We start from the raw sequence: 72,089 nt of genomic DNA, 5'->3' as shown, positions 1-72,089 counted from the left end.
CATGCAGACTGAACGCAAGTGTCTCGGGGTCGAGGAACTATAAATGCGCTCCTTGTGTGACAGGAGATGGGGCAAAGTCTGTGTGGAAAGTGGCATGGAGAGGGAGCGAGAGATGACTCAAGTAGAGTAAACTATACAAATGGACGTTACACATGGCGTATCGCATTTAACAAGCCAAACATTCAAATACCGTTATAGAAGGTCAAATAAAAACCCAAACCAGTCTGTGCGTCAATACCGGTATATATGGTATACCACCCAGCCCTGGCTCCAGGGCACATCAACAGATTTTTCATCTGGTCAGCTAGGGGATTCAAACCAGCAACCTTTCTGTTTACAAAAACCCTCAGATAAAAACCCACCTTATGGGACAGCGGGGACTGTGAAAAGGCATACACATGCTAACACACGCACTATACACACACATACACATGGATTGTATATATGTGGTAGTAGAGTAGTGGCCTGAGGCCACATAATTAATGTGCTGTGAAAAGTGTTATGTCATATTTTTTTATTGTATATGACTTCCTTAATGTTGCTGGACCCCAGGAAGAGCAGCTAATGGGGATCCTTAATAAATAAAAATAGTGCCCCCCCCCACTCTTAACCAGTAGGCTTTCTGCCCTATCTGTACCACAACACTAAATTCTAAAACGGGCTATTTTTGTGTCCTCTCGTCTTTCCTTATATCGGCTGATAGATGTGAACCATGTTTACTTTTATTTTACTATATTTAGGTCAAGTTTGTCCACTTCAAAATGAAGTTGATAAAAAAATATGTTTTTATTTTTATGAAAACGCTTATGATAGTTATTTTATTTCCATGACGGCCTTCGTCCGTAATAGTCGGTTACACCATTGTACAATTTCTGTGCCAATTACTGTGCCAGCCCTAGGAAAATGTGAGATTTACATTAGTGCAACCTCATCCTACTTATTAAACATTGAACTCAACAATCACACATACACACACCTGCTGCCATTTTTGATCAATTCTCATTTGATTGACAGCTGGTTCTGGAGTTGTGTCGCTGTGATGATGAGCTGTGTCGCCCTGATACTGTCCAGCCACACCTGAACAGGATAAGGAGCTGTGTCTCCAATCAGAAGGGAGAGGTGAGGACTGCTCGGAGAAGGAACCTTGATTCTAATAGCTCTGTTGGTAGTAGTGTGGTCCTTGAAACATGGTACTTGTAATGTGGGTTTTATTCCCACATTTGCCTCAAAAGACTATGTATGTAAGCCTGTAAGTATATTTGCTAAATGTCTATAGCATTGAGCATAGGAGTCTTGTTAGCCTATGGTTAGTTTTACTTACCCAGTGTGCATTATTGCTGCAGGTTTCAGATCCAAAGGTGGAAGCATCAGAGGCCAGCTTCATGAAGCTGATTGAAACCCTACTGGAGCAGCCAGAGGAGAGGGAACTCTTTTTTCAGGTCAGTGTCATAACATGCTGGGGAAAAGGGACATGATTGCATTTCACTGCTTCCGTGTCCAACCTGGTGGGAGAATCATAGTGAGTGAGCTGTTCATTTCAACGGAACCCATTTTTTAGCCATAGATTGCAAACCAACAACTGTATTTCCAGGCTTATCTTATTCACTATTTCTGTATGTATGTACAGTGCCTTCGGAAAGTATTCATACCCCTTGACCTATTCCACATTTTTTTATAGCCTGAATTCAAAATGTATTAAATAGTTGTTTTTTCCTCACCCATCTACACACAATGCCCCATAATGACAAAGTGAAAACATGTTTTTAGAAATGTTTGTTCATTTATTGAAAATGTATTGAAAATTAAATTACATACATATCTCATTTACATAAGTATTCATAACCCCTGACTCAATACTTTGTAGAAGCACCTTTGGCATTGATTATAGCTGTGAGTGTTTCTGGATAAATCTCTACCCAGTGGGCATAAAATGTAATAAAGACATCTTTTACTGGTTGAAATCTGGTCTGGACTTCATAACCAGATCACAACCAGATTAAGACGTCTTCTACATTATGTCTTTTTGACGTCATGAAAAATATTTATGACAGTCTCTATGGTCCTATAGCTATCAGAGATTTTACCTACTTCAGAGAATATCCGATACTATAAATGCTTTTGCTTTTACTAAAGGCTATGTTTTTCGTAGTTGCAGTCCACCCAATTGAAAAGTGCACATTAACTTCCTTAACATGTGTTCTAGGCAACCAGCATGTAAGACAATACACAATATGACAGGATACCCTTAAAAAATGGCACTGCTGTTAAAATGCAGTAAAACTGCGGAACAATGAAATAATGGTTGTTTAATTAATGATATCTGGTAGCTTGCTGTGTGTGTTGGCTTTCTAATGGTCATCTTTTGTCTGTGTTAACTAATTGTACTGTTTATTGTGCTGCACATTTTCTTCTGTTCCACTGAATGCTGTTTTGATGTTCTATTATGACTAACAAATAACATGTAGGCCTAGTCTTTTATTTCAGTATCCTGCTACAATCCACTAGGATTTACAAAACCCTATTTTTATCACCTTTTTTTTCAATCAATAATTTGTACAAAATGATTGCAACTGAATTTGACCCAGATAATATGACTATTATATTTTTCCTTAAAGCTTTTAAACAATTAACATAATGTGTGCTGTAATTGCATTTTAATTTCAGTAGCTAAATTAGGAGGAAGGCATATCAGTTCCAGCTAAAACTTGGATTGGAATCTGTGCTTCATGCACAGCAAAAGATCTCATCACAGCCTACTCGAGCAAATAGGTCAACATTCCATGTTATTTGGGACAGCTCGCCCAATAGGCTACACAACAACACAGTTGGAAAACGACAACAGTTTCTTGAAATTTAAACAAGACAACTAAAAGATTTGCCTGCTGTGGTAGTCCCTGTTTTCCTGCAATCTTGTTTTACTTTTGTAATTGAAGCAGTGGTTTGTTGGGGAGAAGAACGTCAAGGAAAGATTTGCTAGCTAGCTATATCGGCTGGCTAACGTTAGCTCTCTGGCTAATCTCCAAGGACATGGTAAGTTTTAATTTTACCTTTTGTAGGCGTTGGATCTAGCTAGCTAACATTTTGATATATGTTTAGTTAATGAAAGTAAATGTGTGCGTTCTCTGCGTGTGTGCGTGAGAGATGATGATCATGTCAACATTGTCATGCTAGCTATGAGTGTGTGTTCTGGGAGAGAGAGGGGGAAGAGATGATGATTATGACCACAATACCTTAAAGAAAAGATTGTTGACATTGTGAGAGAGAGATGGTACATGAATACACATATAGTAAACATTTATTGTGTGTGAGACGGATGTGGATGTTTAGACTTTCTTGATTCATCAGAGATATTTTTGTGTATATTTAATTTGACAATATGATACATTTTGCCTGTTTCCTCCTCAACACTCATTCTAAGATTACACCTCTAAACTAAAGGATACCCTTAAAATAAAGGTAAAATAAAGGTAAAATTAAAACTGCCTTTTTCAAGTATTGGTTCTCTTTTTTTTGCAGGAAACTCTAGCTTGGATGGAAGGTTGGAGGAGGGAAAAAAGGGAATGAGTATAGAAGTTATCCAGTCTGCAGACTAAGAAATGCAAATAGACAGCAAAACATAGATGGAGAGAGTGTGCCTGTCTGCCGGAAGGCTGAGGTGCAACATAGTCAATGCACTTGCTAGGCTATGTCTAACTTCGTGAAGACCTTGGGTAATGGCTAATCATGATTTGTCTTTACAGTTCCTGAAACATGTCAATGACCTGATGCATGGCCTCTACAGCAGTTCCTGGCCACCCACTCAATTACCAGTGACCTACCTATTCTGCCACATCCCAGGTAAAGGAGAGAGCAGAACCACTCCTCCTTAAATCAATAGTAATTGACAGTAAGTTGTTTGCAAAATGTTTGTTTCTTCGGTTTGATACTCTGATCTTCAGTGTATATTGATTCCTACCAACCAACTTTGTAAAGGTTAGGTTTGTACTAGCAATGCTGATGATCATTAACTTTTTTCATTGCATCAGGTGTCACTGAGACTGGATTTCCCAAGAGACATGCTATTCAGCTGCCTATTCAGCTGCCGGATCTTACACTCTTAGAAAAAAGGGTGCTATCTAGAACCTTAAAGGCTTCAATCGGCTGTCCCCATATGAGAACCCTTTGAAGAACCCTTTTTTGGTTCCAAGTAAACCCCTTTGGTTCCAGGTAGATGTATTTTGGGTTTAATGTAGAACCCTTTCCATAGAGTGTTATACATGGAACCCAAAGGGGTTCTACATGGAACCAAAAAGGGTTATCCTATGGGGACAGCCGAAGAACCCTTTTGGAACCCGTTTTTTCCTCAGTGTTGTGTAAGTAGATACAATTGAAGTAGCAATAATATATATTTGTAAAGCAAATCGAATCCTATTTTAACTCACCTTTTTTTCAGGTGCACAACCCATGAGTCCTGATTCAACACAAACTCACACGTGTGCAGTTGCAGAGAAGAGGAAGAGATTTGGAATTACACCCATTTCTAACAATATTTGTTGTACGAATGATATAACACACACAACTTATTGGTTTCTATTGCCTCCTACACATACTTACATTGTTGTATTTAGCTTTCTTTGTTTAAGACTAGTAAGCTGTCCTCAATGGGGGGAACCTCTGTCCGGAACCTCTGTCCGGAACAATGTCCACAGGATTTTGGAGCGGTGTGTTATATAAGAAGTTGTTTGAATATTACAAAATTAATTCAGATTAAGCAAAACTTTACAATTTAGAGATTAGTTAAAAATGGTAATTATCCAACTACTAATTTTGATATCCTCTTTCTTAAAAATGTGTCAGATTGTTGACCAATGAATTAATGTCTCACTTCAATATGGGACAGAAGAGCAAACTTGCCTTACTTATAGTATATTCTGACTGTTAAAGATACTTTACTGTGCATTGCTGTTCTGTCGTGTCCTGCATGCCCACATTATGCCAATCATTCATTTATTTTCTTCTCTTTCTATGCATACAGTAAGTGTCCAAAAACTCAAGAGATTATTGTGTTGCAGGCCCTCTGGAAAGTCTTAAAATATGCCCGTGACCACCCTGGTGGAGGAGGAGGCAAAGTATGTACAATACCAGTCAAAAGTTTGGACACACCTACTCATTCAACGGTTTTTATTTATTTGTACTATTGTCTACATTGTAGAATAGTAGTGAAGACATCAAAACTATGAAATAACACATATGGAATCATATAGTAACCAAAAAAGTGTTAAGCAAATCAAAGTATATTTCATATTTTAGATTCTTCAAAGTAGCCATCCTTTGCCTTGATGACAGCTTTACATGCACTTGGCATTCTCTCAACTAGCTTCATCTGGAATGCTTTTCCAACAGTTTGTCTACATTGTAGAATAGTAGTGAAGACATAAAAACTATGAAATATTCTGAGCAGTTGTTGGCTGCTTTTTCTTCATTCTGCGGTCCAACTCATCCCAAATGGTCTCAATTGGGTTGAGATTGGATGATTTGTGGAGACCAGGTCATCTGATGCAGATCTCCTTTCACTTTCCTTCTTGGTCAAATCGCCCTTAGACAGCCTGGAGGTGTGTTGAGTCATTGTCCTGTTGAAAAACAAATGATTCTTCCACTAAGCGCAAACCAGATGGAATGGTGTATTGCTGCAGAATGCTGTGGTAGCCATTCTGGTTAAGTGTGCCTTGAATTCTAAATAAATCACTGACAGTGTCACCAGCAAAGCACCCCCACACCATCGCACTTCCTCCGTGCTTCACAGTGGGAACCACACATGCAGAGATCATCCGTTCACCTACTCTGTGTATCACAAAGACAGGTTGGAACCAAAAATCTCACATTTGGACTCATCAGACCAAAGGACAGATTTCACCTGTCTAATGTCCTTTGCTCATGTTTCCTGGCCCAAGCAAGTATCTTCTTATTATTGGTGTCCTTTAGTAGTGGTTTCTTTGCAGAAATTTGACAATGAAGGCCTGATTCATGTCTTCTCTGAACAGTTAATGTTGAGATGTGTCTGTTACTTGAACTCTGAAGCATTTATTTGGGCTGCAATTCCTGAGGCTGGTAACTCTAATGAACTTATCCTCTGCAGCAGAGGTAACTCTGGGTCTTCCTTTCTTGTGGCGGTCCTCATGAGAGCCAGTGTTTATCATAGAGCTTGATGGTTTTTGCGACTGCGCTTGAAGAAACTTTCAAAGTTCTTGACATTTTCCAATTTAAATGACCTTCATGTCTTAAAGTAATGATGGACTGTCATTTCTCTTTGCTTATTTGAGCTGTTCTTGCCATAATATGGACTTGGTATTTTACCATGTCACAACACAACTGATTGGCTCAAACACGTTAAGAATGAAAGAAATTCAACAAATTAACTTTTAACAAGACACACCTGTTATTTGAAATGCATTCCGGTGACTACCTCATGAACCTGGTTGAGAGAATGCCAAGAGTGTGCAAAGCTGTCAAGGCAAAGGGTTGCTACTTTGAAGAATCTCAAATATATATTTTGATTTGTTTTAACACTTTTTTGTTTACTACATGATTCCATATGTTTTATTTTGTAGTTTTGATGTCTTTACTATTATTCTACAACGTGGAAAATAGTACAAATAGGGAAAAAGCCTGGAATGAGTGTGTCCCAAAATGACAGGTACTTGTATATGAGCAAGTTGCTATTTGTTGAAGACATCTCTAAGCGATAACTGTCACAACATTTTTCAACTAGTACCAAGGAAATACTTTTAGCCAGCTGAGTCCACAAAGTTTCTTCAGTGATATCCTTTTCTAGTTTGCTTTTAAAATCTCATTATTGATTAATATGTAATGTGCTGATTGTCTTTACTGCAGATCTGACCCATCACATGACTCTTCAAGAGGGCCACTAGGCTCCAGATCTCCTTCTGTGTTCAGAGCTCCTTGATGAGGATCTACCCCATCACACCGCTCTGATTAATCATTAATCAAATAAAACAATGGGCCTTTATATACTCTGTCCCAGTCTTTCTATGCATCTAATGTCTGAGTGAATTATGAAACAATTACTGTAAATTGTGATGTAGATTTGTTTTTGCCATTGCTTGATCTATTTTAAATGTAAGAATATGTTGCAGATTAAATGTAATTGGTGACTATGGAACAAATATAAATGTAATCAGCAATGTTTTCAATATCAAACTTTATCCTCTGCAATACTTTTTACAGTACACTCTTAGCACCTTTTTTTCTATCTAGAACCTAAAAAGGTTATTCAGCAGTTCCCATAGGAGAATCATTTGAAGAACCCTTTTTGGTTTCAGGTGAACCCTTTTTGGTTCTATGTAGGACCCTTCCCACAGGGGGTTCTACATGAAAACAAAAAGGGTTATATGTGGAACCAAAAGGGCTTCTCCCTAGAACCAAGAAGGGTTCTCCTATGGGGACAGCTGAAGAACTCTTTTTTTTTTCTAAGAGTGTATGTAATAAACTGTAATCATAACCTGGTAATGACCACCTGACGAGGTCTTAACTATGACTGCACCAGTAGGCTACATCATATAGTAGCACATAATAGTGGTCAGAATTATGACCAACTGGTCGTATGGTGGTCAGAAAAATACATATTTTGGTCAGTAAAAAGACATAAAACAAAACGTCCTATTTCAACCGTTTTGCGACCAGAATAATACGTCATAAGACATCTTTTCAACCAGGTTTTGCCCACTGGTTAAGAGCTTTCCACACCTGGATTGTGCAACATTTTTTCATTAAAAAAAAACATTCTTCAAGCTCTGTCAAATTGGTCGTTGATCATTGCTTGACAACCATTTTCAGGTCTTGCCATAGATTTTCAAGTAGATTTAAGTCAAAATTGTAAATCGGCCACTCACTCAACATTCACTGTATTCTTGTTAAGCAACTCCAGTGTAGATTTGTGTTTTAGGTTATTATCCTGCTGAAAGATGAATTCATCTCTTAGTGTCTGGTGGAAAGCAGACTGAACCAGGTTTTCCTCTAGGATTTTGCATGTGCTTATCTCCATTCCGTTTCTTTTTTATTCTGAAAAACTCCATAGTCCTTAATGTTTACAAGCATACCCATAACACCACCTATGCTTGAAAATACAGAGAGTGGTACTCGGTAATGTGTTGTATTGGATTTGCCCCAAACGTAACACTTTGTTTTCAGGACCAAAAGTGAGTTACTTAGCCATTTTTTTACAGTATTACAGTGGTATTACATTCCTTTAAAAGTTGCAGCGTGCTGTGGCGCAGCTTGCATGTTGCCACAGAATTCTATGCCACTTTATTTAAGTGTGAACCACTGGTACCATTAATGCTAGGTTAGTGCTAGTTTGACTACCATCTTTGAGAAGCATTTGATAGCCTTCAATAATGGCTGTAATAAAGAATGCGAGCACACGGAGACCGGGATTCAATTCCCCGATGAAGAGGAAGGAGTAGGCTGTCCTTGTAAATAAGAATTTGTTCTTAACTGATTCAATATTTACTATTTCGTAGTTGTGATGTCTTCACTATTATTCTATGATGTAGAAAATAGTAAAAATAAAGAAAAACCCTGGAATGAGTAGGTGTGTCCAAACTTTTGACTGGTACTTGCTTAATTAATTTGCTCTATATTATGGTGTTTCTATTCCAAGAAAAATGAAAACCCTCTGGGTTTCCGTTATGGCGCGGTACAACGTGACGGTCGGGAGTACAGTACTGGGCCATTTAGCTAAAGAATCTCTGTGTCGTGGGCAGGGCACACGGGAGACTGGGGTTCAATTCCCCGACGTGGAGGAAGGAGTAGGCTGTCCTTGTAAAGAAGAATTTGTTCTTAACTGATTTGCCTAGTTAAATAAGGGTTACACTAAGAGCATAACATTTCCACACCCTAATTTTCTAATTCTAGTCTAACCAATACCCAAACTGAGATTAAGTGAAAATAAAAATCTAATTTTATTTATCAAGACCATGCTTGTCTCAGAGTAGTGTGAAACGGTGCTAAATCATATTGCTTCTAACTTCAACATGCTCTTTAAATAAATAAGACCTACACCACTTTTAACAGCACATTACTCAACACTAGTGAGACTCATGTCGCCTATGGTAGGCCAACAGTATGTCTAAAAACGTGACGTGACTCTCCGCCAATAATTACATATAGAGGATTAAAACAAAAGCTTGTGCTACATATATGGCTACTCAGTGGATATTCTGAAAGTAGTTTGAGGGTCGTAGGTCATAAGACTAAGGAGCTGTTGAAATTTGATGAGATGCAAATGGACAAACAAAAAACGTCCAATGTGTAGGCCCACTGAGTGTACATTGTACCTTGTTTGAGGTGTGTGGGTCACATGACCAAGACACTATTGAATTTCACAAATTAAAATAAATAATTTAAAATCAAATCAAATTTTATTTGTCACATACACATGGTTAGCAGATGTTAATGCGAGTGTAGCGAAATGCTTGTGCTTCTAGTTCCGACAATGCAGTAATAACCAACAAGTAATCTAACTAACAATTCCAAAACTACTGTCTTATACACAAGTGTAAGGGGATAAAGAATATGTACATAAAGATATATGAATGAGTGATGGTACAGAGCAGCATAGACAAGATACAGTAGATGGTATCGAGTACAGTATATACATATGAGATGAGTATGTAAACAAAGTGGTATAGTTAAAGTGGCTAGTGATACATGTATTACATAAAGATGCAGTAGATGATATAGAGTACAGTATATACGTATACATATGAGATGAATAATGTAGGGTATGTAAACATTAAATTAGGTAGCATTGTTTAAAGTGGCTAGTGATATATTTTACATCATTTCCCATCAATTCCCATTATTAAAGTGGCTGGAGTTGAGTCAGTGTGTTGGCAGCAGCCACTCAATGTTAGTGGTTGCTGTTTAACAGTCTGATGGCCTTGAGATAGAAGCTGTTTTTCAGTCTCTCGGTCCCAGCTTTGATGCACCTGTACTGACCTCGCCTTCTGGATGATAGCGGGGTGAACAGGCAGTGGCTCGGGTGGTTGTTGTCCTTGATGATCTTTATGGCCTTCCTGCAACATCGGGTGGTGTAGGTGTCCTGGAGGGCAGGTAGTTTGCCCCCAGTGATGCGTTGTGCAGACCTCACTACCCTCTGGAGAGCCTTACGGTTGTGGGCGGAGCAGTTGCCGTACCAGGCAGTGATACAGCCCGCCAGGATGCTCTCGATTGTGCATCTGTAGAAGTTTGTGAGTGCTTTTGGTGACAAGCCGAATTTCTTCAGCCTCCTGAGGTTGAAGAGGCGCTGCTGTGCCTTCTTCACGATGCTGTCTGTGTGGGTGGACCAATTCAGTTTGTCTGTGATGTGTATGCCGAGGAACTTAAAACTTACTACCCTCTCCACTACTGTTCCGTCGATGTGGATAGGGGGGTGTTCCCTCTGCTGTTTCCTGAAGTCCACAATCATCTCCTTAGTTTTGTTGACGTTGAGTGTGAGGTTATTTTCCTGACACCACACTCCGAGTGCCCTCACCTCCTCCCTGTAGGCCGCCTCGTCGTTGTTGGAAATCAAGCCTACCACTGTTGTGTCGTCCGCAAACTTGATGATTGAGTTGGAGGCGTGGGTGGCCACGCAGTCGTGGGTGAACAGGGAGTACAGGAGAGGGCTCGTGTGAGATGTATACCAACAAAAAGCTAGAACCAGTTTTGATCGTTTTAGGAGTAATGGTTAAAGAGCTATTGAAATTTGAAAAATGTGATGTGTCACTATGTTGAAGGATTCTAAATTAAAACCAAAAGCCACCTCATGGGTCTCCCAGTGGCGGCCGGCACAGGTATTGAACCTACATCTGTAGCAACGCATTTTGCACTGCAAGAGCCACCATCCAAAAAGTATCAAATTACAGAAAGTTGTTGGTAAAGATATATTGTCCTGCTAATAGCCCGTAATGGACTATTATAATACTGTACATGGTGTCCAGGTCAGGATAACCAAAACATTTCTTTATTAAAGACTATCAGAAAGAATATTGGTACTTATTTATTTTGATCCAAAACCATGAATGAGTGAGTCACTCAGCTTTATGTAGGTGCCGGCTATATGACTTGATAATATATAACGATATTTTGGACGTTATTCTGGTTTTTTTTTTAAACAAAAAAACAGAGCAATTGTAATCTGAATAAATCCCAAAATAATATTTGTAAAGGCCAAAACATTTATTTTTGTTTTTAGAGGGAGAGAAACACTGGGCCAATTGTGCGCGCCCATAAAGGCCAAAATATATTCCTGCGAATAGCCATTATTGCGCTATACAGCGTGGCTGTGTGTTTGAAAGAGTATTTTCCAGTAAGCAACAATTTGTTTACCTTCAATAGACAGCTTTGTTCCAGTATTTCTGTAATTTACTGATATTTATTCCCATAGTAATTCATTATGGATCCAAAGCTAAATAAACATCAGCATTTTGAAAGAGTATTTTTATAATTATTTTATTAACGAAAGCATAAAGATGCCGATGAAGAAATACAGTACTGCTGTTTTGAGTTAGAAACGTAACACTTCAGAGTACTTAAGCATCAAATACATTGCAGGTAGGGGGATGTTCACACCCACAGTAGCCGGGCTATAAAGAGTCTATTATCCTGATAATCGGACTACAAGTGTATGAAAACCTGTTTTCAAAATGCCACAAGCTCTTCATCACTACTGTAAATAAAAACAGCATCTTGTTTACATCTTGTTTACATTCTTTATTGAAACCGCAATGTCACAAATAATTTGTATCTACCTTTCCAATTACTTTTAGAGTTTGGGATTATTTTGATTAATATTATGGTGTTTCTATTCCAAGAAAAATTAAAAACCCTCTGGGTTTCCGTAAGGATGGACTGGAAAAAATGGAGCTGTACAACGTGACGGTCGGGAGTACAGTACTGGGCTATTTAGCTAAAGAATCCAGTGTCCTGCGGAGACCAGCGTTCAATTCCCCGACAGGGAGGAAGGAGTAGGCTCTCATTTGTAATTAAGAATTTGTTCTTAACTGACTTGCCCAGTAAAATAAAGGTTACACTAAGAGCATAACATTTCTACACCCTAATTTTCTAATTCTTATCTAACCAATACCGAAACGGAGATTCAGTGAAAATAAAAATCCCATTGATTTATCAAGACCAGTCCCCGTGCTTGTCTCAGAGCCGCATGAAACTGCTAAAATAGTTGTAGGCTATTGCTTTTAACTTCATATGCTCTTTAAATCAATAAGACCTACACCACTTTTAACAGCACATTACTCAACACCAGTCAGACTCATGTCGGCTACTGTAGGCCTACAGTATATCGAAAAACATAACATGACTCTCCGCCAATAAGTACATATGGAGGATATTTCTGTAATTCAGTGATATTTATTCCCATAGTAATTCATTATGGATCCGTAACTAAATAAACATCGGCATTTTGAAAAGGTATTTTTATACTCATTTTTTTAAATGAAAGCATAAAGATGCCATTGTTAGTTACATTGTTTTAGTTTGAACGTGCAGAGTGGCAATAAAAACAGAACAGCGGGAATGTTTCCCTAGTCAGCACTATTAGTGCAATGCCCCTTAAATATTTTGGAGATGATTTTGTTTTCAAATAATGTAAAAGAGCGAGAAAAAGGCCATTTTTGAACATGGGATGAGACATTGTTACTCATTTACATTCTTTATTGTCACCATTAAGCCAGTTTGTTATTAAGGGTGATTTATTTATGTTTGTAGAGGGTGAAAAAACAAAAATGTACAGTCATCTCATGGGTCTCCCAGTCGAGGCCAGCATAGGTATTGAACCAGCATCTGTAGCAACACGGCTTGCACTTCTATGCAGTGTCTTAGACCGTTGCGCCACTCAGGCGCTGTACAACATGACTGACTCGGGAGTGGCATACAGTACTGCAGTAAGAGCAAAATAATCCTAACAAAATAAAATATTAAAAACCTTAGTGCAACAACAGTTTTAATAAGTAATACTGAAGTCATGCACAATTATCAGTTTCTATTTAGGTTCATGTCAGAGACACAGTAGGACCCAAAAGCATAATCAGTGCTCTAACTCCCCCTTGCGCTGGTCTGGAGCAATGAAGTGGTGGCGCAGGGTACTAAACCACAAATTACCTCTAAATCCCACGGCATAAGCTCACAACTTTTAAAGGTGGAACCACTGTACTTTAGTGCCTTGTTACAACAGGATGCATGTTTTTAATATTTTTTATTCTATACAGGCTTCCTTCTTTTCACTTTGTCAATTAGGTTAGTATTGTGGAGTAACTGCAATGTTGTTGATCCATCCTCAGTTATCTCTTATCACAGCCATTAAAGTCTGTAACTGTTTTAACATCACTATTGGCCTCATGGTGAAATCCCTGGGTGTTTCCTTCCTCTCCAGCAACTTAGTTAGGAAGGACGCCTGTATCTTTGTAGTGACTGGTTGTATTGATACACCACCCAAAGTGTAATTAATAACTTCACCATTCTCAAAGGGATATTCAATGTCTGCTTTTTATTTTTACCCATCTACCAATAGGTGCCATCTTTGTGAGGCATTGGAAAACCTCCCTTGTCTTTGAATCTATATTTGAAATTCACTGGTCGACTGAGGGGCCTTACAGATAATTGTATGTGTGGGGTACAGAGATGAGGTAGTCATAATAAAATCATGTTAAACACTATTACTGCACACAAAGTGAGTCCAGGCAACTTATTATGTGACTTGTTAAGCACATTTTTACTCATTTAGGCTTGCCCTAACAATGGGGTTGACTGCTTATTGATGCAAGACATTTAAGCTTTTAATTTTTAAGTCGTATCTACAAATAAATAAAAAGTTCCAGTTTGGCATTATGAGGTATTATTATGTGTAGGCCAGTGACAATTTTTTCTCTCCATTTAATCCATTTAAAATTCATCCTGTAACACAACATAATGTGGGAAAAGTAATGGGGTGTGAGTACTTTCTGAAGGCACTGTATTTACTTTGTACTGTCATCTGCTTGTCCTGTCTATCAGAATGTTTTTCCAGAGGAGTATGGCCCCAAGTATGACTCAACACTGCAGATTCTTGTGTGGGAGTTCCTGTCCAGGCTGGAGAAACTGATTCCTACTCCAAACCTTAAGCAGGTATTATTGTACTGTACATCATCTGAGGTATGAATTAGGGATGGCCATTTGAAAGAATGTCCATGTTCGAGTACTCTCATATTATAATTATTTTAGTTCTCTAGTACTCTCATGTCAATGTGAAACGGGGCTGAATGCAAAATAAAGTTTACGTTATGCTGTCGGTTGCTGTAATTTCTGCTTGTTCTGATAAGGAAATGTAACACATTTTCACTGCACTTGACACACTCCACAAACAATTGAAACTTCTTAGAGTTTGTAATTTTGTCCGTGCTTATACATTTAACCTGTTTAATAGTATAATTTGTAAATGTTTTGTATTTGTATTTTATTATTAGCAATCAAATACACTCCCTGGATTAGTACTAGTGCCCATCCCTAGTATGAATTCGCCTCTCAAGTAAGAATGTGTCCCAAAGTGCCTTTCATTCCAAACAAAACCTTGAAACACCATGTTGGTATGGAATAGGTTAGGTCTTAGATGCATGATTAGACACTACCGCTTCAGCAATATTAGCAGGCTAGTTAATTGGTTTTGTAACAATTGTTAATTTCTCCATCTCTTAGACTGCATCTTGGCTCAGCCTTGCCCCTGCTCTCTTAGAGGAGTGTGTGCAGTCTGTGGCTCACCCTGAGCCATTACAGGCACTCCTCCATCACCATAAAAATGGACATCACTTAGACACCAATGGTAGGTGGGGTGCAGGATTTGGAAATCATTTACTTGCCTGTTTGCCTGAATTTATTTTCTTTGTTAAAAAAAAACACTTCTGTCCAAATATTTCAATATTTTCCAGTAGAACTTAGGAAATGCTGGAAATGTAGTTAAGATATTCCTGATGTTAACCTGTGACGGTCTCTCCTTTTCTAGCTCTAAGGTCCACTGGTGGTGACTACATCCTCTCTTCACTGTCTTTCCCTTCCTCTGTGAAGGAAGAAATTGCCTCTTGCCAAGCAGGCCCAGAGAGACAGTCCTATCCCACCATAAATGGATATCAAACCCCTTTCCCATCTGATGAACCAGAGATGAGCTGGGACTGCAGAATGGCAGATCGTAAAGTCTGGACTGTGAAGCCACCAGCCCGTTCTGCTTCTGTGGAGGTTGAGGTCAAGACTATAGAGGACGCCACTGAGATAACCGTTAAACGCAGGACAATCAACAAAGAGTTGATAAAAGAAACCAGGAGAGATAAAGCTGTTCTCTGCCCTCAGACTCGCAGTGGGCTGAAAACCAGCCGCTTGACTGCTTCCTGTCTGCGCCGTCATCCCGTACTGCGGTTGAACAGGCTTGACATTCGCAATATGCCGTTACCCAAGTCCTTGCTAACACTGATTCTAAGGAGAGGGAGACTGCAGGCTGAGACAAGACGCCCAGGACCGAAAGGAATTGACAGAAAAAAGAAACGGAGAAGAGGTCGTGGTATTACAAATGAGAAGATTAAATCACACACACTTGATATAAGCGATATGCCGCTACCCAAGTCCCCGCTAACACTGACCCTAAAGAGAGGGGTACTGCTGGATGATCCGACGAGTTCCCAAGTACAGAAAAAAAGAGGTAGAAAAAAAGGAGAGAAAATAGGACGTGGTATCACAAGATTAAAGATTGAGAAGATTGGAGCACACACGCTTGACATAAGCGATGTGCCATTACCCAAGCCCTCTCTAAAACTGGTTATAAGGAGAGGGAAACTGCAGGCTGAAGCAACAGGTTCTCAAGGGAAAAAAAAAAGGGGCAGAAAGAAAAAATGGAGAAGACGATGTGGTGTCAAAAATGAGGGTGTGAAAAGAGAGCGGTCACCTGAAACTGAGTGAGTGTCCACGGTGGAACAGAGGTATTCAAATCCAGGCCTCAAGGTCTGCAGTGCTGCTGGTTTTCTTTTCTCCCAGGTTGTACATTTATTTATTAATATCATTGATTGTTCAGAGAATACACTCACCTAGTGTACAGAGGACTGAATCAGTCCCTGATTCGAGGGTTATTGGGGAAAAGTTTATAACCATCAGTGGTGCAGACCTCAGTCCAGATTTGAAGTAGTAGCGGTTACTAGTAGTGGCTAAGACCTTGGCAGTGAACTTACCCATTTGAAAACTAACTTTCATTTTGGTCTCTTCTCAGGGAAGAAGCTGAACCATCAGATTATGACCTTTGGACCAGCGTTAATAAAGGGGTCACGCTCAATGAAAGGGCCCCTGTCGATGAATCTGGTAAGAAAAGTTCCTTAGTGAGTGTAGAGCAGTGAACATCAAGCTCCTTAGATATGCAAAACTCCTGAATAAAGAATAAGAAACTAGAAATGACAGCCTTAAAGATGCAGAAGAACGTGGTTACTAGAACAAAATGGTCCAGATATTCTGCAGTAAACACTTTCCCTGCATCTATTAGGCTGCAGTACCTCGTTCTTTATTTGAAGTTCAATATCTCTTCACTGCACTGTATTGAGATTTGTTCAAATGTGGTCTAGTCTGTTTTTATCAAGCGCCGGATCTGTCTTACTTGTTCTCTTTGACTTCGAGTTAATGTCGATGTGGATGTTTTGCTCACTTCTCTCTTTTCAACACTAGGTGGAGTCCATGCTTCTCATTTCCCATCATCTCATAAGAGGGAGGAGGAACAGCCCATACAGACCTTTCACACAGAGGAGCACAGTGGTCATATGGCCGAAGGGCAGAACAGAGTAGAAGTCTCAGCGATTGTACCTCAGGACTCACTAACTCCTGAGCCATCCAACACCGCTCACAGAATTAATTCAGAGGAGCACAGTGGTCAGATGGCCGAAGGGCAGAACAAAGTAGAAGTCTCAGAGATTGTACCTCAGGACTCACTAACTCCTGAGCCATCCAACACCTCTCACAAAATTCATTCAGAGGAGCACAGTGGTCAGATGGCCGAAGGGCAGAACAGGGAAGAAACAGGACTCACTAACTCCTGAGCCATTCAACACCTCTCACAAAATTAATTCAGAGGAGCACAGTGGTCAGATGGCCAAAGGGCAGAACAGAGAAGAACTTTCAGAGATGGTATCTCAGGATTTTCTAACTCCTGAGCCATCCAACACCTCTCACAAAATTCATTCAGAGGAGCATAGTGGTCAGATGGCCAAAGGGCAGAACAGGGAAGAACCCTCTGAGATTGTACCTCAGGACTCACCAAGTCCTGAGCCATCCAACACCTCTCACAAAATTCATTCAGAGGAGCACAGTGGTCAGATGGCTAAAGGGCAGAACAGGGAAGAACCCTCTGAGATTGTATCTCAGGACTCACCAAGTCCTGAGCCATTCAACACCTCTCACAAAATTCATTCAGAGGAGCACAGTGGTCAGATGGCCAAAGGGCAGAACAGGGAAGAACCCTCTGAGATTGTACCTCAGGACTCACCAGGTCCTGAGCCATTCAACACCTCTCACAAAGTTCACTCCGAGGAGCACAGTGGTCGTATGTTCGAAGAGCAGAACAGAGACGAACTTCCAGAGATGGTTCCTCAGGACTTACTAACTCCTGAGCCAACCAACACCGCTCACACAATTCATTCTGAGGAGCACAGTGGTCAGATGGCTGAAGGGCAGAAGAGAGAACTCCCAGAGGTGGTACCTCAGGACTCACAAACTACTGAGCCATCCAACACCTCTCACAAAATTCATTCCGATGAGCACAGTGGTCAGCTGGCCGAAGGGCAGAAGAGAGAAGAAGTCTCTGAGATTGTACCTCAGGACTCATTAAGTCCAGAACCATTCAACACCTCTCACAAAAGCTTTCACTTACAGGAGCATAGTGGTCATATGACCGAAGGGCAGAACATAGAAAAACCTTTAGAGAGTGTACCTAAGGACTTACTAACTGAGATTGTACTTCAGCACTCGTTAACTCCTGAGCCATCCAACAGCTCGCACAAAAGAAGCCAGCGCGTCAAGGCATGCTCTTTCTGTGGCAAGACTTTCACTGACACACTGGGCTTGACAAGACACATGCGATCTCACATTGAGCAGAGGTCACACCAATGCACCCAATGTGGGCAAGACTATGATTCCAGTGAGGACTTAGAGGAACACCAGAAGAGAAGCTGTGAGGAGAAGATAAAAAAAGACATTGGTGTGGACAATGGTGGGGAAACTGTCCAGCAAAAAACGCATCTGAAAAGAGACAAAAAACCTGATCTGAAAGCAGACAAAAAACCTGATCTGAAAGGACACACAAAAGAGGGCTCCATAATGTGCCATGTGTGCGGGAAAGTAACTACTCGTATGTTGGGTTTGCGAAGACACCTTCTACTTCACTTCAACAATGGCGCATACAAATGCCCTGTATGTCCAACAACTTTTATAACAAATGCTGATTTGAGATCGCACCTGAGATTGAAAAGATCTTGTAGGGAAAAATGTTCTGATGAAGTAATTAATACCAAGGTCCATCTCCAATCCAACCCTGGTGAGTATAAGTGTCCTTACTGTGGGGACACTTTCCAGCTACCACATGATCTGAGAGCACACACCAAAGACTGTTCCAGAAAGTGCCATGTGTGTGGGAAAACAACTTTGAAGCCATGCGGCATGCGAAGGCACATGTTAAAGCACAACAACAATGGCCCCTACAAGTGCCCGGTGTGTCCAAAGACGTTTATATCCCATACTGATTTGAAGATGCACCTGAAAAAAAATAAGCAATGTAGGGAGAAATGTTCTGATGTCATGGTGAAGGAATTACTGTCTTCAGTAGATGGTAGATGTAGGAAAAATGAAACAGGAGTCATGACAAGCTGCCAACAGCCAAGCTCCAGCAACACAGGTGGGCCTTCGAAGAATATTGAACAGTTCTTTGAACAGTTCTCTTATGACTTTCAGGAATCCAATAACAGCGCGAGTAGTGATGTGAAGATGAATAGCCTCAATGAAAACTACAGTAAATACCAACCCATGAAGGATGTTGACTTGAATAGCCTCCATGAAGCCTCCATAGTGACCACTGAAGACTACAGTGATGAGATCAGTCAATACCAACCCATGAAGGATGTTGACTTGAATAGCCTCCATGAAGCCTCCATGGTGACCACTGAAGACTACAGTGATGAGATCAGTCGATACCAACCCATGAAGGACAAAAGGTCTGTGGATGATTCATTGGAAAATGAGATGCCCAATGACAAAGAACCAAACTCAACCATTGGCTTAACAGGGAAGCAGGTGTCCCAGACTGACCCAAAGTCTTTCCAGGATTCTCAACCAGAGATAAGCGGAGAAGTGAAGAGCGAGATACAGGTGATACCGGTTTTGACAATAGATATGACAATACTAAAGGCCCTGCAATTTGAGGTTTTAAGGAAATACAGGGCTCTAGAATCATTTTCCCCTGATGGCACTGGTGCCACTAACTTCTTCAGTTGGTGGCACCGGCTGTTATTTGGTGGCACCCCCAAAAAGGGGCATCACATAGACCTGGGCGATAGGAACACAAATCCATAATGCGGTAAATTGCCTGAATTGGTGCGATAACAATAAATAGAACGATACGTTTAAAACCATTTATTTTTTCTTTAAAACTACTTCTACTACTAGTTTGATGGTTTTAGCATAAATTATTCCATATTAGCAAACTTATTTGAATAATAAATAAATGTCATTTATGAAGTCAGTCATTCATAATGCTTTATCAAGAAGTGTAATAGACTACTGAGATGATATTCAGTAATTAAGTTGTTACATCTAACATGTCCAAGCAGGAATGCATGATTCAAAATATTTTGATATCCAATCTAATCCAATGATTGTCATGAATTTTGGGTAGACAATTAGGCTATTTGTGTTATATTTTACTGTCATAATAAGGGCTTTAGGCACTGCAGAGCTTGAGGCGTCACTATAGATATGGGTTCAATCCCGGGCAGTGTTGCAGCCGTCCGGAACCGGGAGACCCATGAGGCGATTCACAATTGGCCCAAAGTCATCCAGGTTAGGGGAGGGTCTGGCCGGCCCTGGATGTCCTCGTCCTCATCTCACTCCAGCGCAGCGTTACTCCTGTGACGGGCCGTGCTCATGCACACTGACACGGTTGCCAGTTGTACGGTGTTTCCTCTGACACATTGGTACGGCTGGCTTCCGGGTTAAGCGAGCAGTGTGTCAGGAAGCAGTGTGACTTGGCAGGGTCGTGTTTCAGAGGACGCACGGCTCTCAACATTCTCCGAGTCCGTACGGGAGTTGCGGCGATGGGACAAGAGTGTAACTTCCAATTGGATATCACGAAATTGGGGAGGAAAAGGGGCTTTAGAATTTTCATATTTTTTTGTTCAGATAGAGATGAATTTGCATTCCTCATCTTCATGCACACTAATATTATATATAGCTTAGGCCTAATTCAATTGGTACTAATTGTTGGTAGTAATTCACCACCTGAAGAAGTGAAAACCCAAAATGCATTAGATAGATAGATCACATTAGCTAGAACTCTAAATATAACACCTACTGCACCTATTGCATTTTGAAGTGGTATACAATCACGAGGGGCGATAGAGAGTGTGGGAAGCCATCTCGTTACATCCGGCCCCAGTGAAACAGGCAGGGCAGACACTTTTATTACAGGAATCATGAGGATAATGGACTTTACTATTTAACAAATTCACGGTTTTATCCAGCAAACAAAATAGGACGTTTTGATTGAGTTGACTGGGTAGAATGTTCAGCTTGCACCAGTAAGACCAATTATTTGTATTTACTTGCACAGCCAAGTCAGAGGGACTAAATGGTCACAGTCTGGAGCCCTGAAATGAAGGACAACAATGGCGTTCAACCCCTTTCTCCATATTGCATTAGTTTTTGCAGATGTGTAGAAGCTCGAAAATGTAAGGAATATGGCGGTAGCTCTCCTAAACTGGGCCCCTATTCACAAATTGTCTCAGAATAGGAGTGCTGCTCTCAGATCAGATCATGATAAATAAGCACTTGTTCTTTGAGAAGCTTTTGTATCTAGGGCCCTGATTGGAAGGCAAATTGAGCACCAACATGTTGCTGTAACGGAGTGCGTTTCATCCCACCAACATGTACACAATACTTGGCACTGAACTCATCCACTACACTCACCCCCTAGTAGTCTGCTACAGTAGTCTGTGATCCGGGTTACAGCACCATTGTAACAGAGTGAGTTCTGTCCCCACCTGGGACACAAACTCTGGGGGTTGCCTCTGGACTGGGCTAAGAGACATTCCTTTTATTTATTTATTTATATAGGTCAAAATTGAACTACTATATAATTTATCCCCATTTTCTTCCTATATATCATAAATTATCCACTTTTATGACACTTCAATATCATTTTGTCACTGGATAAAACCATCTGGTGTTGTCTACATGTTGATCCACCTTGATTTCAAGTTTGCTTAAGTGTGATACATTTAAGTTAATTCAAGAAAATAAATGAAAAGGCAAGGCTTTAAGTCAGAGTGTGCATTTTTATGACCATAATCTATATTTTATACAGAGAGGGAAACTGCAGGCTGAGGCCACGGGTTCCCACGGACAGAAAAGAAGAGGCAGAAAGAGAAAACAGAAAAGAGGACGCGGTGTCAAAAATGAGAAGAGCGAAGCAAAGGGTGTGAAAAGAGAGCGGTCACCTGAAACTGAGTGAGTGTCAGAGGTGGAACAGAGGAATTCAAATCCAGGTAGAAAATTAATTGACCAAGGAATACACTCACCTAGTGTACAGAGGATTGGATCTGTCCCTGATTTGAGAGGGTATTGGGGGAAGGGTGAAAACAGCAGTGGTGCAGACCTCGAGGCCCAGATTTGAATGCCCCTATTGTAGTGTCTAGGACCTTGGAAGTGAACTTACCCATTGAAAATCATAACTGACTTTATATTTGTCTGTCCTCAGGGAAGATGCCGAACCATCAGATAATAAACTTTGGACCACTGTCATTAAAAGGACCACTGTCTGTGATTCTGGTAAGGAGTGTTCCTTAGTGTGTAGAACAGTGAACATGAGCTCTTTATTCAAAACTACTGAATAAGCAAACTACAAATGACAGCCTTAAAGATGCAGAGAAATTGGTTACTATTGTTATGTTCTAATTTTCAGAGTAAATAACTCATGGACACTAGAGAAGCTTAACCAAGTTTAATTCTTCCCAAAGGGTCGCTACAGCTGTAATTCAGACACAAACATGGCTTCCCGCGTGGTAGTATTCATACTTCACTTTGGGTGGAGTCTCCTTATTGCTAAACAGTGCATCATTATTGCTGAGCAGGGAGCTGAGATAGATGAGCCTTCAACGGTTTCTCCCATTATTAGTACTGCCACATGCGATCGTGTTCCCTGCACTCAGCCCTTCCCAAGCTTCATTATGGCACCCCTCATGTCTCTTTAGTACCTAATGTTCCTATACTTCTGAGTATAACAATGTTCAAAGTTTCACCCAGAATCCAACACTAGACCTAAGCGTCCATGCTATTCTGCTGTCAGAATAACCAAGTGCTTATGTGTATCATTCTTTGAGTTCAGTGAACACTTTCACTGTATCTTTTAGGCTGCAGTACCTTGACTTTGTCAATAATATGTGGATGTCTTGCTCACTTTTCTCTTTTCAACACTAGGTGGTGTCTCAGAGAGTGTACCTCAGGACTCACTAACTCCTGAGCCATCCAACACCTCTCACAAAAGAAGTCAACGAGTCAAAGCATGCTCTTTCTGTCGCAAGACTTTCACTGAAACACTGGGCTTGACAAGACACATGCGATCTCACATTGAACAGAAGTCACACAAATGCACCCTGTGTGGGCAAGACTTTGAATTCAGTGAGGACTTAGAGGAACACCAGAAGAGTAGCTGTGAGAAGAAGAAGAGTGGTGATGACTACTGTGGGGGAACTGTCCAGAAAAAAAAATATCTGAAAAAAAACCCTGATCTGAAAAGAGACAAAAAGCCTGATCTGAAAGGAGACAAGAAAACTCATCTGAATAGAGCCAAAAAAAAATATCAGAAAAGAGACAAAAAATCTGATCTGAAAGGACACACAAAAGAGGGCTCCATAATGTGCCATGTGTGCGGGAAAGTAACTACTCGTATTGTAAGTTTGCAAAGGCACCTTCTACTTCACTTCAACAATGGCGCATACAAGTGCCCTGTGTGTCCAAAGACTTTTATATTAAATTGTGATTTGAGATCACACCTGAGATTGAAAAGATGTTCTGATAAAGTAATTACAACCAGGCTCCACCTCAAATCCAACCCTGGGGATTACAAGTGTCCTTACTGTGGGGACACTTTCCAGCTATCACGTGATCTGAAAGGACACACAAAAGACTGTTCCAGAAAGTGCCATGTGTGTGGGAAAATAAGTTCTGGAAAACTGGAAATGCGAAGGCACATGTTAAAACACGACAACAATGGCCCCATCAAGTGCCCGGTGTGTCCAATGACTTTTGTATACCATACTGATTTGAAGAAGCACCTGAAAACAAAAAAACTATGTAGGGAGAAATGTTCTGATGTCAAGGTGAAGAACAATGCTGATTTGAAATTGCCCCGAAGATTGAAAAGGTCTTATAGGAAGACATTTTCTGATGATGTAATTACAACCAAGATCCACTTCAAATCCAACTCTGGCGATTACAAGTGTCCCTACTGTGGGGACACTTTCCAGCTACCACGTGATCTGAAAGGACACACAAAAGACTGTTCCAAAAAGTGCAATGTGTGTGGGAAAACAACTTCAACGGCACGCGGCATGCGAAGGCACATGTTAAGACACAACAACAATGGCCCTTACAAGTGCCCGGTGTGTCCAATTACTTTTATATACCATCCTGATTTGAAGAAGCACCTTAAACTGAAAAAACATTGTAGAGCGAAATGTTCTGATGTGATGATGAAAGAAATACTGTCTTCGGGAGGCGGTAGATGTTGGAAAATGTTCAATGAAACAGCAGTCATGACAAACAGCCAACAACCAAGCTCCAGCAACACAGGTGGGCCTTCGAAGAGAATTGAAGAGCTCGCTCATGACTCGCAGCAATCCGATAACAGCATGAGTAGTGATATGAACCTTAATAGCCTTGAAGAAGACCACAGTGACAAGATCAGTCAATATCAACCCATTAAAGATGTTGACCTGAATAGCCTCTATGAAGACTACAGTCAGGAGATCAGTCAATACCAACCCATTAAGGACCCTGATGAGTACAATTGTCCTTACTGTTGGGACACTTTCCAGCTCCCAGATGATCTGAAAAGCCACACAAAAGACTGTTCCAGAAAGTGCCATGTGTGTGGGAAAATATCCTCAAAGGCATGTGACATGCGAAGGCACATGTTAAAACATGACAACAATGGCCCCATCAAGTGCCCGGTGTGTCCAAAGACGTTTATATTCCATACCGATTTGAAAACACACCTGAAAACAAAAAAACTTTGTAGGGAGAAATGTTCTGATGTGATGGCAAAGGAATTACTGTCTTCAGTAGATGGTAGATGTAGGAAAAATGTTAATGAAACAGGAGTATTGACAAGTTGCAATCAACCAAGCTCCAGCAACACAGGTGGGCCTTCGAAGGGCGGGCCTGTGTTGGGTTTGAAGAGCTTTGAAGAGTTCTTTGAAGAGCTCTCTAATGACTCCGATATCAGTATGAATAGTGACATGAACCTGAATAGCCTCGATGAAGACTACAGTCAAGAGTTCAGTCAATACCAACCCATTAAGGACGTTGACCTGAATAGCCTCGATGAAGACTACAGTCAAGAGTTCAGTCAATACCAACCCATTAAGGACGTTGACCTGAATAGCCTCGATGAAGACTACAGTCAAGAGATCAGTCAATACCAACCCATTAAGGATGTTGACCTGAATAGCCTCTATGAAGACTACAGTCAGGAGATCAGTCAATACCAACCCATTAAGGACGTTGACCAATCCAACCCTGGTGAGAACAATTGTCCTTACTGTAGGAAGACTTTCCAGCTCCGACATGATCTGAAAGAACACAAAAAAGACTGTTCCAAGAAGTGCCATGTGTGTGGGAAATCAACTTCGACGCCATGCGGCATGCGAAGGCACATGTTAAAACACTACAATGGCCACATCAACTGCCCGGTGTGTCCAGCGACTTTTGTATACCATACTGATTTGAAGAAGCACCTGAAAACAAAAAAACTATGTAGGGAGAAATGTTCTGGGGTGATGGCGAAGGAATTACTGTCTTCAGTAGATGATAGATGTAAGAAAAATGTTAATGAAACAGAAGTCATGGTAATTTGCGAACAACCAAGCTCCAGCGACACAGGCGGGCCTTCAAATAGCATTGAACAGTTTTCACATGATTTGGAGCAATCCAATAACAGCATGAGTAGTGATGTGAACCTGAATAGCCTCCATGAAGACAACAGTCAGGAGATCAGTCAATGCCAAGCCATTAAGGACATTGACCTATCCAACCCTGGTGAGTACAAGTGTCTTTACTGTGGGGACATTTTCCAGCTCCCAGATGATCTGAAAGGACACACAAAATACTGTTCCAAAAAGTGCCATGTGTGTGGGAAAATATTCTCAAAGGCATGCGACATGCGAAGACACATGTTAAAACATGACAACAATGGCCCCATCAAGTGCCTGGTGTGTCCAAAGACATTTATATTTCACACTGATTTGAAAACACACCTGAAAACGAAAAAACTTTGTAGGGAAAATTGTTCTGATGTGATGGCGGAGGAATTACTGTCTTCAGTAGATGGTAGATGTAGGAAAAATGTGAATGAAACAGGAATCATGACAAGGCTCCAAGAACCAAGCTCCAGCAACATAGGTGGGCCTTCGAAGAGCGGGCCTGTGTTGGGTTTGAAGAGCTTTGAAGAGTTCTTTGAAGAGCTCTCTAATGACTCTGATATCAGCATGAGTAGTGATGTGAATCTGAATAGCCTCCATGAAAACTACAGTCAGGAGATCAGTCAATACCAACCCATGAAGGATGTTGACTTGAGTATCCTCCATGAAGACTACAGTCAGGAGATCAGTCAATACCACCCTATGAAGGATACTGACCCGAATAGCCTACATGAAGACTTCAGTCAGGAGATCAGTCACTACCAACCCATGAAGGATGTTGACCTGAATAGCCTCCATGAAGTCTATAGTGATGATATCAGTCAATACCAACCTGTTAAGGACATTGACCCACAGGGGGACAGAAGGTCTGTAAATGATTCAGGGGTAAATGAGATGCCCAATGACAAAGAACCAAACTCAACCAACGGCCCAGGGCCTCTCCAGGACTCAATCTGAGCCAAACAGAGAAGCTAAGAACGAGATACAGGTGATACCGGTGTCAACAACACATACAACAAAACTAAAAGCCCTGCAATTTAAGGTTATAAGAAAATGATGAACAGCAACAACTTCCTTATATGTATTTGTTTTTTTTGTAGCTATTGTTATGGATTAGGTTAGGTCTTTAGAGATGATAGAGAGATTCCCACTAGTAATTACCAGTTGGAGGGCATTCAAGTGGATCTTTCCCAGTTGTATGCAGGGATTTGCGAATTTGCGAGATGTTTGAACGCAGCATAACCCGAGTGAAAAGTCAGTTGTCTCTTAGGTGGCGGAGTCTCTCGATAGTTTTGAGGTATCCCCGGTTTGTGAAGATACTCATGTTCATAAGAGTGCTGATGGCAAACCAGATGGGGAGAAGGATGATTTATGTGGGGACATAGAGGAAACATTCTTTGCCAGACTAGACGGTGGTTTCCAGGTAATGGTTCATCATAGTGAGAAAGTTTATTCTTGTGTGTATCTCGGTTAGAACTTCTGGGCAGAGATGTACAGTGCCGTGAAAAGTATTTGTCCCCTTTCTAATTTTCTCTGCTTTTGCATTATTGTTATACAGGGTAGCCTAGTGGTTAGAGCGTTGGACTAGTAACCGAAAGGTTGCAAGTTCAAACCCCCGAGCTGACAAGGTACAAATCTGTCGTTCTGCCCCTGAACAGGCAGTTAACCCACTGTTCCTAGGCCGTCATTGAAAATAAGAATTTGTTCTTAACTCTTGAAACTCCCCATCCCGGATCCGGGATCGTGACTAAAGCCTCAGGCTCATTAGCATAACGCAACGTTAACGATTTCTGAAAATCGCAAATAAAATGAAAATAATGCGTCTGCTCTCAAGCTTAGCCTTTTCTTAACAACACTGTCATCTCAGATTTTCAAAATATGCTTTTGAACCATAGAAATTGACTAATTTGTGTAAGAGTATGCAAAGCTAGCTTAGCATTTTGAGTAGCATTTAGCACGCAACATTTTCACAAAAACCAGATAACCAAATAAATAAAATAATTTACCTTTGAAGAGCTTCGGATGTTTTCAATGAGGAGACTCTCAGTTACATACCAAATGCGCAGTTTTTCCTGAAAGCGTCTGTGTGTAGGAGAAATCGTTCCGTTTTGTACATCGCATCTGGCTACCGAAACGAACCGAAAATTCAGTCACCTACAACGTCAAACTTTTTCCGAATTAACTACATAATATCGACCGAAACATGGCAAACGTTGTTTGGAATCAATCCTCAAGGTGTTTTTTCACATATCTCTTCATTGATATATCGTTCGTGGAAGCTTGCATTCTTCTCTAAATTCCATGGAAAAATACTTGCAGCTGACTTTTGCGCACCAATTTCGGCGCAGGACACCGGGCGGACACCTGGTAAATGTGGTCTCTTATGGTCAATCTTCCAATGATCTGCCTACAAATACGTCACAATGCTGCAGACACCTTGGGGAAACGACAGAAAGGGCAGACTTACTCCTCTCGCATTCACAGCCATATAAGGAGACAATGGAAAACAGAGCCTCAAAAATCCTGCTCATTTCCTGGATGCCGTCTCATCTTGGTTTTGCCTGAAGCTCACGTTCTAGGGCACGCACAGAAAATATCTTGGTAGTTCTGGACACGTCAGAGTGTTTTCTTTCGAAAGCTATCAATTATATGCATAGTCGAGCATCTTTTTGTGACAAAATATCTTGTTTAAAACGGGAACGTTTTTCATCCAAAAATGAAATAGCGCCCCCAGAGCATCAAGAGGTTAACTGACTTGCCTAGTAAAATAAAAATACTGAATTATCAGATCTTCACCCAAAATATAATATTAGATAAAGGGAACCTGAGTGAACAAATACACAATTACATACTTATTTCATTAACAAAGTTATGCAACACCTATTTCCCCTGTGTGAAAAAGTAATTTCCCCCTGACACTCGATAACAGTCTATGCCACCTTTAGCTGCAATGACTCCAACCAAACGCTTCCTGTAGTTGTTGATCAGTCTCATGTGGCTGTGGAGGAGTTTTTGCCCACACTTCCATGCAGAACTGCTGTAACTCAGCGACATTTTGGGGTTTTCAAGCATGAATTGCTCGTTTTAGGTCCTGCCACAACATTTCAACTGGGATGAGGTCGTGACTTTGACTAGGCTATTCCAAACCATCACACTACCACCACCATGCTTGTCTGTTCGTGTGAGGTTCTTACTGTGGGAATGCAGTGTTTTGGTTTATGCCAGGCATAATGGGACCCATGCCATCCAAAAAGTAGTAATTTTAAATTATCTGTCCATAGAACATTCTTCCAAGAGTTGATGATCATCAAGGTGCTTTTTGACAAACTTGAGTGAACTTTTTGGACAACATGGATCCCATAATGCCTGGTGATAACCAAACACTGCATTCCAAAGTAAGAACCTCAAACCCAACGGTCAAGCATGGTGCAGCTAGACAATGATCCAAAACACACTATCAAGTCTACATGAAAATGTCTAAAAAGCAACATATTTGAAGTTTTGAAATAGTCTAGTCAAAGTCCAAACCTAATCCCAAATGAGATGTGGCAGGACTTGAAACGAGCAGTTCATTCTTGAAAACCCACAAATGTTGCTAGGTTAAAGCATTTCTGCATGCAAGAGTGGGCCATAATTCCTCCACAGCGATGTGAAAGACTGATCAATAACTACAGGAAACATTTGGCTGCAGTCATTGCAGCTAAAGTTGGCACAACCTGTTATTGAGTGTAAGGGGGCAATTACTTTTTCACACAGGGGAATTGGGTGTTCCATAACTGTTAATACATTATTATATTTAAATAAAAATGTTTAACTTCGGTTTCCTTTAATATTAGGTTTTGGTTGAAGATCTAATATTCAGTATAAAAAATATGTAAAAATAGAGAAAATCAGAAAGGTGGCAAATACTTTTTCACAACACTGTATTTGAGGAAGTGTTGCCATCTGCACAGGATGAGGTTGATTAATGTTTCAATTTATGGGAGATGTTCTTTGTTATGTTGAGTGACACTGAGCAACTAGGTTCTCTTGGTGGTCTGAGAAAGCATTTGGTTCCCCGAGTGATCTGTTGGATTCAGAGTTTGTCAGTGATGATTTTGTTCCTTTAGCTGACATATTCTGTGAGGTTAGTGAGGATCCGCTGGAAGACCCGGTCTGGGTATTGCGGGATGACACGGCTGTGTCTTGTTACAAGAATAGGGTGCTTGAAGAATTGGGTTTGGAAAAGCCAGATCCACTACAGAGTGAGTTTTGTGGAGTTAAGTGTGAGGAGATGAAGATGTTGGTGGTTGCTCCAGGTCTCTAATCACTGGACACCTCTCAGATGGAGCTTGGTGCGTGTGACCATGGGCGCTGTGAATGGAGTTGGTCTCTCAGGGGGCGGAGTCTCTCAAGGAGAGTTTTGAGGTATCCCCAGTTTGTTAAGATGCTCATGTTCAGAAGATTGCAAACCAGATGGGGAGAAGGATGATTTGTGTGAGGACTCTGTGTCTCTGTTCCTCTCCCTCAAGTTCGAGTTGTGCAGGTTCAGGCAAAAATTAAACAGTTTAGCGCAGACAACGTTTTCTGCGCTAAACTATGTTTAATTTTTGCCTTTTGAAAATGACAACTTCCTATGTCCCACAGTTTGTGCTTCTCAGATTTCTTTCTAAAAATCAGTGCTTTGAGCTCACACAAAAAAAACTAAATTGAATTAAAATAATTGAAAGCTAAATTAAACCGAAATGTAGGCTAATCGCTCAGCACTAGTGTACATATTGGTCTCTTTAGTTAAGGAAGTTTTATGGGGGGGGGGGTGTATTACAAGTTTTGAAAAATTCAGGAAAATAGATTGTGGTGACTGTGAGGTTTTTTCTTGTTGGGGGAGAAGTTATAGAATAGGTTTGGTAGTTAAGTATGTAGGCTTAGGCCCCCTAGACATAGCGAGTCAGTAGGCGAGTCAATCGGTTTCATAACAATGTGTAGGAATAGGAACTCAAAAGTGTAGAAATGTGGCGGTAGTTCTCCTGAACCTGGGCCCCTATTCTCAGTGTTTTTGCCTTTCAGATAATAATAAATAAGAGAAGGAGTAGCTGATCCTAGATCAGCATTCATACTCTGAAAATCTTTAGAACCTTTATAATCTAGGACCCAGACTGAAAGGCAAATGGAGCACCATCATGTACACAACACTTGGCACTGAAGTCAACTGTACTGACAGACAGAGCTTGTGACACAGTGGGAAACGGTTCACTTAAGATCTTGGTGAGGATGACTTCACCACATGGTGACTACTAGTTCTAGCCTGTAAGTTTCTCATCCACTACACTCACCCCCTAGTAGTCTGCTACAGTAGTCTGTGATCCGGGTTACGGCACCATTGTAACAGTGAGTTCTGTTCCCACCTGGGACACAAACTCTGGGGGTTGCCTCTGAACTGGGCTAAGAGACATTCCTTTTTATTATTCTTTACAAAAATGTGACAAACTATATATCTTCTTTCCCCTTTCTCTCCCTCTCTTTATCCACCTTTTTAACACTTCTATAACACCTAACTATCATGTAATGTCACTGTATACTGTAAGTCACTTTGGATAACAGCTATGGGTTGCCTATCGGCTGAGCTGAAGTGATTTTTTTGTGTGCATGTTTTTCTTTTTACTTAATGTCCAAATGTGGTAACTGTATATTCTTTCTCCCTCTCTATATATCATTAATTACCCACTTTTATAACATTTTTATAATGCTTAAATGTCATGTCACTGTATACTGTAAGTCACTTTGGATAAAAGCATCTACGACGCTTTGTATTTACATGTTTATCCATCCGTTTTTTAAAGTTGACATTGGTGTGATACATTTCAATATATTAAAGAAGACAAATTAAAAGGCATGGCTGAGTCTGAGAGTGCATTTTTTTATGACTATAATATACTGAACAAAAATAAACCCAACATGTAAAGTGATGGTCCCATGTTTCATGAGCTGAAATTAAAGATCGCAAAAAATATTCATTATGCACAAAAATCTTATTTCTCTCAAATGTTGTGCACAATTTTTTTTATTACATCCCAGTTAGTGAGCAATTCTTTGTTGCCAAGATAATCCATTCACCTGACAGGTGTGGCCTATCAAGAAGCTGGTTAAACAGCATCATCATTACACAGGTGCACCTTGTGCTGGGGATAACAAAAGGCCACTTTAAAATGTGCCGTTTTGTCACACACATAATGCCACAGAGGTTTAGAGGGATTGTGGAATTGGCGTGATGACTACAGGAATGTCCACCAGAGCTGTTTCCAGAGAATTTCATGTTAATTGCACACTCCCTCAATACTTAGTGGGAGGCTGAGGAGTAATTCTGATTGGCTGGGCCTGGCTCCCAACTGCACCTCTGCCCAGTTGTGAAATCTATAGATTAGCGCATCATTTTTGTTATTTCTATTGACTGATTTCCTTCTATGAACTGTAAAATCTTTGCATGTTTGCAAAAAAAATTGTTGCATGTTATATATTTTTTTTTGTTCAGTATATACAGTGCCTTCGGAAAGTATTCAGACCCATTGAGATTATATTTTTTTCAGTAATCTACAGACAATACCCCATAATGAAATTAGCTAAATAAATGTTTGCAAATTTATTTCAAATAAAAAACAGAAATACCTTATTTACATAATTATTCAGACCCTTTGCTATGAGAGTCAAAATTGAGCTCATGTGCATCCTGTTTCATTGATCATCCTTGAGATGTTTTTTACAACTCGATTGGAGTCCGTCCGCCTGTGGTAAATTCAATTGATTGGGCATGATTTGGAAAGGCACACACCTGTCTATATAAGGTCCCACAGTTGGCAGTGCATGTGAAGGAATAAACCAAGCCATGAGGTTGAATGAATTGTCCGTAGAGCTCCGAGACAGGATGGTGTCGAGGCACAGATCTGGAGAAGGGTACCAAAAAATGTCTGCAGCATTGAAGGTCCCCATGAAAACAGTGGCCTCCATCATTCTTAAATGCAAGAAGTTTGTAACCACCAAGATTCTTAGAGCTGGCCACCCGACCAAACTGAGCAACCGGGGGACAAGGGCCTAGGCCAGGGAGGTGACTAACAACCCAATGGTCACTCCGACATAACTCCAGAGTTCCTCTGGGAAGATGGGAGAACCTTCCAGAAGGACAACCATCTCTGCAACATTCCACCAATCAGGCCTTCATGGTAGTGGCCAGATGGAAGCAACACCTCAGTAAAAGGCACATGACAGCCCGCTTGGAGTTTGCCAAAAGGCACCTAAAGGACTCTCAGACCATGAAAACAAGTGCTCTGGTCTGATGAAACCAAGATTGAACTCTTTGGCCTTAATGCCAAGTGTCACGTCTGGGGGAAACCTGGCACCATCCCTATGCTGAAGCACGGTGGTGGCAGCATCATGCTTTGGTGATGTTTTTCAGCAGCAGGGACTGGGAGACTAGTCAGGATCGAGGGAAAGATGAACAGCGCAACGTGCAGAGGGATTCTTGATGAAAACCTCCTCCAAAGTACTCAGGACCTCAGACTGGGGCGATGGTTCACCTTCCAACAGGACAACAACCCTAAGCACACAGCCAAGACAACACAGGAGTGGCTTCGGGACAAGTCTCAATGTCCTTGAGTGGCCCAGCCAGAGCCCAGACTTTGGAGAGACCTGAAAATAGTTGTGCAATGACGCTCCCCATCCAACCTGACAGAGCTTGAGATGATCTGCAGAGAAGAATGGTAGAAACTACCCAGATACAGGTGTGCCATGTGGAAAAAGTAAAGGGGGCTGAATACTTTCCAAATACACTGAGTGTACAAAATATTAGGGACACCATCTCTTTCCTTGACATAGACTGACAGAGTGAATCCAGGTGAACACTATGATCCCTTATTGATGTCACCTGTTAAATCAACTTCAATCAGTGTAGATGAACGGGAGGAGACTAGTTAAAGAAGCTTGACCCATCGACCTTTCGGTTAATGGTCCAACCGTCTCTAATGTTAAAGTTGCCGGGATTTCACACGCATCACACGTATATCAGTATACTCGTAACAACCTCAGAATTACGCAACTTCTATGAGATCAAATAAGCCTCACATATCAAAATAGCAATACATTTTATATTGACTAAATTTGACCATCTAGTAGAGAGGCTATGTCATATACTCTCAATGTTCCAGAATGGGATGAAAATGACAACCATAAGGGGCCAGGGTTCCGGCCTAGAAGCACGATTGATTTGATGATGGCGTCAACAGAGATGGTTGCCTCGCTTCTGGTCCTTAGGATAATATACAGTATTTTGTTTTATTTTTATTTATTATTTTTTTTACATTGTTAGCCCAGAAAATCTGAAGTGTTATTGCATACAGCCGGGAAGAACTGTTAGATATAAATGCGACGTCAACTTACCAACATTACAACCAGGAATACGACTTTCCTGAAGCGGATCCTTTGTTTGGACCTCCACCCTGGACGTGGGATCTTATCCCAGACACCGAGCCAAAACAACGCTGTCGCCACAGGAGGCAGAAGGAGCGGCCTACTGGTCGTACTTAGAAGGCTAGCACACTATACACCGCTTCCGAGCATATTACTCGCCAATGTCCAATCTCTAGACATCAAGGTAGACGAAATTAGAGCACGAGTTGCCTTTCAGAGAGACATCAGAGATTGTAGCATTCTCTGTTTCACTAAAAAATGGCTCATTCGGGATATGTTGTCAGAGTTGGTACAGTCACCCGATTTCTTCACGCATTGCGCCGACAGAAGCAACTCTCTGGTAAGAAGAAGGGCGGGGGTGAATGCCTTATGTTTAACGACTCATGGTGTGATCATAACAACATACAGGAATTTAAGTCATTTTGTTCACCTGACCTAGAATTCCTTACAATCAAATGCCGACCTTATTACAGTGCCTTGCGAAAGTATTCGGTCCCCTTGAACTTTGCGACCTTTTGCCACATTTCTGGCTTCAAAGTTAAAGATATAAAATTGTATTTTTTTTATGAAGAATCAACAACAAGTGGGACACAATCATGAAGTGGAATGACATTTATTGTATATTTCAAACTTTTTTAACAAATGAAAAACTGAGAAATTGGGCGTGCAAAATTATTCAGCCCCCTGAAGTTAATACTTTGTAGCGCCACCTTTTGCTGCGATTTCAGCTGTAAGTCGCTTGGGGTATGTCTCTATCAGTTTTGCACATTGAGAGACTGAACTTTTTTCCCATTCCTCCTTGCAAAACAGCTCGAGCTCAGTGAGGTTGGATGGAGAGCATTTGTGAACAGCAGTTTTCAGTTCTTTCCACAGATTCTCGATTGGATTCAGGTCTGGACTTTGACTTGGCCATTCTAACACCTGGATATGTTTATTTTTGAACCATTCCATTGTAGATTTTGCTTTATGTTTTGGATCATTGTCTTGTTGGAAGACAAATCTCCGTCCCAGTCTCAGGTCTTTTGCAGACTCCATCAGGTTTTTTTCCAGAATGGTCCTGTATTTGGCTCCATCCATCTTCCCATCAATTTTAACCATCTTCCCTGTCCCTGCTGAAGAAAAGCAGGCCCAAACCATGATGCTGCCACCACCATGTTTGACAGTGGGGATGGTGTGTTCATTGTGATGAGCTGTGTTGCTTTACGTCAAACATAACGTTTTGCATTGTTGCCAATAAGTTCAATTTTGGTTTCATCTGACCAGAGCACCTTCTTCCACATGTTTGGTGTGTCTCCCAGGTGGCTTGTGGCAAACTTTAAACAACACTTTTTATGGATATCTTTAAGAAATGGCTTTCTTCTTGCCACTCTTCCATAAAGGCCAGATTTGTGCAATATACGACTAATTGTTGTCCTATGGACAGAGTCTCCCACCTCAGCTGTAGATCTCTGCAGTTCATCCAGAGTGATCATGGGCCTCTTGGCTGCATCTCTGATCAGTCTTCTCCTTGTATGAGCTGAAAGTTTAGAGGGATGGCCAGGTCTTGGTAGATTTGCAGTGGTCTGATACTCCTTCCATTTCAATATTATCGCTTGCACAGTGCTCCTTGGGATGTTTAAAGCTTGGGAAATCTTTTTGTATCCAAATCCGTCTTTAAACTTCTTCACAACAGTATCTCGGACCTGCCTGGTGTGTTCCTTGTTCTTCATGATGCTCTCTGCGCTTTTAACGGACCTCTGAGACTATCACAGTGCAGGTGCATTTATACGGAGACTTGATTACACACAGGTGGATTGTATTTATCATCATTAGTCATTTAGGTCAACATTGGATCATTCAGAGATCCTCACTGAACTTCTGGAGAGAGTTTGCTGCACTGAAAGTAAAGGGGCTGAATAATTTTGCACGCCCAATTTTTCAGTTTTTGATTTGTTAAAAAAGTTGGAAATATCCAATAAATGTCGTTCCACTTCATGATTGTGTCTCACTTGTTGTTGATTCTTGTTGAAAAAATACAGTTTTATATCTTTATGTTTGAAGCCTGAAATGTGGCAAAAGGTCGCAAAGTTCAAGGGTGCCGAATACTTTCGTAAGGCACTGTATATCCTTCCAGGATACCCGGGCCAGATCGATTAGAAAGGCCTGCTCGCTGAAGTGTTTTAGGGAGCGTTTGACAGTGATGAGGAGTGGTCGTTTGACCGTATACCCATTACGGATGCAGGCAATGAGGCAGTGATCACTGAGATCTTGGTTGAAGACAGCAGAGGTGTATTTGGAGGGCAAGTTGGTTAGGATGATATCTATGAGGGTGCCCGTGTTTACTGATTCGGGGTTGTACCTGGTAGGTTCATTGATATTTTATGTGAGATTGAGGGCATCAAGCTTAGATTGTAGGATGGCCGGGGGGGTTAAGCATGTCCCAGTTTAGGTCACCTAGCAGCACTAGCTCTGAAGATAGATGGGGGGCAATCAATCCACATATGGTGTCCAGGGCACAGCTGAGGGCAGAGGGTGGTCTATAGCAAGCGTCAATGGTGAAAGATTTGTTTCTGGAAAGGTGGATTTTTAGAAGTAGAAGATCGAATTGTTTGGGCACAGACCTGGATAGTATGACAGAACTCTACAGGCTATCTCCGAAGTAGATTGCCACTCCACCCCCTTTGGAAGTTCTATCTTGTCGGAAAATGTTATATTTAGGGATGGAAATTTCAGGGTTTTTGGTGGTCTTCCTAAGCCAGGATTCAGACACGGCTAGGACATCAAGGTTGGCAGAGTGTGCTAAAGCAGTGAATAAAACAAACTTGGGGAGGAGGCTTCTAATGTAACCTCTTAGCCTCTCTAGGCAACCCGACGCGCTTGCGTCCCACCTTGCCAACAAGAAATGCAAATGCGCTACACCAAATGCTAATAGCACTCGTTAAAACTCAAACGTTCATTAAAATTCACATACAGGGTACTCAATTCAAGCTACACTTGTTGTGAATCTAGCCAACGAGTCAGATTTGTAAAATGCTTTTCGGCGAAAGCATGAGTAGCTATTATCTGATAGCAGGCAACACGCCGAAATACCAGAAGGGACGTACACAAAGGAATTAGCGTAGCCGGCGCTACACAAAACGCAGAAATAAAATATAAAACATTCATTACCTTTGACGAGATTCTTTGTTGGCACTCCTATATGTCCCATAAACATCACTATTGGGTCTTTTTTTCGATTAAATCGGTCCATATATACCCTAAATATCGATCTATGAAAAGTGTGATCCAGGAAAAAACAGCGTTTTAAAACGCAACGTCATTTTTTTAAATTAAAAAAGTCGACGATAAACTTTCACAAAACACTTCGAAATACTTTTGGAATCCAACTTTAGGTATTAGTAAAAGTTAATAATCTATCAAATTGATCACGGGGCGATGTGTATTCAATAGCTCCACGTCTTGAACTCATGGTCGAAAATTTCTCCCCCAAAACATCCTGTCGGAGACCGGAAGGAATGGGTTCTCTCTTACTCGTTTGACCAAGAAACAAAGCCCAGGCAATTGACAAGACTGGCGATATCGTGTGGAAGCTGTAGGACTTGCAATCTCAGCCCTATGTAATTTGGTTTCCCATAAACAATACATGCAAGTGGCGCATTGATACTTTTTCCAGTTTTCAGTGATCAGTTTTTCTTGCGCTTTTCGATGAAACACAGGCTCTGTTATAGTCACAGCCGTGATTTAACCAGTTTTAGAAACGTCAGAGTGTTTTCTATGCACACATACTAATCATATGCATATACAATATTCCTGGCATGAGTAGCAGGACGCTGAAATGTTGCACGATTTTTAACAGAATGTTCGAAAAAGTAGGGGGTAGGCTTAACAGGCTTTAGAGCAACCCCCCTACTTTTTTCAATTTCCGCCTGAAGACATACCCAAATCTAACTGCCTGTAGCTCAGGCACAGAACCAAGGATATGCATATTCTTGGTACCTTTTGAAAGAAAACACTCTGAAGTTTGTGTACATGTGAATTGAATGTAGGAGAATATAACACAATAGATCAATAGATCTTCAAAAAATATTCCTCCATTTGAGAATCGCCTAATGAATTGTCCTCGATCAATTTCTTCTAAAATTGTGTGTACATCTGTATATCTAGACTTAGATTTAGCTTTCCCTGACTTACTGATTGATATATAAACAGCTGAATATGTGCTTTACCAAAACAATGCTGTGCGCAACATGCGTGACTCCTTCCAGTATGAATCGTCAATGGCGAATGAACCTCTTTACGCCGGAGTTTACCACATGGGTTGGTCTTCCAACACATAAACATTACATATTGCCGTTTACCTCAGCTCATTGGCTATCTACCCAGCTAGATTTCAAGACGATCAGTGGTCATTGGGTTAAAATACAGTCAATCAACGAAACAGAGGTCTTATCATTGGTGCACAATGATGTCATTACTTGTTGTCTTCAAATCGGTTTCTTTCTGTCAATACGTCCCTTGAAATGACCCATCAGGTTTGTGTTACAAACAAACCAGTTGATTGCAATGAAACCAAACATAACTGGAAAAGTCACGTTTTATGTGTGTATTTACCTCGAATGTGTCGTCGAAAATGGAATGAGAAGGAATTCACAACACAAGTGGTTCACAAAATGTTTCGTGTTAGGCTATAAAAATTGATTTTATCAAACAAAAGACCATTCATTGTGTAATAATGAGCATTGGGATTGCAAACAGAGGAAGATCGTCAAAGGTAAACTATTTATTTTATTACAGTTTGTGATTTTGTTAGGCCTGTGCTGGTTGAAATAGTTGTTTTTTATGGGGCTCTATCCTCAGATAATCGCATCGTATTCTTTCGCAGTAAATCCCTTTTTAAATCAGACAACGCAGTTGGATTAGCAATATTCTAGGCTTTCGAAACATGTGAGACACTTGTTGTGAATGTTTAATATGACTATTTATGTAGCGATCAACGTATGTTGTCGAATTTCATCCCGCTACCGAGTTCGGTGCGCAGAGAGGTTAACATGCATGAAACCAAGGCTTTTACGGTTACAGAAGTCAACAAATGAATGCGTCTGGGGAATGGAGGTGGAGATAGGCACTGCAGGGCCTGGATTAACCTTTACATCACCAGAGGAACAGAGGAGTAGGGTAAGGGTACGGCTAATGGTTATAAGAACTGGTCGTCCAGTACGTTTGGAACAGAGAGTAAAAGGAGCAGGTGTCTGGGTGCGATAGAATAGATTCAAGATATAATGTACATTCAAAGGTATGGTAGGATGTGAATACAGTGCAGGTAAACCTAGGCATAGAGTGACGATGAGAGAGATATTGTCTCTAAAAACATCATTTCAACCAGGTGATGTCACCTCATGTGTGGGAGGTGGAACTGAAGGGTTAGCTAAGGCATATTGTGCAGGGCTAGAGGCTCTACAGTGAAATAAGACAATAATCACTAACCAGAACAGCAATGAACAAGGCATATTAACATTAGGGAGAGGCATGCGTAGCCAAGTTATCATAGGGGTCCAGTGAGTAGTTTAGCTGGCTGGAGACACGGCGATTCAGACTGCTAGCGGGCCGGGGCTAGCAAGCTAGCAGAAGGGCCTTAGAGGGACGTCACGACGGAATAAGTGCTGTAGCCTCCTCGTGCGGAGCCTCCTCGTGTGGTTCCGTCGGCAGACCAGCCGTGATGGATTAGTAGGGTTCCGTGTAGTATAGAGGCCCAGTCCAATTGGCAAAGTAGGTATAGAGGCCCAAGAAATTGACCGATGGACCTATTCAGCTAACAATCCGATATGCTCTAGACAGCTAGCTGGCCGTGGCTAGCAGGCTAGATGGGCATTCAGGGGACGTTGCGACAGAGGGGCCTGTTGGAAAAAGAACCCTCGGGCAGATTACGTCGGTAGTACAGTCGTGATGGATTACGGTAGTCCAGTCGTGATGGATTAGCAGTGCTTCGTGTAGTAAAAAGGGTCCAGGCCAATTGGCAAAATAGGTATTGTAGCCCAAGGAGTGGTGATGGACCTCTTCAGCTTGCCGGGAGATGGGCCTAGGATGGGCTAGCTCCAGGCTAATTGATGCTTGCTTCGGGACAGAGACATTAGCCAGGCGTAGCCACTCGGATTGCAGCTAGTTAGCTGCAATGATCCTGGTGAAAAGGTTCAGAGCTTGCGGTAGGAATCCGGGGATATGGTGAGAAAATAAGTCCGGTATGCTCTGGTTTGAATCACGTTGTGCAATCAGGCAAGAGTTTTCCAAGCTAGAGGTTAGCTGAAGACCGCTAGCAGTGGTTAGCTGACTAGTAGCTAGTTAGCTGGCTAGCTTCTGTTTTGCGATTCCGGTTCGAAAGTAAAGAAAAATACTTTCGAAAATAGCAGATCCATACCACAATGGGTGAGGCAGGTTGCAGGAGAGTATTTTGAAGTTGAGGAAAAATATAAAAAATATTTGCAAAGGAAAAAGATGTAAAAATATGTATACACGGGACACAACAAGACGAGGACAAAGATGTCTGACTACTACGCCATCTTGGAAGATTATGAGGCCAGAATGCTCGGATCAACCCTTCTCTGCCAGAGCGTTCAGAGTGCGCTCTAAACGCTCAGAGAGCGGAACGCTCTGAATTTACAAAAGGACAATCTGACAATGCTCTGTATTGACAAATGCCCAGAGGGCACTCTGGCACTCCAGATTGAATTTAAGAACACACCTTTAGCTTGCTATTATGAAAATTCAATTCAACAATGCCAATAATGTTTCAATTCGACTTTTGCTTTCAAAAGCAGCTCAAACATAGAACATGTAAGAATGAACTATAGCCATTGAATACTACCATTAAAATATACCATACGTTATTTAACGAACAAGGCACAAGAGGGTGTGTTATATGGCCAATATACCATGGCTAAGGGCTGTTCTTGTGCATTGGCCATATACCACAACTCCCCAAATTGCCGTATTGCTTTTATAAACTGGTTACCTATGTAATTAGAGCAGTAAAAATACATGTTTTCCCATACCCATGGTATACGGTCTGATATACCCAGTTTATAAAGGGAAATAAATGAATGCTCTAGAATGCCCTTCAAGCGATTCAGGAACAAGTATTCAACAATGCCATGGTATAATGGCAGTTAATTTGAAATAATTATGGAGTCCTTCTGATGAAACTTAGTGGTGCACAACTTCAGGATGTTTGGAGTCAAAAAGAGTCGACTCTTGCTCAACTCCCAAAACACGCAGAAACTGATGCGCACACACACACACACTACCTCATTGTTGCAGTCCTATGAGGAAGACTAAATTTGCATTCTAGAGGACTGACATGAACATAATGCTGCACATTTGCCTATAATATTTTAATATAGAAGGGGATGTGTAGGAAGGTAGCAACTAGAATATTTCATTGATATTTCAGTTGTGTGCAGCCTTGACCGATCCCATGGGATGATATGCGCTCTAAAATATTAGGGGTTCAAAAAGGGTTCTTCTAAGATCCTCAAAGTTCTTAGAAGAACCTTAGGGTTCTTGACACTGAAAAAAAGGTTATCAAAAGGTTCTTCCAAGAACCCCATTGGAGGTGGAGTTCGTCGAGGAACTTCCTTAGTTGTTGGGAGTTCTTGCAAAAACCCAACTGCCCAACTGAAACATTTGAATTTGAAAGGACAGCAGGTGCAGGCACTTAACTGAAAAATGTAAAGATCTCCTTAATTTAAGGTAAGGTTTGCCCCTTGTATGATCTAAATTCATATTGTTTTACGATGATACCCTCTATCTTTTCAAATTTGTGCAAATCTTTCTAAAACAAAAATGGACACTATTCAATGGATATCAAACAACAAAGAGCTAAGAATATGTAGGCTATAAAAATATGTTGAAGGCTAGCTGTATTGGGTGCAGATGACTGAACTGCTCACTTTTGTGTTTGTGTCTGCAGGTATATAGATGCGGAGGCATACAAAGTTATGTCTATTGGTATGTTATGTTATGCAGATCACATTTTCCACCACCTCTTCAATGAATATCCCATAGGTCTCTACATTATGGATAAGGTATGTGTCTGAAGACCATTATCAAAACAGTTTTTTAAATTCACATTTACCACAAAAACCAAGGTATGAATACTGCTGTGTGCATGTTTTGTTAATCATCTGTATAATTACTATTTTTTGGATTCACAGACTTCACCCTCCCTACACCTCTGATGAATAAAACAGGAAACCTGTTAGATCACCATGCACTGCAAAATCATTCTGGCTATGGATACAGAGAACATCAACACATTAACATCAACACGCCAGAGGATATGCTCATTGGACTTGGGGCTCTGCTGGGAGTTTGCCTCATATTTAGATTTTTTTATTCTGCTTTGGCACTAAAATCATAATAAACACTGACAACTAAAACATTGTGTTATTGTTGTTATTGTTATGCATATTATTATTATTACTATTAATAATAATAGGGAAGGGGGGGGGGGGGGTAGTGAAAAAATGAATCCCAAAAGGTTCTTCAAAAGATTATTTAAGGATCCATTAAAAGAGGTTCTTTGAGGAACCATTTTAATGGGTTTTTCAAAGAACTTATAGTGGTTCCCTCACAGTTTCAATTTGAAGAACCCATAAAGGTTACTCCGGGAACCTTTTCTTTTTAGTGTATGTTTTTTAAAAAGGCAGTAAATGAGGCTGATTGAACTGTTTTGGTGCCAGACAAGGCTCAACTGATAGCCATGTGTAGCGGTGGTAAGGATTCACTCCATGGTGCTGAAAAGAAAGCTCTGCTGTTGGGACAGCTTTATGTCGGCCCTAACAGTTTGTGAGCACTGTTCGTTGTCGTTATAGTGCAATTAATGTATTGTTTAGTGTTGTGTAGTGGCTTTGCTGGCATGAATAAAAAAAAAAAATGTATGTTTGCCCCACCAAGATAGATCCAGATTACCAAGATATAGCCCATGCAAACGGTTCTGGCTGTCTCTCTGTCTGTCTCGATCCTTTATCTCCCTTGCTTGCTCTTTCTCTTTGCTATAAAAACGCTAGCATGTGTTTGGTATTCGGTCTGTTGCGTGTAGAATAGCTCAGCCTACTCATTGATAGCCCTTACTATATTGTAGAACTTGCCCGAGACATTGCAAGCCAAGAAATTACGAAATACAGCATTGCGATAGCCTATAGCCTACATCTTCTGATTACAGATGCATGGTTCTGACTGTCTGCCTGGTTGCCGACATACATACCTAAACCTGGCTGTGGCTCTCCCATCTCTTTCAATGCAATTCAATTTAAGGGGGTTTCTTGGCATGGGAAACATATGTTTATTGGCTTGTTTATTGTTTACTCCATGTGTAACTCTGTGTTGTTGTCTGTGTCACACTGCTGTGCTTTATCTTGGTCAGGTCGTAGTTGCAAATGAGAACTGGTTAAATAAAGGTAAAATACTTTTTTTTAAACATTGCCAAGCAAGTGAAGTAGATAATAAACAAAAGTGAAACAAACAACAAAAATTTACAGTAAACATTACACTCACAGAAGTTCCAAAATAATAAAGACATTTCAAGTGTCATATTATGTCTATATACAGTGTTGTAACAATGTGCAAATGGTTAAAGTACGAAAGGAAAAATAAATAAACATAAATATGGGTTATATTTTGGTTGTGCTTTTCTTGTGGCGACAGGTCACAAATATTGCTGCTGTGGTGGCACACTGGTATTTCACTCAGTAGATATGGGAGTTTATCAAAATTGTTTTTTTGTGGATCTGTGTAATCTGAGGGAAATATGTACCTCTAATATGGTCATACATTTGGCAGGGGGTTAGGAAGAGCAGCTCAATTTCCTCCTCTTTTTGTGGGCAGTGTGCACATAGCCTGTCTTCTCCTGAGAGCCAGGTCTGCCTACGTCAGCCTTTCTCAATAGCAAGGCAATGCTGAGTGTGTACATAGTCAAGGCTTTCCTTGCGTTTCGGTCAGTCACAATTCCTGCCACTGTGTACTCTTTGTTTAAGGCCAAATAGCATTATAGTTTGCTCTGTTTTTTTGTTAATTCTTTCTAAAGTGTCAAGTAAGTATCTATCTGTTTTCTCATGATTTGGTTGGGTCTAATTGTTATTTCTCTCCCTCGCTAACTCGCTCTTTCTTTGCTGTGAAAGATGCGAGAGTTTGTGTTCTCGAACTGAATAGACGACGGAAGTTGCAAAAATACAGAATGAGTCGAGTAGTCAATTCCTAGCGGAAATGGGTATCGACACTGGGAGTTGACATTATGGAGTCGACTCCTCACCACTACTAAAATCGGCTGGCTAACTAACGAACACACAGTGCAGATAAATTATTCGAATTCATTGTTTTACACAATATATTTTCACAGTACTGGCAAACCATGTTTGACTAACTTCCTCGCCAACTTTAAGGACTTTTTATACCATCAGGTTACTGTCCATTCAAACGGTTTTATATTAGCTTCACTATACAGCGCAGGGATTGGCTACTTTCATGGTTTTCCCCTCACTGGGCGGGACTATACTACTTAAACAGTTTGGTCACAGGATGTGGATCGTAACGCGTGGGTTAGTTTTTGGTTTGCTGGGCAGCAGTGGAGTCGGTAGAGCAATGGTAAGAATGTTTTGTGTGCTAAACTTTTATGCTAGGTAGTTATTGGTTTGTGATATTACACGTGTAATGAGTGTTTGAGATGTTAACTAAAGGTAGGTCAAATACTGGACTGCTATTTTTACACAATGTCGCGAGGTACAACGGTTAACTCTGTCCGATGTGGAACATTTGCCAGCCAGTTTGGAGAAATTACCTAGCTTGCCCGTCAGCTGCTTGCTAATGGTCATCCCAGCAAACGACTGCTGTTTGCCTGTTTTCGAGTTAGATTTTTTTTTAAAACGTTAGTTTTAACAAGTGTTGGTCTAAATGCTGTGGTTTATCTAGTTAGGGTATTGTAGCTGACGAATCAACTACTACAGTTCTCTTGCTAGCTAAGCCCCATTTTTATACATTTTAGCAGAAGAGCGGTATAATAATCACGAGCCTAAAATGAACGTGCAGACCCAAGTAATCAGTAATGAGAAGTTTATATGGTTGTGCTCATGCAAACGTACAGCTTTAACATAGGAAGTGACTGCGCGTAATCGTGCCGTCAAGTTTGAGTCCAGAAAATAACAAATTCATTGCTATCAGGATTTGAGGATGTGGGAGAAGTCTCGCGCTCCCTGAAAGTCATACCAAATAAACGTTGCGGTTATTGGTAGTGTTATTTTAGTTTATTTGTGGTACCTAATCCATGTGACTATTTGTCAGCTCACCATTGGCGAAACAATCCATTTTTATACCACGTTCATGTTCTAGTCGAAATATGGACTTTTCCGGCTTGCTTACTAGTTATACACGTGCCGTGTTCAACCAGTTAGCAAGTCGTAAATTTTCGGTCTTGTTCCGATTAACACTTGAGTGCAGCATTATGAAGACATGACAGCCAGTCTTGGCAAACTGCCCGATTACGAGGCAGCCTGGTCTCATAGACTTTCTGTAACATGGTCAATTTAAATGAGGGACACCCCAATTGGTATGTGGTTAACGTAACCATACATATTAACCCCATGTCCGTCTATAGATTAAAACAAATAATCTGCTTTGTAATATTTAAACCAATTATTCTGACAGTTTATTCTAAGCCAATCCGATTTAAAGTTATGGACAGTTATGTCTAAGTTCCCACTAGTAGGAAATTTCAAAGCTGAAAACATCGAGGCAACCGTCAAACTTGTTTTCCCTAGTTGAGTAACTTTTTTCTAGCAAGTGATCATACTTTATTTAAATTTAGAGTAATGTGCTGATATATTTCATAGACATTAATTACTATTTCATGCTTTTTTTTCATGCTAGTATGAAGTTTTAAAGGAATGTTCAATTGGCATGGACTGCGGGAATGGCCACTAGAGCTGTTGCCAGAGAATTCAATGTTCATTTCTCCACCATATGTCATTTTAGAGAATTTGGCAGTGCGTCCAACTGGCCTCACAACCTTAGACCACGTGAGTGGTTTGCTGACGTCAACTTTGTGAACAGAGTGCCCCGTGGTGCTGAGGCAATGTTATGAGCAGGCATAAGCTACAGACAACAAACACGGTGACAATTTGATTGCATAGAGATACTGTGACTAGATCCTGAGGCCCATTGTCCTGCCACTCCTCCATTGCATCATGTTTCAGCATAATGCACAACCCTTATGTCGGAAGGATCTTTACATAAATCCTGGAAGCTGAAAATGTCCCAGTTATTCCATGGTCTGCATTCTCACTAGACATGTTGCCTATTTATTTTTTCACCTTTATTTAACCAGGTAGGCTAGTTGAGAACAAGTTCTCATTTACAACTGCGACCTGGCCAAGATAAAGCATAGCAGTGTGAACAGACAACAGAGTTACACATGGAGTAAACCATTAACAAGTCAATAACACAGTAGAAAAGTCTATATACATTGTGTGCAAAAGGCATGAGGTAGGTGAATAATTACAATTTTGCAGACTAACACTGGCGTGATAAATGATCAGAAGATCATGTACAGGTAGAGCTACTGGTCTGCAAAAGAGCAGAAAAGTAAATAAATATTAACCGTATGGGGATGAGGCAGGTAAATTGGGTGGGCTATTTAACGATGTACAGCGACCGGTTAGCTGCTCAGATAGCAGATGTTTAAGTTGGTGAGGGAGATAAGTCTCCAACTTCAGTCATTTTTGCAATTCGTTCCAGTCATAGGCAGCAGAGAACTGGAACGAAAGGCGGACAAATGAGGTGTTGGCTTTAGTGATGATCAGTGAGATACACCTGCTGGAGCGCGTATTACGGGTGGGTATTGCTATGACCTGTGAACTGAGATAAGGCGGAGCTTTACCTAGCATGGACTTGTAGATGACCTGAAGCCAGTGGGTCTGGTCACAAATATGTAGCGAGGGCCAGCCGACTAGAGCATACAGGTCGCAGTGGTGGGCGGTATAAGGTGCTTTAGTGACAAAACGGATGGCACTGTGATAAACTGCATCCAGTTTGCTGAGTAGAGTATTGGAAGCTATTTTGTAGATGACATCGCCGAAGTCGAGGATCGGTAGGATAGTCAGTTTTACTAGGGTAAGTTTGGCGGCGTGAGTGAAGGAGGCTTTGTTGCGGGATAGAAAGCCGACTCTAGATTTGATTTTAGATTGGAGATGTTTGATATGAGTCTGGAAGGAGAGTTTACAGTCTAGCCAGACACCTAGGTACTTATAGATGTCCACATATTCTAGGTCGGAACCATCCAGGGTGGTGATGCTAGTCGGGCGTGCGGGTGCAGGCAGCGAACAGTTGAAAAGCATGCATTTGGTTTTACTAGCGTTTAAGAGCAGTTGGAGGCCACGGAAGGAGTGTTGTATGGCATTGAAGCTCGTTTGGAGGTTAGATAGCACAGTGTCCAAGGAAGGGCCAGAAGTATACAGAATGGTGTCGTCTGCGTAGAGGTGGATCGGGGAATCGCCCGCAGCAAGAGCAACATCATTGAGCATGTTTGAGATGGTTTGGTATGTACGACAGTGTTCCAGTTCCTGGCAATATCCAGGAACTTTGCACAGCCATGAAAGTGGGACAACATTCCACAGGCCACAATCAACAGCCTGATCAACTCGATGCAAAGTAGAGGTGTAGTGCTGATTTAGGCAATGGCAGCCACACCAAATACTGTGGCATTATATGCATCTGTATTCCCAGTCATGTGAAATCCATATATTTAGGGCCTAATGAATGCATATCAGTTGACTGATTTCCTTATGAACTGTAACTCGCTAATCTTTTGAATGTTCAGTATTCATTTGTGGGCTTAACCTGTGGTACAAGTGGGATGCTAGTGTCCCACCTCAACAGCCAGTGAAATTGCAGGATGCCAAATTCTAAACATAAATCCATAATTAAAATTCCTCAAACATACAAGTATTTCACCATTTCTGAAGGAACTTCTTGTAAATACAGCCACAGTGTCCTATTTCAAATTGGCTTTACGGAAAAAGCACACCAAACGATTGCGAGGTCAGCACCTATTCACAGAACCATACAGCCATTTTCCAGCCAAGGGGAGGGCTCGCAAGTCAGAAATAGCCATTTAAATGAAACACTAACCTTTGATCTTCATCAGATGGCACTCACAGGACTTCATGTTACACAATAAATGTCTTTGTTCAATAAAGTTAATCTTTATGTCCAAAACCTCATTTGAAATATATGTTCAGAAATGCATGGTCTCAAACAAATATCTGGTGAAAGTGCAGAGAGCCACATCAAATAACAGATACTCATCAACATTGATGAAAGATGCAAGTGTTAAACATACGAATACAGAAACTTCTCCTTAATCTTGGAACTCCCTCTCACGGATCCGGGAGAATTGTCATCAACTGACACTAATTAGCATAACGCAACGGACAAAAAATATTACTAGAAAATATTCATATTCATGAAATCACAAGTGAAATATATTGAAACACAGCTTAGCCTTTTGTTAATCACCCTGTTATCTCAGATTTTGAAGTGATGCTTTACACAAATGCTTGTCTTGCTTTGGCTGTAAGTTTATCGATAGCATAGCATTATGCCTAGCTAGCAGCCGGCAGCTTGGTCACAAATCAGAAAAGCAGTCAAATTAAATCGTTTACTTTTGAGCTTCAGATGTTTTCACTCACGAGACTCCCAGTTAGACAGCCAATATTCATTTTGTCCCATAAAAATGATTTTTATAACCGTAATACCTACGTTTGTGCTTCACGTTTGGTTGAGAAATCCACCGGAAACGGAGTTCACGACAACGGCGAAAAATATTCCAAATTAGTTCCATAATATCGACAAACATTGCAAATGTTTTTTTTATAATCAATCCTCAAGGTGTTTTTCAAAAATCTATTTGTTAATATATCAACCGGGACAGGTGGCTTCTTAGTAGGAAAGAGCGGAACAATGGCTGCATTTGTCTATTACGCACAACTCAGAGCCTCCAGCTGACCACTGACGTAATGTTGTCGTTCAGGCTCATTTTTCAAAATAAAAGCCTGAAACTATGTATTGTGACACTAGACCCATTAGGGAAGCCATAGTAAACGGAATCTGGTATATCCCATTCACTGCTCAATAGGAACGCAGAGCTTTCTAAATAAGAGTCCCTTCCTGATTGGCTTTTTCGTAGGCTTTCGCCTGCAATATCAGTTCTGTTACACTCAGACTATTTTTAGAGTTTTCTATCCCAAGCTGTCAATTATATGCATATTCTAGCATCTTGTCCTGACAAAATAGCCCATTTTTACTTTGGGAATGTTATTTTTCAAAAAATATAAATGATGCCCCCTCGTTTCAAGCGGTTAATGCAACTGCTGTCAGATTTCCTAAAGGCTTTATGGCGAAAGCACACTTTGCGATTGTGTTAGGTCAGTGCCTAGACACAGAAACCCATACAGCCATTTTCCAACCAAGGATAGTGTTACAAAAGTCAGAAATATAATCACTTACCTTTGATCTTCATCTGGTGGCACTCCCGGGTGTCCATGTTAGACAACAAATGTTTTTGATAAAGTTCATCTTTGTCCAAATACCTCTGTTGGTGCGTTTTAGTTCAGAAATCCAAAGGCACAATGCGCGCTCTCAACACCAAGACAACATACAATAAAAGATAGTTGAAACGTGTCAAACAATGTTTAAAATCAATCCTCAGGTTAGTCATAAATAATCAATAGTATTTCAACCGGGCAAAAGCTTCGTCAATGGAAAAGGTAAAGAAGGTAAACAATGCTCTCTCCCGATAATGTGCTTGGTTCATGTCTGGAAATTTCCACTGTCCCCTCATTGAAAGTGGTGTATCTCCCTAATATTTCAGAGTAAATGCCTGAAACAATGCCTAATGACTGGTCACATATTGAGGAAGCCATTGAGATCGTGAACTGGGTCCTAAGTCTTTGTATGTTGGATAGGCTTTCAATGGAAAAACAGCCTCAAAATAATACTTCCTGGTTGGATTTCTCTGGTTTTTGCCTGCCACAAGTTCTGTTATACTACATTATTTTAACAGTTTTGTAAACTATAGTTTTCAATCCAAATCTACTAATTATATGCATATCCTAGTTTATGGGCCCGAGTAGCAGGCAGTTTAATTTAGGCATGCTTTTCATCCAAAAATAGTGCTGCCCCCTACCCTAGTAAAGTTAATAGGTACACTTACCCTACATAAGACCGGTTACTTTAGGTTAAAAGAAAAAGGTAATGCAAACGTCTAGCAACCCAACGGTTGTGTGGCCGTGATGAGATTCTTACACAACTTTATTTTAGCTAATCGGCAACTACTTTGCATGTTACCTAACCCTAATGCCTTAATCTACCTAACTTTATCCAGCTAGCGAATGTTAGTGTTGGCAACACAATTTGTAACATATCATACATTTTTCCCAAATTCAGAAAGGAATTGCAATTGAACACAGAACAATTTGTTGGATTTGCAGTCAGAATAATACACTGAGATCAGGTTGCGTGAAGATTGCAGTAGCATGACACGTGCTAGATTAGTGTTTCCAGTGATAGGCATCTCATCAAAGATTGCGCTGAAGTTGCCCTTTCCCTTACTGATCACCTCAAAACTGACCTTATATCAGTGTCATTCTTCACACAGGCTTTTCTTATAGGCCTAGCTGCCATGTTAAGGTCATGAGGAACCCTGCCCACTTACTATTTTTATTTTTTTACAATCTGCATATTATCCCTCCTGTGGCTAATGATAGAACAGTGGCGTCTGTTTGTCTCTGAATAGCTCCGATCTAAGCCAGTTAATTTACTAGGGAGTTATTCTGTACAACACTTCTCTAGCTACACACAGATTTTTGTTAAGGTAAAAGTGACACTGGTGGTATTAGATTTGTGGTCAAATACCTTCAGCATAACATCCAGTGTGTGCATGACCATATTACTATTTTTCACAACTCTAATGTTGTCTTAAATGATCTTTCTGAAGCTTTAACGTTTCTCATGAAGGCTGTTGCAGTGCTTATGGTCCGTTTGGTCCAAACGCATTGGGTGGATTTCAAGCCCATTGCAGTCACTCCTGTTTTTGTTTCATATTGTACAACAGCTGATGTAGTTTATTTTTTATTGTGCTATGTCCTAATAGTGACTGGTTGACAATCCAGTTTACACAGGATCTTCTAATCAGCCAGTTGTGTGGGTGGTGTTTTGAAAGTGAGTACGCTTTATGGAGGCCCTTATCAGTATTGAGAAATGATTGATTCATTTTCAGGGCCATCAGGATTTATGAAGATGGAACAAGTCTCACTCCCTGAAGTCATACTAAACGTTGCAGAAGTGTTGCGGTTATGGAAGTGTTAGTTTGGCTTACTTGTGGTACCTGATCCTTATGCATACTGATCAGCCCAATCGTTAAGGCCACGTGCCTCAAATTCCATTTTATACCACATGGTGACAATTCCAGTGGATAACTGAGTTAATAGACCAACAGTTCTAAACCTCTCTTCCAATAATGGCTTGTTTTGCCCTCCCTACTCAGACAGTCCGAGCTAAGTACTTACTTTTAAGCAAAATGCCATTAAAATTGACATTGAACTATTGCAGTTAGGTACTTAATCCATAAATGATTTTATATTGATAGAATGGCTGCTTTGGACTTATTTTTAACTGGTCGTTCCATTGTCCTGGTCATGTTCCCTGTGGCTGCACAACATAACCCCTTAGTCTACAGTACAGCAACTGACACAAACATCCATCTTTCTCAGTGTGCGCAAGTGGGTGACTGGAAGACAGCCAAATATATCTATGAGTTTGGCGCCAAGGACATAGATGGTGAAGATGTGGCCCTAGAGAAATACAGGTGAGTGAGCAGGCCCAGAAAGGTAGGAACTCACCCCATGTATGGGTACTGCCTGTCTAATGTTACCCCCCCCCCCACTGTGTTCTCTCTCTCCTCTGCCCAGGGGGTTTGTCTGCATCATCACCAACGTTGCCTCTAAATGAGGTAAGACCAGGGTAAACTACACTCAGCTAGCGGGAATGCACGCCTCCTACGCTGACAAAGGTTTACGCATCCTGGGCTTCCCCTGCAACCAGTTTGGAGGGCAGGTACGGTGCCGGTTCAAACCACTACTATAGCATAGCCTTTTAATTCATCCACTGTGGTGTCGCGTCATGGGGGCAGTTTTACAACCAATTTGGCCACCGGACTCTGGCTTTGAATTGGAATTTCCATTCTGCCAATTCTAATTGTATGGTTTGATTGCTTCTCCTTTTCCATTCTCTAGGAGCCAGGTACAGAGGTGGAAATCAAGGAGTTTGTCAAACAATTTGATGTTCAGTTTGACATGTTCAGCAAGATTGATGTGAACGGAGACAGCGCTCACCCCCTCTTTAAGTGGCTGAAGGAACAGCCCAAGGGAAAGGGTACTCTGGGAAAGTGAGTTTTGTCCCCCCCTGATGGGTCTATGCTCCATATCCTACCTAGTTGGATTATTTTGACTTCAGTTGCCCAGAACATTGTAATGCTTTAACTCTATGGTTGTAACAGCAGTTTCTCTCTCTGCAGTAACATCAAATGGAATTTCACAAAGGTGACCGTTTCTCACTGACACGATTAACACAATTTAATGAAGTTGCTTGCTAAACATTTTGCTATGATCTATTGTACTGTATGTCATGCTGTGCTTTCCCCCTCAGTTCCTGATCAACAGAGAAGGGCAGGTGGTGAAGAGATACGGGCCAATGGATGACCCCATTGTAAGTGGCCAGCAGTCGTGCATCAGTCTAATCTCATGTTTGACTATTTGTAGGGAAAGGATACCCTATAGTGGCCAGTTAGCTGGTTTATGAAGCACATTTGGCTACCAAAGTTGTGCCGACTGGCATGAAGGTTAATAAAAGATACACTGCTCAAAAAAATAATGGGAACACTAAAATAACATGCTAGAAATATTCTTATTAAATACTTTTCTTTACAACGTTGAATGTGCTGACAACAAAATCACACAAATTATCAATGGAAATCAAATTTATCAACCCATGGAGGTCTGGATTTGGAGTCGCGCACAAAATTAAAGTGGAAAACCACACTACAGGCGAATCCAACTTTGATGTCATTGTTACAGGAATTAAATTCCTCTGTTAATACCCAATTAAAATTAAACACTCTGTCAATTCATAAGAGTTTGTAAGACCCTCATTTGTATAAAATGGACATAGACCAGTCTTTGAAATCAACCAGCTGTGTTTATTCTCGTGAGTACTGCCCATGATACATTTTGCCTGTCCAGGAGTACAGGTTATAAACTGAATGACGTCAGCGTTTTCTAAACTGTTCCGTCTTGTTGACACTGCTACAAAGGCTGTATAGTTCTCAAGCCTTCCCACATCGTCTAGAGCCAAGGTCAGCCTGTGTAGATAAGCATTCTAGCCAGTCTGGCGATCTAGTTCATTCATTTCTACCAAGGAACAGTCAGTCATTGTTCTAAATCTTGATTATATTTACACACATTATATACACTACTAGGATTAAAAAGAAAATTCATACATATACAGTAACATAGTATTCTGATTAGTCAGTCCTGATTGAAATGTATACATAATTAGTCATTATTGATAAAAATTCCCTTAGCAGTAATGTCCTTAAAACAAGTCAAAATGAGACTCAGTAGTGTGTGTGTGGCCTCCACGTGCCTGTATGACCCCCCCCCCTTACAACGCCTGGGCATGCTCCTGATGAGGTGGCAGATGGTCTCCTGAAGGATCTCCTCCCAGACCTGGACTAAAGCATCCGCAAACTCCTGGACAGTCTGTGGTGCAACATGGCGTTGGTGGATGGAGTGAGGCATGATGTCCCAGATGTGCTCAATTGGATTCAGGTCTGGGGAACGAGCGGGCCAGTCCATAGCATAATGCCTTCTTGCAGGAACTGCTGAAACACTCCCGCCACATGAGGTCTAGCATTGTCTTGCATTAGGAGGAACCCAGGGCCAACCGCACCAGCATATCATCTCACAAGGGGTCTGAGGATCTCATCTCTGACCTAATGGCAGTCTGGCTACCTCTGGCGAGCACATGGAGGGCTGTGCGGCCCCCCAAAGAAATGCCACCCCACACCCTGACTGACCCACCACCAAACCGGTCATGCTGGAGGATGTTGCAGGCAGCAGAACGTTCTCCACGGCGTCTCCAGACTCTCACATGTGCTCAGTGTGAACGTGCTTTCATCTGTGAAGAGCACAGGGCGCCAGTGGCGAATTTGCCAATCTTGGTGTTCTCTGGCAAATGCCAAACGTCCTGCACTGTGTTGGGCTGTAAGCACAACCCCCTCCTGTGGACGTCTGGCCCTCATACCACCCTCATGGAGTCTGTTTCTGACCATTTGAGCAGACACATGCACATTTGTGGCCTGCTGGTGGTCATTTTGCAGGGCTCTGGCAGTGCTCCTCCTTGCACAAAGGCGGAGGTAGCGGGCCCGCTGCTGGGTTGTTGGCCTCCTCCACGTCTCCTGATGTACTGGCCTGTCTCCTGGTAGCGCCTCCATGCTCTGGACACTACGCTGACAGACACAGTAAACCTTCTTGCCACATCTCGCATTGATGTGCCATCCTGGATGAGCTGCACTACCTGAGCCACTTGTGTGGGTTGTAGACTCCATCTCATGCTACCACGAATGAAAGCACCGACAGCATTCAAAAGTGACCAAAACATCAGCCAGGTAGCATAGGAACTGAGAAGTGGTCTGTGGTTACCACCTGCAGAACCAGTCCTTTATTGGGGGTGTCTTGCTAATTGCCTATTTCCACCTGTTGTCTATTCCATTTGCACAACAGCATGTAAAATTTATTGTCAATCAGTGTTGCTTCCTAAGTGGACAGTTTTTTTTCACAAGTGTGATTGACTTTGTTACATTGTGTTTAAGTGTTCCCTTTTATTTTTTTGAGCAGTGTATTATTGAAAGGCTAAAGGGCTGTCCCTGATTTTGCTTAATCTCAGTATAACACTGTAATAGGAACCTTGTGCTGACTCATCTCTCTCACAGGTGATCGAGAAGGACCTTCCTAAATACCTGTGATGTCTCTGTGATTTCTGAGCCCTTGTCCATCCTGCCGGCAGATCTCTCCTTTGGGATTGTGGGTATAAGTGGCTGTGTCCTGGACCAGTGACGGCCTGTCTGTAAATCCGGCCTGCGGAGAGGACAGGCCTGATGAAACCTAGCGTGCAAACCCCCAGGAACCACCCACCCATACCCAGTTAGAACACAGGAGAGGACTCAGTAGCCACAGCAGTTTGTGTATATTTAAAACACTTCACTCCCAAGCACAATACTCCAACAAATGAGACCTATTGCATCCCCATAGTACTGATATGAATGTCCAACTATCCCTGCTTCCTATAAATTGTGAACTTTGTCTGTACCAGTGTTAGTAAAAAAATAAATATATTTGAAGCTATTTATATGGTGGAATAAACTGGCAAAGCTACTGAAACTGTTTATGGTCTGTAATTTATAAACTACATTCAACACAGACGTTGTACAACACAAGTTAGATGACTTGCATGAAATAGCTATTTTCTGACTTTTTACTGTAAGATATTTGACTCTGTAGGTTATAGCCTCGTCCTTAATTTTGGGATGGAAATGATTTGTGCTGCCCGTCTTCCCAGCTGGACATCATTTAGTGGGTGAACATGTCCAATGAAATTGATTTGATTTTGCACAGACTGGGTTTTTGTCACTCATTAGCTGAAATAATAGGTCCCTGAAATGTTCCATACTCGCAAAGCTTATTTAGTGAATTTTGTACACCTCCAAAGCTTATTTAGTGAATTTTGTACACCTCCCTGTTAATGAGCATTTCTCCTTTGCCAAGATAATCTCCAGAAACTCAAACTGCCTCAGGGAAGATCGTATGCGTGCTCGTTGTCCTCGGCAGGGGTCCTGATTGCAGTTCTTTGTAACTGACTTCAGTGGGCAAATGCTCACTGGCATGCTGGAGAAGTATGCTCTTCACAGATGAATCCTAGTTTCAGCTGTATCGGGCAGTAGGGTTTTGGTATGGGCAGGCATAAGCAACGAACACAATTGCTTTTATTGATGTAAATTTGAATGCATAGAGACAGGTGATGAGATCCTGAGGCCCAATGATGCATTAATTTGCTGCCAGCACCTCATGTTTCAGCATAATGCACAGCCCCATGTCGCCAGGATCTGGACACAATTCCTGGAAGCTGAAAAGATCCCAGTTCTTCCATGGCCTGCATACTCACCTGACATGTCACCCATTGAGCATGTTTGGGATGCTCTGGATCGATGTGTATGACAGTGTTCCAGGTCCTGATAATATACAGAAACTTCACACAGCCATGAAAGATTGGGACAACATTCAACAGGCCACAACAGCCTGATCAAATCAAAATTGAATTGTCATGTGCGCCCAATACAACAGGCCTTACAGTGAAATGCTTACTTACAGGCTCTTAACCAACAGTGCAAAAAATGTATTAGGTGGACAATAGGTAAGTAAAGAGCTAAAAACAGTAAAAAGACTGAAATAACAGGCACCGGTTAGTCTGGCTGGTTGAGGTAGAATGTATAGTTCAAGTGACTATTCATACGATAAACAGTGTAGCAGCAGTGTAACAGAGGGGGCACACAATGTAAATAGTCCAGGTAGCCATTTGATTATCTGTTCAGGAGTCTTAAGGAGTAAAAACTGTTGACAAACCTTTTTGTCCTAGACTTGGTACTCTGGTCCTGCTTGTCATGCGGTCATTTTTAGAGCCTTCCTCTGACACCGCCTGGTGAAGAGGTCCTGGATGGCAGGCAGTTTAGCCCCAGTGATGTACTGGGGCTGTGCTCTATGCGAAGGAGATGTTGCGCTGCAGGAGGCATATGGTCACACCAGATACTGACTGGTTTTCTCATCCATGTCCCTACCTCTTTAAGGTACAGGATCGGTGACCAACACATTCATATCTGTATTCCCAGTCATGTGATATTTATAGATTAGAGCCTGCATGTTGCGTTTATTGCTCAGTGTGTATGAGCATGTCAACCGCAAGAGGATGCTCCGATGACATGTATGATAGACCATCTTCCTTGAATGACGCAGACACAGCTGTGAGAATGCAACCGAGTGGGTTTATAATGCTCGAGAGGAACAGTATGATATAGCCACAGCTGCGTATTATGCGACAAGACATCCCCCGCAGTGTGTGCATCATGCTCGTACAATTGCCGCGATGAAGATACGACTAGTGTTGAAAAGGCGATGAGGCCAACTATGTAGCCTATTCAACGTGATGTCACAGTCCTATACATTTCGCCATAGCGTCAACGAAGGGCATACAACGCGCCGTTTATCTGGGAAGTGTAAATGGATGAGATTGCGACATCGGGGGAGGCCAGGGGAAGCATGCCCACATCTGGGGCGGAGAGATCGGACCAGATAGATACGGTCGGCTTCTCGCTCAAGCTTTCTTCTGCAGACATGGGTTCGTATGCCTGTGGTTAATTATGAGACGAATTGACTCACAACATTTGCATTATTTAGAGCTCCTTTCAGAAGAGCTCAAGCGTCAGTAGAGCGCTGGCACTGTTCGATGGTGCGTAAAGCGTTCATGCGGGTTTTGGTCCAGCTGTCAAATATGGTTTGTCTCAGTAGCCTAAATGATCTGTCAGTTTCCACACCTGATAAATGATTAACATTAATAGGCCTATAGCTAACCAAGATAGTCACTCTGCTATTTAAGACTAGGACAAGACGCCAGCCACCACCAAAATTCAAAGTAATTAATGCAGATATTGAGCATGCAGAACAGAAGCTGATCTACCTCAAAATGTTCAGAATGTACAGGTTGTTAGGCAATGTCCAGGGCCTGACTATGTGTAACTGGTCTGAAAACACTCCTGCCTAGTTCAGGTCAGGACCCTCTCTACAGACTAGTCTGTCTTGGCAGTCTGTGGCATCATATCATGGTCAATTCAGAGTCTATCAGCAGGAAACAATCAGTCCTACAACCTTAAGCCCATTATTGTAAAAGTTTGTGATTTGTAGAGCAATAGAGAGAGTGTGTGTGAAAGTCAATCCTCTATCTATACAATTCTTTAACCATCTTCAATGCTTATTTATAGATCAAACTAGTCTTTGTCACATAAAAGTATAACAGTGTAAAATACAAAACATAAGGAAGCAGAGAGAAACCTGGAGGTGAATTATTAATGAACAGTAATGTCCAGAGCCTCTGTGCCTCTGCTTTATCTGAGCATCACCAGACGACCAGGTGAGCTGGCTCTCACCTGGGGCAGAGTATATACTGTAGGCAACAGCACAATACTTTACCCTATTATAATATTCCTGGGTAGCCCTGAATATTGGAAGAGCACCGTGTACCAGATATGTATGTAAGCGGAAGCACAATTGCAATGGAAGAACAGAAAATTGGGTAGTTGCATTCTAGTCTATTAAGGGATAATATCTAGTACATCAATCTCAGAACCCAGAACCAAATCTCTCACGTGCGCAGGCCAGCTACTCGATTTGGTGTCTGTAACGAGAGACCATTTCATATATGTATAAATAACAGCAGTGTAATGAAACCAATCTTTATTTAAAGATGATGAGTCAGAGAGGAACTGGATGCAGTATGTGTGTATTAGACGTCCTGTGAACTGAACCATCAAGCTGTACTCCATCTTCTGTGCTTCCTCTCATTAAGGCCGTACCAGCAGTGTTACACACACACACACACACACACACACACACACACACACACACACACACACACACACACACACACACACACACACACACACACACACACACACACACACACACACACACACACACACACACAGAGAAATACAGTGTACAAAACATTAGTAACACCTGCTCTTTCCATGACATGGTAGACTGTCCAGGTGAAAGCCATGATCACTTATTGATGTCACTTGTTAAATCCACTTCAATCATCAGAGGAGGATGAAGGGGAGGAGACAGGCTCCAGTGCTTGAATACATTAACAATGAAAGGTTGAATGCCATGGCAGATTCCATATTGCACATGGAGTAAAGGGACATTTAATGGTCAACAGCAGTATTTGTATTCATAGTTCACACATACAGGTAACTGTCAAAATAAAGGAAACACCAACATAAAGTGTCTTAATAGAGCGTTGGGCCACCATGAACAAGAACAGCTTCAATGCACCGTGGCATAGATTCTACAAGTGTCTGTAACTCTACTGGAGGGATGCGACACCATTCTCCCATGATAAATTCCTTAGTTTGGTGTTTTGTTGATGGTGGTGGAACATCCCGTCTCAGGCGCCGCTCCAGAATCTCCCATAAGTGTTCAGTTGGGTTGAGATCTGAGGACTGAGACGGCCACGACATATGGTTTACATTGTTTTCATGCTCATCAAACCGTACAGTGACCAGCCATGCCCTGTGAATGGGGGCATTGTCATCCTATGGAGGCATAGCCATGGGAACCAAAATAATGGCCTGCCCAGCATTTTTATACATGACCCTGAGCATGATGGGATGGTAATTGCTTAATTAACTACTTTCAATATACTTTCAACTCAAGTGTTTCCAATATTTTGGCAGTTACCTCTACTCTTGACATTGCAGTCAATTCACCATTGCATTTTCACAGTTTTCCATCTGTAGAGAAGCAGCATTTCCCCAACACACACACAAACACACACACAAAGGAACAGCCCTGGTAATCAGTTTACTGTCACGCTGGTATAAGGGATCGGGAGACAGGCACAGGAATGCGTAACAGGGTTTTTTAATTTACCCAAATTACAGCGTGCCGTGTAAAGGCACGGGACGAAGACCAAACACTATTACAAAACACAGTGTTGACACCCAAACAAAAGAGCGAGGAGTAACTCGAATAAATAACACAATCGCATAATCATTATCACACGGGACGAGACCCGTAATCGTCTGCACAATATATATGGCATGAAAGCCAAAACCACATAGCACTTTCACGAACCAACGGACATTGTAACAATAATCGACAGGAAAATGGTAAACCAAGTACACAATTACTAATCACTGGGAATTGTTTTATTTATTTGTTATCTTTATTTAACTAGGCAAGTCAGTTAAGAACAATTTCTTATTTTCAATGACAGCCTAAGAAGTGGGTTAACTGCCTTGTTCAGTGGCAGAACGACAGATGTTTATCTTGTCAGCTCAGTGATTCGATCTTGCAACCTTTCGGTCACTGGTCCAACGCTCTAACCACTAGTCTACCTATCACCCCCTGGAATAGGGGCCAGGTGTGCGTAATGAAAGTTCCGGAATTGTGCCGTGACATTTACCAGCAGCACTTAAACTAGTGACAGTGCTAGAGACTGGCATCTGGTCCACTCCGCATCCAGCAGACCTTTAGCCACTCTCTCTTTTTACTCCCTCACTCTCTCTCTCCTCTTTTCCCCTCTCTCACTTTCTCTCATATATTCTTTACACTCTCTCTCGCCTCTCTTTCTCTCTTCCCTTTTCTCTTCTCTTTTCTCCATTCTCTATTAACCCTAAAGAGTGGATTGGATTATAAAACATCATGTATGATTATTACATAAGACAAGAGCAGGACAGACACACAGTAACAGTGACCACTGAGCCATGGGGACTGAGATGATACGATACGATACATTGATATATCTGTTCATGTGAATATAACCCCATAGTTACTCACTCAGGGCATATTTGTGAGGCACTATGTTTCAGAATGCAGATCCATTGTGAGGCTATTTGAAATAGCGCATTATACCTTTTATACATACTGTAGCTGACATTCTGACTTCCACCAGCAAAAAAACTACTCAAGGCTGAAGGTGTCTGATTTAGACTTGAATGAGCTTGAACGTTGGAGAATGTGGATGTGTTCAGTGTGTGTGTTTACATGCTTGTGTGGGGGTGTATGTATAACTGCTCTATCCCCTAGACGGCAGTGTTGTGCTATTAGACAATCTTACACAACTCTTGTTTATGTCTCAATAACACTCTGCATCAGGCGACCATATTGTGAGCCGTCCAGTGAGAGGCTTAATCCTCTTTAAACCATCTCTCGCACACACACACACACACACACACACACACACACACACACACACACACACACACACACACACACACACACACACACACACACACACACACACACACACACACACACACACACACACACACACACACACACACACACACACACACACACACACACACACACACACACACACACTCACTCCTAACAGTCTAATTTAATACATTCCAATACAATCTCTGGAAATTATGCCGCCTCTGGAAACTTAATCAGTCATTTTATGATCTGAAACATTCTGCTTTTTCAATCTATATTACAAAAATAACCTTTGAGCATAAAAGGATTGATGGCATTGATCCATATCTCGATTTACAACTTTCTCACGTCGCTTCTGAATAACCGAGTGATGAACGAGACTTGGAAGTCTGGTACCGCGAGACTACGTTGACCCTGATACAGTAGTATTGTATACTGTAGTATGGTGATAGGTTGCCTTTGAGTATAGCTCCTCAGCAAATGATGTCCTGACCTTAATCCTACAGCACAGAGGTACTATCTGGGTACGGGCTACCTGAGGGTTCTGTCTGAAGGTTTTGTTTGGGTGTTCCATTCTGTTTCTGTTCCATCTGAGTGTTCCACCATCTACTTGAGTGTTCTGTCTTTCTGAATGTTCTGTATGTCTGAATGTTCTGTCTGTTGAATGTTCTGTCTGTTGAATGTTCTGTCTGTTGAATGTTCTGTCTTTCTGAATGTTCTGTCTGTTGAATGTTCTGTCTGTTGAATGTTCTGTCTGTTGAGTGTTCTGTCTTTCTGAATGTTCTGTCTGTTGAATGTTCTGTCTGTTGAATGTTCTGTCTGTTGAATGTTGTGTCTGTTGAATGTTCTGTCTGTTGAATGTTCTGTCTGTTGAGTGTTCTGTCTGTTGAATGTTCTGTCTTTCTGAATGTTCTGTCTTTCTGAATGTTCTGTCTGTTGAATGTTCTGTCTGTTGAATGTTCTGTCTGTTGAGTGTTCTGTCTGTTGAGTGTTCTGTCTGTTGAGTGTTCTGTCTGTTGAGTGTTCTGTCTGTTGAATGTTCTGTCTTTCTGAATGTTCTGTCTGTTGAATGTTCTGTCTGTTGAGTGTTCTGTCTGTTGAATGTTCTGTCTGTTGAGTGTTCTGTCTGTTGAGTGTTCTGTCTGTTGAGTGTTCTGTCTGTTGAGTGTTCTGTCTGTTGAATGTTCTGTCTGTTGAGTGTTCTGTCTGTTGAGTGTTCTGTCTTTCTGAATGTTCTGTCTGTTGAATGTTCTGTCTGTTGAGTGTTCTGTCTGTTGAATGTTCTGTCTGTTGAGTGTTCTGTCTTTCTGAATGTTCTGTCTTTCTGAATGTTCTGTCTGTTGAATGTTCTGTCTGTTGAATGTTCTGTCTGTTGAGTGTTCTGTCTGTTGAGTGTTCTGTCTGTTGAGTGTTCTGTCTGTTGAATGTTCTGTCTTTCTGAATGTTCTGTCTGTTGAATGTTCTGTCTGTTGAGTGTTCTGTCTGTTGAGTGTTCTGTCTGTTGAGTGTTCTGTCTGTTGAGTGTTCTGTCTGTTGAATGTTCTGTCTTTCTGAATGTTCTGTCTGTTGAATGTTCTGTCTGTTGAATGTTCTGTCTGTTGAATGTTCTGTCTGTTGAGTGTTCTGTCTGTTGAGTGTTCTGTCTGTTGAGTGTTCTGTCTGTTGAGTGTTCTGTCTGTTGAATGTTCTGTCTTTCTGAATGTTCTGTCTGTTGAATGTTCTGTCTGTTGAGTGTTCTGTCTGTTGAATGTTCTGTCTGTTGAGTGTTCTGTCTGTTGAGTGTTCTGTATGTCTGAGTGTTCTGTATGTCTGAGTGTTCTGTATGTCTGAATGTTCTGTATGTCTGAATGTTCTGTATGTCTGAGTGTTCTGTATGTCTGAATGTTCTGTCTGTCTGAGTGTTCTGTCTGTTGAGTGTTCTGTCTGTTGAGTGTTCTGTATGTCTGAGTGTTCTGTCTGTTGAGTGTTCTGTCTGTTGAGTGCTCTGTATGTCTGAGTGTTCTGTATGTCTGAGTGTTCTGTATGTCTGAGTGTTCTGTCTGTTGAATGTTCTGTCTGTTGAGTGTTCTGTCTGTTGAGTGTTCTGTATGTCTGAGTGTTATGTCTGTTGAGTGTTCTGTATGTCTGAGTGTTCTGTCTGTTGAGTGTTCTGTCTGTCTGAGTGTTCTGTCTGTCTGAGTGTTCTGTATGTCTGTCGAGTGTTCTGTCTGTTGAGTGTTCTGTATGTTGAGTGTTCTGTCTGTTGAGTGTTCTGTATGTCTGAGTGTTCTGTTCTGTTGAGTGTTCTGTCTGTTGAGTGTTCTGTCTGTTGAGTGTTCTGTATGTCTGAATGTTCTGTCTGAATCATCTTCCTTTCTGAGTGTTCTGCACATATGCAGTAATTAGGAATTAGAACTCTGCATGACTGGCAAAGTCATACAAAAGACCCTGCTAGGAAGACAACATTCCAGAAACTAATCTGTAGTCTGAAGGCCATTAGCCCAGTGTCATTGCTAGACCTTAAGATCAATAACTTTAAAGATTGGGTCGGTCTGTTGTGTGTCTCATTGTTTTGGCCCTGGTGTGTCTATCTGTCCTCTCTCTCTCTCTCTCTCTCTCTCTCTCTCGCTCTTTCTCCTCTCTATCATTACAATATCTCTCTCTCGTTTTCTTTCTTTCTTTCTTTCTTTCTTTCTTTCTTTCTTTCTTTCTTTCTTTCTTTCTCTCTCTCTTGCTAACCTCCATCTACGGGCCATCTTCCTGCAGCTTGTTGTTCCAGTAGCTGGCACCTCTCTTAATCCTGCACTCTGATTGGATGCTCACTGCTCAGGGCATCCAGTCTACTGGGAGACGGTGGTGGTGTCAACCAATGACAGGGAGTTCAGATTAAAGAGTCAGGACTGATCTACTCTAGAAATAGATTTTATCTACGTCAGCCGCAGACAACAACTAGCGACAGGTCTGATTTTTGTATTTTTTTTTTGTATTTTTGAATGTGTTTTTGGTAGCAGCAACTGCAGTACCATTTTACCTTCAGACTTGAGTGACAGAGAGGTGAGTGAGACTTTCAAAACTCTTAAAGGGTAGATGTGTTTACGCAAACTCAAGGTTTGCACTCTGATAAGTGTTAAAGGTATTACTGTAAGTACAACCAGAAGTGTTTCTTGGGTTGAGTTGAGCTGTGCTTGTACATATCCAGGAAGATTAGCCCTGATGGTACTACCAGTGGGTATTCTGATTTCATTTGTGGATTTGTTATTTGAATTCTGGGCATCAGCATTAGTCAACTACCCTGTTCTAGCTTAGAAACAGTAATGGCGCCAGAGAGGATGGCTGCCGTTTTATTGGCTTTTAACCAACCGTGCTATTTGTTTGTAACTTATTTTGTACATAATTTTGCTGCTACCGTCTCTTATGACTGAAAAGAATTTCTGCACATCAGAACATCAATTACTCACATTTGGACTAATAATTTTTCTTTAAGAGTTTGACGGGAGGGATTTACTCAGACACCCAAACAGGCCCTCATCCCCATCTTTCGCAGGAGAAAGAGACAGCGATTTCGCAGAAGGAGATCGGGGTGCCTTGTGAAGATCAGTCGACGAGTGGCAAATCTACCGTTGCCATCCGTACTGTTAGCCAACGTAAAATCGTTGGATAAATGGGACGAACTCAAAGCAGACATATCCTACCAATGGGACATTCAAAACTGTAATATCTTATGTTTCACCGAGTTGTATCTGAACGACGACATTACTATAACATACAGCTGGTGGGTTATACACACTATCGGCAGGATAGAACAGCAGACTCCGGTACGACAAGGGGTGGCAGTCTATGTATATTTGTAAACAACTCCTGGTGCACGATATCTAAGGAGGTCTTGAGGTTTTGCTAGCCTGAGGTAGAGTGTCTCATGATAAGCTATCTACCTAGAGAGTTTTCATCTGTATTTTATGTAGCTGTCTACCTACCACCACAGACCGATGCTGGCACTAAGACCACACTCAATGAGCTGTATACCGCCATAAGCAAACAGGAAAACGCTCATCCAGAGGCGGCGCTCCTAGTGGCCGGGGACTTTAATGCAGGGAAACTTGAATCAGTTTTCCCTAATTTCTATCAGCACATTAAATGTGCAACCAGAGGGAAAAAACTCTAGACCACCTTTACTCCACACACAGAGGCGCGTACAAAGCTCTAACTCCATTTGGAAAATCTGACCATAATTTTATCCTCCTGATTCCTGCTTACAAGCAAATATTCAAACAGGAAGCACCAGTGACTCGGTCAATAAAAAAAGTGGGCAGATGAAGCAGATGCTTAACTGCAGGACTGTTTTGCTGTCACAGACTGAATATGTTCCGGGATTCTTCCGATGGCATTGAGGAATACACCACATCAGTCACTGGCTTCATCAATATGTGCATCGATGACTTTGTCCCCACATTGACTGTACGTACATACCCCAACCAGAAGCCATGGATTACAGGCAACATCCGCACTGAGCTAAAGGGTAGAACTTCCGCTTTCAAGGAGCTGGACTCTAACCCGGAAGCTCATAAGAAATCCCGCTATGCCCTCCGCTATGCCCTCCGACGAACCATCAGACAGACAAAGCGTCAATACAGGACTAAGATCGAGTCGTACTACACTAGCTCCGGTGTTCCTTGGATGTGGCAGGGCTTGCAAACTATTACAGACTACAAAGGAAAGCACAACCAAGAGCTGCCTAGTGACACAAACGAGATAAATAACTTGTGTGCTCGCTTCGAGGCAAGTAACATTGAAACATGCATGAGAGTGTCAGCTGTTCCAGACGACTGTGTGATCACGCTCTCCACAGCCGATGTAAGATGCAAGACCTTTAAACAGGTCAACATTCACAAAGCTGCAGGGACAGAATGATTACCCGGACTTGTACTCTGAGCATACGCTGACCAACTGTCAAGCATCTTCACTGACATTTTCAACCTCTCCCTGTCTGAGTCTGTAATACCAATATGTTTCAAGCAGACCACCATAGTCCCTGTGCCCAAGAACACTAAGGTATCCTGCCTAAATGACTACCAACCCGTAGACCTGACGTCTGTAGCCAGGAAGTGCTTTGGAGGCTGATCATGGCTCACATCAACACCATAATCCTAGAATCCCTAGACCCACTTCAATTTGCGTACTGACCCAACAGATCCACAGATGATGCAACCTCTATTGTACTCCACACTGCCCTTTCACACCTGGACAAAAGAAACACCTATGTGAGAATGCTATTCATTGACTACAGCTCAGCGTTCAAGAGCATAGTGCCCTCAAAGCTCATCACTAAGCTAAGGACCCTGGGACTAAACACCGCCCTCTGCAAATGGATCCTGGACTTCCTAATGGGCCATCCCCAGGTGGTAAGGGTAGGTAACAACACATCCGCCACACTGATCCTCAACATGGGGGCCCCTCAGGGGTGCGTGCTCATTCCCCTCCTGTGCTCCCTGTCACTCATGACTGCACGGTCAGGCACGACTCCAACACCATCATTAAGTTTGCCGATGATACAACGGTGGTAGGTCTGATCACCGACAACGACGAGACAGCCTATAGGGAGGAGGTCAGAGACCTGACAGTGTGGTACAAGGACAACAACCTCTCCCTCAACGTGATCAAGACTAAGGAGATTATTCTGGACTACAGGAAAAGAAGGATCGAGCACTCCCCCATTCTCACCGATGAGGCTGTATTGGAGCAGGTTGAGGGCTTCAAATTTCTTGGCGTCCACTTCACCAACAAACCAACATGGTCCAAGAACACCAAGACAGTAGTGAAGAGGGCATGACAAAACCTATTCCCCCTCAGGAGACTGAAAAGATTTGGCATGGGTCCTCAGATCCTCAAAAGGTTCTACAGCTGCACCATCGAGAGTATCCTGGCAGATTGCATCCCTGCCTGGTATGGCAACTGCTCGGCCTTTGACCACAAAGCACTACACAGGGTAGTGCGTACGGCGCAGTACATTCCCCGGGCCAAGCTTTCTGCCACCCAGGATCTCTATACCAGGCGGTGTAAGAGGAAGACCCTAAAAATTGGCAAAGACTCCAGCTACCCTATTCACAGACTGTTCTCCCTGCTACCGTATGGCAAGTGGTACCAGAATGCCAAGTCTAGGTCCAATAGGCTTCTAAACCGCTTCTACCCCCAATCCAAAGGACTCCTGAACATCTAATCAAATGGCTATGCAGACCATTTGCCTTGCCCGCCCCCCCTCTCTTCTACGCTGCTGCTACTCTCTGTTATTATCTATTCATAGTCACTTTAATACCTCTACCTCGACTAAACGCTGCACATTTTCTCTGTACCGGTACACCCTGTATATAGCCTCACTATTGTTATTTTACTGCTGCTCTTTATTCGTTACTTTAATGTCTTACTTTTTTTTAGGTATTTTCTTAAAACTGCATTGTTGGTTAAGGACTTATAAGTAAGCATTTCAATGTAAGGTGTACTACACCTGTTGTATTCAGTGTGACAAATAAAATTTGATTTGATCTGAAACAGGTGTGAATAATACAAACGTAATATAATGCATTTGATGGATGGTCCATGTGTGTGACACCGTGTTGGGTTGGTAAGTGATGACCACCTGCACTTGACTGCCAACGAGGGCAAGAGTCCAGCATTGTATGGTTAGGGCAGCATGGGTCAAGTCTCAGGTTGATGTGTGTGTGATTGTGTGTCGGTAATGTCAGTGTGTGTTGGGTATGGTGTCCAACACTGGTGATAGTAGACTTGGGTTGGCCCATCATTATTCTTCACTACACCCCTCTAGCTGATGTTTCCCAGAGGAAATACACCTTTAATAGTAGTAGTGATATAGTATAGAAACATAGATTTACGTAGCTTGATTTTTATGTTTTATGCCTTCCTGGCAATAACAGGTGCCTTTTATCCTGGTACATGTATGTATCTCACAATTAGGCTTAAATTATGCATTGATGTTCTCTTTTTCTCTCTTCTCTGTTTATCAACAAAAGACACTGGTCGTAGGGAGTCTACAATAACTAGTGAGGTGAGTTACACACACACACACACACACACACACACACACACACACACACACACACACACACACACACACACACACACACACACACACACACACACACACACACACACACACACACACACACACACACACACACACACATGTAAAGCCAGTCTCCTCTCTTCTCTGTCAGATGCCGTCCCCCACAGCTCAGGGTCTAGGCCCAGGTCAGGAGAAGAAGATCGGCCACAGGAGAGTAGATGCCTCTGGAGAGACCACCTATAAGAAGGTACACTATTCCTTTCCTCTTCTGCATCCCTCTCTCACCTTTCCTCTCCTGAATCCCTCTCTCTCCTTCCCCTCTCATCTTCATGTTCTTCTATTCTGTCTCCACTATCTCTCCTCCCTCCATCCCATACCTTACTTGTCTCTCCTTCTTCCCTCTCTTCCATGTCCATGTCTTCCATGTCCTCTCCTACCTCTCTGTTTTCTTCCTTCTTCTCTCCCCAGACCTTTCTGTACTTCTTTGACTTCTCCTATCTCACTGTCCTCCTCTCATCCTTTTCCTCCCTCATTTTAATTTTCATGGATCTATTTTGGTGACTTGTGGTTTGTAACCTGCCTGCCTGTGCCCTCCAGACCACGTCCTCTGCCCTGAAAGGTGCCATCCAGCTGGGCATCGGCTACACGGTGGGCAACCTGAGCTCCAAGCCAGAGAGAGATGTCCTCATGCAGGACTTCTACGTGGTGGAGAGCATCTTCTTCCCCAGGTGTGTGTCTGACTTTGTGTGTGTGTGTGTGTGTGTGTGTGTGTGTGTGTGTGTGGATGGCAGATGTGTGTGTTTACAAATGGGGAGGGGTGTTTTTTGTTTTTGGTGTGTGGATAAAACCACCTACAAAGTGAAATGCTCTCTAGTACAATAACTTGTTCTGTCCCTTCCTATCTCCTGTCGTTCTCTCTTTCTGCCTCTCATCCTCACTCCCATCTTCTCTCCCTCCAGTGAGGGCAGTAACCTGACTCCTGCCCATCACTACCCAGACTTCAGGTTTAAGACCTATGCCCCCGTGGCCTTCCGCTACTTCCGAGAACTGTTTGGGATCCGGCCAGATGACTACCTGGTGAGAGACAGTAACCATAGTAACCTCAATAAATATAGCACTACAGATAGTCTTGTTAATACCTAGGTTAAAGCTGCAATATGTAACTTTCTGGGCGACCTGACTAAATTCACATAGAAATGTGAGTTATAGCTCTGCCATTCTCATTGAAAGCAAGTCTAAGAAGCTATTTCTATGCGCTATTTCTATGCTTCCCGTTCTTAAGTTTCATTTTAGCGTCTTTTACTTGCTGTTTTGTATACCAGCTTCAAACAGCTGAAAATACTTTGGGTTATAGAAAATATATTTTACAGCGGTTTAGATGGTACAATGATTCTCTACACAATGACAACTTGTTTTGTCACAAACTGAAATTAGGCAAACTATTTTAATTTCTGCAACCAGGAAATGGTGGAGCAATTTCTGCATATTGCACCTTTAAATAAAGTGTCCTACATCAAGTGACTAAATGCATAACTAACATGACATCCTGTGGATTTATCAAGGAAACATAACCCCCGGTTCCATCCAGTCTGACTTCCCCGTCCTCTGGCCACACACACACACACGCACACGCACACGCACACGCACACGCACACGCACACGCACACGCACACACACACACACACACACAGAAATACACAGAAATACACAGAAATACATTAGGAACACCTAATACATTAGGAACACCTGCTCTTTCCATGACAGACTATCCAGGTGAAAGCTATGATTTCTTATTGATGTCATTTGTTAAATTAACTTCAATCAGTGTAGATGAAAGGGAAGAGACAGGTTAAATAAGGATTTTCTAAGCCTTGAGACAATTGAGACATACAGGATTCTGTATGTGTGCCATTCAGAGGGTGAATGGGCAAGACAAAATATTTAAGTGCCTTTGAACAGGGTATGGTAGAAGATGCTAGGCGCACCGGAGTGTGTCAACAACTGCAAGTCTGCTGAGTTTTTCACAAGCAACAGCCAATTTGACACTACTGTGGGAAGAATTGGAGTCAACGTGGGCCAGCATCCCTGTGGAACGCTTTCAACACCATGTAAAGTCCATGCCCCGACGAATTCAGGCTGTTCTGAGGGCAAAAGGGGTGCAACTCAATATTAGGAAGGCGTTAGGAATGTGCTGGATTAATGCAGCAATCTATGCATATGTACACTGAGTGTACATATGCATAGATTGACTCACACACACCACACTTACACTCTTACACACATACTGTAAATGCGTGCACATACACACGTGCACACACAGTCACTCCTATAAAATCCCACTCTACCTGCACCAGATGGAGATTAGCAGATTAAGGTTTTCTTTTTAAAGCTCCAAGCTGATAACAGTAGACAGTCAGGTACAGTATAGGCCTAATCAGAAACAACCTTCTGTTTCTATTTGTTTCTATGGGTTTTCTATGCATGGTTTTACACTTACAGGAAATAGTCATGTTTTAGTCTCATTGCATTAATCCAGCATGAGGAATACATAGTGCAACATTCTCCGTTTTCTGAATACGGGGTATCATATACTTGTGTAGAGACTGAGAGGATCTTCACACTCTCCCCTTAAACTTGTTAAGCCCCTGTGTTTATCTGGCCTTCCAGACTCCACTTCAGGTGTCTGTAGAAAGTAGAAACCCTGCAAAGTGCCTAAAGAAGGTCTGAAGCACCATGTAAAGTGCCCTATTTGAACCACTCCAGTGTTGGTGCCATTTTCTATGCTATCTCTATGACCCACTGACCTAACCTGTGTGTATATCTATGCTCTCTCTCCAGTACTCTCTATGTAACGAGCCCCTGATCGAGCTGTCCAACCCGGGGGCCAGCGGCTCCATATTCTATGTAACCAGGGACGATGAGTTCATCATCAAAACAGTCAATGCCAAGGAGGCGGAGTTTCTGCAGAAACTACTTCCTGGATACTACATGGTTAGTCTGTCACAAGCTCCCCCTTCATTCTAATAAATAAAAAGTGTGTGTGTTTGTGTTGGTCACTTTGACCCTTGGCCCCTGGGGTTAACCTATGGTCAGCTGTGACACTAAAGAGGCTAAGCACACAACTAAGACACACGCCTAAAGCACACACACGACCAGAGGCTTTGAGTCCAGCCGACTCACATCTGTCAAGTGTATGGGCCAGGAGCCAGGGTCGCTCTTGGCAGAATCTGCAGGGGCATTTTCTTGTTAATATTGTTATCATAATACAGTTTATATAGCGTATAGCAAGCTTATCAATAAAACGACAGTACAGTATTCTTGTTTTTATATCAATTTATGGTTTAATGAACATTCATTTCCCAGACATTTCTTATTTCTAATCATTTTGAAGGGGAAATGTTGGTCCTACTTTATCTGGATAGTCTCAATTAGATGATCTACAGATGGTCATACTATCAACAAACTACAGTGCCTTCAGAAAGTATTCATACCCCTTGACTTATTCCACATTTTGTTGTGGTACAGCCTGGATTCAAAATTAATTCAATTTGTTTTGTTTTTCACACATCTACACACAATACCCCATGATGATAAAGTGAAAACATGTTTTTAGGCACCTTTTCAAATATATTGAAAATATCTCATTTCCATACAGTGCCGTGAAAAAGTATTTGCTCCGTTTCTCTGGTTGACTCAAGTGTTCTAAAAAGCACCTGGATGATCATCAAGACTCTTGGAAGAATGTTCTATGAAAAGATGCGTCAAATGTAGAACTTTTTGGATGAGATGGGTCCCATTATATTTGGCGAAAACCAAACCCTGCATTCCACAGTAAGAACCTCATACTAACGGTCAGCATGGTGGTGGTAGTGTGATGGTTTGGAGATGCTTTACTACCCCAGGACCTGGACCACCTGCTTTAATAGAAGGAACCATGAGTTCTGCTCTGTATCAGAGAATTATATATGAGAATGTCAGGCCATCCATCAGTGAGCTGAAGCTAAAGTG

The 72,089-nt window shown here is 41.7% G+C and overlaps 1 protein-coding gene, 2 long non-coding RNA genes and 1 pseudogene across 5 annotated transcripts in view; all 4 read left to right on the top strand.

Annotated features, from left to right (window-relative positions):
* The first annotated feature begins 17,079 nt into the window (after positions 1-17,079).
* Positions 17,080-27,451, top strand: LOC135511024 (uncharacterized). Its single transcript, XR_010451199.1, has 4 exons — positions 17,080-19,413; positions 21,626-21,768; positions 22,019-22,089; positions 22,738-27,451. It is a non-coding gene; the product is annotated as an uncharacterized LOC135511024 (long non-coding RNA).
* A 13,812-nt stretch (positions 27,452-41,263) lies between these two features.
* LOC135507786 (uncharacterized) lies at positions 41,264-42,301 on the top strand. Its single transcript, XR_010450711.1, has 3 exons — positions 41,264-41,618; positions 41,839-41,953; positions 42,083-42,301. It is a non-coding gene; the product is annotated as an uncharacterized LOC135507786 (long non-coding RNA).
* Positions 42,302-44,399: 2,098 nt separating this feature from the next.
* Positions 44,400-55,408, top strand: LOC135511017 (phospholipid hydroperoxide glutathione peroxidase-like; annotated as a pseudogene).
* Positions 55,409-56,978: 1,570 nt separating this feature from the next.
* LOC135511009 (phosphatidylinositol 4-phosphate 5-kinase type-1 gamma-like) overlaps positions 56,979-72,089 on the top strand; it is a 38,767-nt gene continuing 23,656 nt past the window's right edge. For all 3 annotated transcript variants that reach the window (XM_064932457.1, XM_064932449.1, XM_064932439.1), the window contains exons 1-6: positions 56,979-57,422; positions 68,029-68,063; positions 68,233-68,328; positions 68,679-68,809; positions 69,041-69,158; positions 70,920-71,072. In XM_064932457.1, the coding sequence (XP_064788529.1) occupies positions 57,305-57,422; positions 68,029-68,063; positions 68,233-68,328; positions 68,679-68,809; positions 69,041-69,158; positions 70,920-71,072 (651 nt within the window). In that variant the 5' untranslated portion in view covers positions 56,979-57,304. The remainder of the gene's footprint in view (positions 57,423-68,028; positions 68,064-68,232; positions 68,329-68,678; positions 68,810-69,040; positions 69,159-70,919; positions 71,073-72,089) is intronic.

Source organism: Oncorhynchus masou, chromosome 3, assembly GCF_036934945.1.
Source record: "Oncorhynchus masou masou isolate Uvic2021 chromosome 3, UVic_Omas_1.1, whole genome shotgun sequence".
Taxonomy (NCBI): domain Eukaryota; kingdom Metazoa; phylum Chordata; class Actinopteri; order Salmoniformes; family Salmonidae; genus Oncorhynchus; species Oncorhynchus masou.
Note: the sequence above shows the minus strand (reverse complement) of the source record. Positions and strands in the feature narration are given on the sequence as shown.